At 47.2% G+C, this 70625-nt stretch overlaps 1 protein-coding gene and 1 long non-coding RNA gene across 4 annotated transcripts in view; one reads left to right on the forward strand and one right to left on the reverse strand.

Moving 5' to 3' along the window:
* Positions 1 to 14108: 14108 nt before the first annotated feature.
* On the reverse strand, positions 14109 to 18956 carry LOC132324070 (uncharacterized). Of its 2 annotated transcripts, XR_009485510.1 has the most exons (3): positions 18668 to 18956; positions 16909 to 16993; positions 14109 to 16279 (listed from the first exon to the last, which is right to left on the reverse strand). It is a non-coding gene; the product is annotated as an uncharacterized LOC132324070 (long non-coding RNA). The 2 variants fall into 2 exon arrangements; XR_009485509.1 differs by having other exon boundaries at positions 14109 to 16993.
* Positions 18957 to 57645: 38689 nt separating this feature from the next.
* The window catches only part of SIK1 (salt inducible kinase 1), a 13431-nt gene continuing 451 nt past the window's right edge, over positions 57646 to 70625 (forward strand). The window contains exons 1-14 of one of the 2 annotated variants that reach the window (XM_059840042.1): positions 57646 to 57774; positions 57911 to 58162; positions 58944 to 59060; positions 61702 to 61765; positions 61967 to 62128; positions 62417 to 62541; positions 62656 to 62779; positions 63721 to 63944; positions 64176 to 64325; positions 64928 to 65050; positions 65305 to 65530; positions 66221 to 66496; positions 67020 to 67245; positions 68022 to 70625. The exon at positions 68022 to 70625 is cut by the window's right edge and continues 451 nt beyond it. In XM_059840042.1, coding sequence (XP_059696025.1) covers positions 58010 to 58162; positions 58944 to 59060; positions 61702 to 61765; positions 61967 to 62128; positions 62417 to 62541; positions 62656 to 62779; positions 63721 to 63944; positions 64176 to 64325; positions 64928 to 65050; positions 65305 to 65530; positions 66221 to 66496; positions 67020 to 67245; positions 68022 to 68445 — 2394 coding nt within the window. In that variant the 5' untranslated portion in view covers positions 57646 to 57774; positions 57911 to 58009 and the 3' untranslated portion in view covers positions 68446 to 70625. The remainder of the gene's footprint in view (positions 57775 to 57910; positions 58163 to 58943; positions 59061 to 61701; positions 61766 to 61966; positions 62129 to 62416; positions 62542 to 62655; positions 62780 to 63720; positions 63945 to 64175; positions 64326 to 64927; positions 65051 to 65304; positions 65531 to 66220; positions 66497 to 67019; positions 67246 to 68021) is intronic. The other variant, XM_059840043.1, reaches the window with a different exon arrangement.

The following is a 70625-nucleotide window of genomic DNA, read 5'->3' on the forward strand; positions in this document are numbered from 1 at the left end:
AGAAGGCTCCATGGCCACGTGCAGGCTTGTGTTCCTAGGGCTGGCCCTGGGAGGTGCTTACCTTGTCTGTGCTGTGAACACACTCACGTCCCATGGAAGTATCTGCTGGTGGAGGGCATTCTGTGTCCCTCAGGCAACCTTGGGTTGATCAGCTGGTGTAAAAGGAGTTTCCTGACACCTGGAGTGACCTGTCCCTGCCAGGCAAAGGGCTTCTGTGTTGAGCAGGCCACCCCAGGGGTTGCCTCTTGGCCAGCCAGCAGCCAGGTTAAAAGGAATTAAGGAATCCTGGGCAAACTGCGATGATTTGTGGGGCAGTTGTGATGGAGTAATTGGAGGGAAATGGAAGGAGGGAAAGAGGACAGTATGCACTTAGAAATAATTCATGTTATTTATTTAATTAAAGCTTGTTTGTTGATTTTTGTTGTTTGTGGTTTTTTTCTTTAAAACAGCTCTGAAAGTCTTAATTGCAAAGAAGCACGATGTATCAACAGCAGAACACAGAACTGTTTGTTGAGCTGTGGCATTTTTAGCTTCTGCTCCCTTGAGCTACTGCTGAGACATTGAGAAATACTTGTTTAGTGGCCTTAGAGTTGTGTGTTTTAGTCAACAAACTTGGCTGCTCTGTCAAGTTAAGGTGACCTTAAAATGCAATAACATTAGTCTATTTGTTTTTGCAATGTTAATGTAAGTACTCTTGCTTATAAACAAGAAGCAGCTATAAAAAGGATTCAGTCTGTCCTGAGTGTGCAATTGTGCTCCTTCCACAGGGACAGCCTTTTCCAGAAAAAAACCCTAAATTACCATCTGGCTGAAGCCTGTGGAAATATTTCCATTCATTTCAACCAAATCAAGATTTGGCACAACAACAGAATAAGTTCTGGGTGTCCACATTCCCTATCTCTCCCAGATGCACAAACATGAATTTTGGCCCTTTTTATTTATTATTAATGTAAGTCCCCAAACACTTCTAAACTCTATAATCAGAAAATCAAGGTGCAATCCCTTAATGTCTCCCATTAGTTCAGATCTCCTTTTTCTCATGAAAGGCAATTGCCTGTGCCATGGAAGCATATCAGCAGCTTCCCTGTTCTATGGATTATAAGCTTTAGTTTGCATAAATATCCTTAAATTTAGGTCTCTTTTCCCATTAAAGCCCTAAGAAGAACCAGAAGGAGAAAGAGAAGGAGGAGGACTCAGGACTCTAGTGATCAGAACAGAAAAGCAAAAGCAGAAACAAAACAGGGAAGTCTATTTCCCATGGAAAATTATCAAAATGTAAGTTTTCCAAGCCCATTCCTGATGCATCCATAGTGACTGTAGAGATGAGAGGTGTGTTTGTGTGAAGGCCTTGAGAGGACTGAGGTATAAAAAAAAAAAAGAAAAAAACCCTCCAAAAAACCCCATAAAAAGCTCTATGTAAATGACTTCAGAGCTATTTGTAACATTGACAGCATTTCTTTACTCCTGAAACAATAATGGGAATAAAGTGGGAAAGTGGGTGGAAAAAGAGGAAATGAAACAAATGGAATTTTGGCAGTAGAATATATCAGGAGCACTTAGGTACTTTTGAAAGTGTTATTCAAATTTCCCAAGTAGCTGAGGCCATGGCTCAATGAGATCATAAATTAACTTTCAGTGCACTTAGCACTGACCCAAATCCATTACAACCACACAGCATAAGACATTGAGCTACTACTTGAATCCCTTTGCTGCATCTCATTCACCAGATAGCACAGCTTTGGATGGGTTAATGTCATTAAAGCAGCTTTCAAGCAAACCAGGTGCTCTGTGTCCTCCTGAAGGTGGCACGAGGCCAGGGTGACAGGGTAGAACTGCACAGACACTGGGCCATGGGTTGTGGCTTATGCAATGGAGAGACAGCAGTGTTAGTGTGAGTGCTCAGCTCAGCTTTGTCCTGCCAGGGGAGAGCAATGGGTCTTTGGGAAGGTCCTTGGTCCCCAGCCTCCACTGAAATAAATGCATTGGGAAAGTGGGATCTTTTGGAAACCCCTCTGGGTGCCCTCACATATGTGTCTCCTGGTGCCTTATTCTCACCAGAAACCACTCGAATTGTGAAATTTCTCCATCATTTCCACAGACTTGGACATCACCTTCCCCTGTGGTCCATGCTTCCTTGGGCTCATCCAACCTGCTCATCCCCTGGGGCTGCCTTTGGCTGGCACTTTGGAAGATGCCATGAAGAAAACTTAGGACTTACCTAATTCTCAAGGGCTTCCAATACACAAGTTCCAAGGATTTTCCTGGTGGTAGGGATGAGGAACTCTGGAGTCTGCACCTGACTGAACCCCACCCTTCCCTGGCCCAGGGTCAGGGCTGTGGAGCACAGGGAAGGCACCACTGGCAGAACCTGGATTCAGATGTGACCCTTCAGCCTGGGACAGGCTCTGTGGAGCCTCATGGAAGCTCAAAGAGGAAAAGGAGGAGCCTCTTTAATACCCAGCAGGAGGTGGGCAGCCTCAAGTTTTCCTTCAGCAAGCTCTAGATCTTGGAAAGTGGTAGGATGAATTTTAGGGTGCTCTGTAGAGCAATTATGTGGTGAAAGGGACTTTGGGGTAGGAACTTCAAACTGAAAGAGAGTAGGAACTCTAAACTCAAAGAAAGTAGGAAGAAATTCTTCCCTGTGAGGGTAGGCAGGCCCTGGACAGGTTGTCCAGAGAAGATGTGGCTGCCCCATGCCTGGAAGTGTCCAAGGCCAGGTTGGACAGGTCTCTGAGCAACCTGGGAGAGTGGAAGGTGTCCCTGCCCATGGCAGGGGGTTGGAACTGGATGATCTTTGGTCCATTCCAACCCAAACCATTCTATGATTTTATGATTTTAACTTGGTTGCTGTGAGAAGCTCCAAGGACAGTAAGGCACAGAGAGAAAATACCTCCTTCTGAGGAGTTTTCTAACATGAACCTGAAAGATTTTGCACTACAACAAGGTGAAGACCTTGAAAGAAGAGTTTCAAGGCAGGAAGCAAAGGCCCCTGAGGTCAGCTGAGGTCCATAAGAGCCATTACTTTGCTGTGTCAACGTGGCAGTGATGCAAGGTCAGGTGAGGTTGACTCTAATGGCACACAGCTCACAGGATGCCTGGGGAGCCGGCGTGAAAGGGGCACTCCAGTTTGCTAATGCCTTCATCTGGGTCAGCAGCTAATAGTCAGACACTGATTCACAGAACTTCCCTTCCCTGAGAGGTCCTGTAAATAGATGTATTTTTTTTAAACAGTGAGGAAGTGAGCAGCCCTGCTGAGGATTAAGTGCTCCCCATGTCTGACCTCAGGCATGCTGGCTTTGCCCCAGGCTGCCTCAGGCACTCCTCTCCAGCTTTCTCCACATTTCCCCCTCATCCTTTCCCCCACTCCCTTCTCCTCCCTCCTCTCCTCATGTTGGGGCTATCCAAAATTGAATTCCTGCTGGAGTTGGGAACAAGTGTTGAAATCCCTTTTTTTTTTTCTTTTTTTCTGTGAAATGCAATTGTTGCTCACTGGTCATCTTATTCTCAGAATATCCCCTGCTGGATGGACCCCTTGCCCCTTTCCCTGATCCTAGCCCTGCACAGCTGCACAAAGAGGTCAGTGAAGTTGCAAAAACAGCTTTTCCCCCAAGGCTTGGTCTGGCCCTGAAGGCCCCTTGCTGGTGCCAGTTCCTGTGCTCAGGAGATTCCTGCTCAGCACAGCTCCAACTGGCTGGTTCAGAGGTTGGCTGGAGCCCACTCACATTTTCTGGGGCCTCTTTCAGTTAGGACTTTAAATACTGCAAAAGATGCTCAACAAATTTCAGCAGGATCCTTTAATCACAACCATGAAATAGTGGAGTTTTCAGTTCTTGGAGAAGTAGGGAATGGGATCAGCAGAAATCTCTCCTTGGATTTCCAGAGGACTGGCTCTGGTCTGTTTAGGATTCTGGTTGACAGAGTCCCTTGGGAGGCAGTCCTGAAGGTCAAAGAGGTCCAGGGAGACACAGAGATTCTTAAGAAGGAAATTCTAAAGGCACAACAGGAGCAGGCCATCCATCCTCATATGTCAAAGGATGAGCCAGAGGGCCAGAAGGACTGGCCTGGCTGAGCAGAGAGCTTTGGCTGGAACTCAGGGAATAAAGGAGCATTTATGACTTTTGGAAGAAGGTGCAGGCAGCTCAGGAGGACTACAAGGATGTTGTGAGGTCATGCAGAGAGAAAATCAGAAAAGCCAAAGCCCAGATAGAACTTAATCTGTGTACTGCTGGAAAAGACAATAACCATTGTTTCTATAAATATGTTATCAGCCAGAGGAGGGCTAAGGAGTCTCTCCATCCTTTCTTGGATTTGGGGTAAATACAGCAATAAAGGCTGAAATGCTTACAGCCTTCTTTTCCTCAGTCTTTAGTAGTAAGACCAGTTGTTTTCTGAGTACTCTGATTTGGAAGACAGGGATGGGGAGCAGCATGAAGACCCATAATCCAAGGGGAAATCACCAGGAACCTACTGCAAGACATACAGACATAGACAGGTCTGTACAGGATTCATCCAAGGGTGCTGAGGGAACTTTCCAAGCCACTTCCCATAATTTACCAACTTCCTCTAACTGAGGAAGTTAGAGTTGACTGGAAGTCAGTAAATGTGCTGCCCAGCTAAAAGAAGGACCAAAAGGAGAATCCTGGGAACTACAGGTCAGTCAGCCTGACCTCGGTGCTGTGAAGGTCATGGGGCAAATGATCCCAAGTGACATCATGTGGCACATGGAGGACAACCAGGGGATCAGGTCCAGCTGGCATGGGTTTGGGAAGGGCACGTCCTGCTTGACAAACCTGATCTTCTGTGACCAGGTGACCTGCTTAGCAGGTGAGGGCAAGGCTGTGGATGTTGTTTGTACTGGACTTCAGTAAAAGCTTTGATGTCATTTCCCACAGCATTCTCCAGGAGAAACTGGCTGCTCATGGCTTGGGAAGGTGCACTCTTTGCTGGGCTACAAACTGGCTGGATGGCCAGGTCCAGGGATGGTGGAGAACAGAATTACATCCAGCTGGTGACCAGGCACCACCAGGGTTCCCCAGGACTCAGTACTGGGGCCAGTTCTGTTCCATGTCTTTAGTAATTGTCTGGATGAGGCGATGGAGGCACCCTCAGTCCGCAGATGACTCCAAACTGGGCAGGAGTGCTCTGCCATGCAGGAAGGACATTGAGGGGCTGGGACATGCCCAGAGGAAGGCAGTGGAGCTGGGGAAGGGTCTGGAGCACAAATCTGACCAGGAAGTGCTGAAGGAGATGGTGGTGTTTAGTCTGGATAAAAGGAGGCTCAGGTGGGACCTCCTCACTCTCCACAAATTCCTTACAGGAGGTTGTGCCTGGTGGGGGTCACTGTCTTCTCCCAAGTAACAAGTGACAGGAGGAGAGGAAATGATCTCAGGTTGTGCCAGGGGAAGTTTAAGTTGGATATTAGGACAATTTTCTTGATGGCCAAGCATTGGAACAGGCTGCCAGGGAAGTGGTGGAGTCACCATCCCTGGAGGTATTTAAAGGATGTGTAGATGTGGTACTTGGAGACATGAGTTAGTGGTGGCCTTGGCAATGCTGGGTTAATGGTTGGACCTGATGATCTGGGAGGTCTTTTCCAACCTACATTGTTCCATGATTCCATTATTTGAGTCTCACTATTTCCTTCTTTCTATCCCCAATCTCTGTCTTCCAGAGCCCAGCCACTTCTGTAGAGGACATGTCTTCAGGGCAATATTTTATGCCTTTCTTGACATCTTGTGTGCCTTTCTTGATGCCTTTTATTTATCCATTAATGTAAACTCTGTCTGTGACAGGCTTTTAGCATGACTGTTTCTGTGATAAGTTGTTTACTTCTTTTTCCTTTGGGTTTTTCCTGTAACAAAAATGATTTACCATTGGGAAGCCTTTCCTTGCCTGTTTTTTATCCCAAATTTTTTGCCTCTTGTCTTTTTTTTTTTTTTTTTCATTTCTCCTAGACTTACCTCTTTGTGTGTTTGCCACTGCATTGGTCTCCTCAGCCAAGCTGACATTTTTCTGGGGAAAAGCAATTATTTCCCAAACCAGGTTAGGTAGAGGTAGATCAGGAAAGTAAGCAGAGTAAGCAGAATTTAGACCAGCAGAAGAACGCAGCTTTATTTTTTTCAGGGAGAACATTAAGATAAATCTTCCAAATCACCCCCGTCTAAATATAAGCTGAATCTTCTGACATAAATCAGCCAATTTAGCTGCTGCTAAAGGCTTTGTAGTGTAGGCAAGTGCTCCTAAGTGGAGCTGGCTGAAGTGCTGCTGGTTTGGCTCAATTGCTGCACATCAAGTCGATAAGGTCACTGCTCCCCTTGTGCAGCTTTTCTGCAGGTTCATGCAGATCCCCAAGGGAGAGATGCTCTGCAGTGAACATTTCTGCATTTGTTGTTCTCACATCCTGGGTGTCTTCTGGCAGCACTCATCATATGCATCATTGCTCAATTCAAGGCTCTTGTGTTCTCAAGTCTCTTTACAGGCAGGGTGGGATGTGGCTGGTGGAGCTCGGGGTTGTCTGGGCTTGAGTGGAGTGAATCATCCTCACAGAGTAATCTCCCTCTGCCACTGATGCTGAACTGCTGCAAGCTGTTCCTACTCAGCAAAGCACATAAGCCAATTTCTGGCTCCATTTCCATTCAGCAGAACATTTAACTGTGAGTTTAATATTAAACTCGTGCTCAAATCCCTTAGCTTATTAATGGGTTTAGGTGAATGTCCACTCTGCATCACTGAATGAGGCAGGGATTAATTGCAAAGAGAGAGGAGCTCTGCAGAGCTGGGTTCAAGCAGAAAACTGGTGCACTCCCACCTAAGGCTTCTCTCCCCATCAGCTGTACATCCAACAGTTTATTCCCAGGGTACAGTGTTGATACTTTAATCTTGCTCATCAAAGGATATTTTTGTGGTGTTGGATCTGCCTGGTGAAGGAGCCTGTGAAGTGGCTCAGGACCTTGGTGAGCCTCTCAGCTCTGCTGGTGTGGGAAGGGTGATGGCAGCTGGGTGTGGCATTCAGAGGCCATCCTTCTACACACCTTGCTCTTCTCATCTCCAGCTTCAGGCAGCAGAGGTGGAGGATGCACACAAAGCACTGTGGGCTGACATGCCACCTTTCCCATAGCAGAAGTCACACAAGCTCAGAAAGGGCAGAAGTTGAAATACTCACTTGCTGCAGTGTGTTTCCAGAGGGGAGGAGGTGACAGCTCCCTTTATACATTGCACAAGTGCAGATTGGGCAGGGCACCTGCTGCTCTCTGTGAAGGGGATCTTCATTTCTGTGAAGGAGATTCCTCCCTCACTGTTTACCCATTGTAGAAAATGCTGAATTGAAGATGCTTTTAGGAGCATGTTGTCTTCACAAAGTCCTATAATTTAGACATATATCTTCCTCTGTTGCTGGAGATGACATAATCTTTATTTTATTCGGGGGGAACATTAAGATAAATCCTGGCACAGAAAGCCCTGGCACGTGTTGTCCAGATGTTGTGGATTCCCCATCCCTGGAAGTGTTCAAGGCCAGTTTGAACGGGGCTCTGATCAACCTGATCTAGTGGAAGATGTCCCTGCCCATGGCAGGGGGCCTGGAACTGGATGATCTTTAAGGTTCTTTCCAACCCAAACCATTCTATGATTCTTTAATTCTATGGTTGATGCTGTCAGTCCCTGAGTGCTGACTAAGACCACAACCCTGTGGGCACAGATCAAGCTCTCAGTCTTTGTATCCCATTTTTCCTACCTTTATAATGGGAATAATAATAGTTACCCTCAGAGCAGCGTGGTATTGGTTGTGTTTAAACAGAAAGTCTGAGCACACTTCGTCGAACTCCATTTAATTGCTCCTGGATTTAAATTTGGGTTTTCCAGTGTTCCTTTTCTATCCCCCTGGACGCCCTCTGACATGCAATGGCAGTAGGGGACTGATTGGTGACTTCCAGGTAACAAGGGACATGGTGAAAGGGAATGGCCTCAAGCTGCACCAGAGGAAGTTTAGATTGGATATGAGGAAAAATTCCTTTACTGTGGAAGTGTGGCCAGACATTGGAACGGACTGTCCAGGGAAGTGGAGGAATCACTATCCCTGGAAGTGTTAAAACATGTGGTGCTTAGGGATTTAGTAGTGGACTTGGCAGCACTGGGTTGATGGTTGGACTTGATGATTTTCAAGGTCTTTTTCAACCTTAATGATTCTCTGATTCCAAGGGTGCAAATCAGAAGCCTTTCCTTGAGCTGAGTGGAGTTGTGCCATTGCCAGGCTGTGGTAAGGAGAGGATGTTTATTGCAGACTGTTTTGATTTGTTGAGTGAAAACACAGAGCTTAGTCATCAAAAACAGGGGTTAGTCATCAAAAACAGTTTACCTTCCTCTCAAAATATGAAAAGGCTTAAAAGTTTGGTGAGGTTTACAGGGCATTAAACAAACACTGCTATTACAATTGCCGGTGTTAATTCTCATCAGGTAGCCTTCCTTCCCCATTCGAGGGGAGGCTCAGAGCTCCTTGTCTGCTGCCAAATGCTGTGACCCTGGTGCCCATAAAAGGTTTCTGCTGTAACTGTCTTGTTATCAGCCCATCAATGTCCTGACACTTCCTAGTGATTAATCCTGTGTTGAAATGAAATTAAGTTTCCATATATTTGGCCAGTGACCCCAGGACTTCCTATTTGGGGAATACAAAGAATAAAGCATCTGTTGCCTACAGGAAGCCAGAGTCTCTGATTTCCTGCAGAGGCAGAACAAGAACAAACAGGGAACACATTTTTCACCGTGGCAGTCGAAAGTGCACGTAAGAGCCCTGTTGGCCCCCATGATGAAAACAATTGGAAAGGGGAACATCCCTGGTCCCAAAATTATTTGTGGGTGTTTTGTTACGTACACAATATGCCATTAGAAAATAGATGCAACTCAAGTTAATGTTTTTTCCAGGTGACTATTAAGGTTTTCTTTGGCATAGGTCTTTTGGTTTCCATCAGCGAGATTGTGCTTGTCAGGCAAGTGAATTTTACTTTGCCTTTTGCTGCACTAGGCTCTCTTAATCCATTTGAGATTAGGAAAATGTAGGCATATTTTTCTTTTTACAGCTTTGTTTAAATGAGCCAGGCCAGATCCAGGCTGTTGTAAATGCCAGTGAAAGGGGCAGGAGGAGGTGATAAGGCAGCAAATCCTCCTTGCAGCCTAACTCTGACTTGTGATGAAAGGTATGTGGGAAAGTAGAGGCACCAGCCTGCCTGCTGAGGATCCCTGAAGGAGACCCATTGCTGCCTCCACAATCCAATTCAGCTGCTCTATACTCACAGATGGAAACACTTCTGGAAGCTTCCAAATTGCTGGTTATGTCTTGCACTAGTGGGCATCATCAGCTTGGAATTAACCTCTCTCTGAATAATGCTTCTACCTGAATACACATAATGGCACATTTGCATCTGCACATACAGATGTGGGTGTGTGTACAGAGAAAAAGCTGTTCTGTTTACCCATCACCTTGTTGAAGTTGTCTTCGTTGATGGAGTGTTTCACCCAGCTCTGTCACCCACTCTGCTTTCCCAGGGTTGGTGGTGCTATTGCTACTGGTTCTTCTAAAAAGAAATTTCCTTTTTTCTGCCCTGCAAGGGTACCACATTACCATAACCACTGTGTTTTGGAATACCTTGTTTCCTACAGTTTTCCATCAGTAAACCTCTTCTCATGCCTTGTAACCCAGACTGGAGTGAAAAAGGAGACCCAGGCAGAAGCTGCAGGATCTTGGGCTTGGTCTGACTGGTGGCTGGTTAGCACTGCTGTCCTCCAGCAGGCAGAAATGGGATTCCCTGGAAAGTTGCTTGTCTTGGCATTTTTAATGAATTGCTGCCTAGAAGGAAAATGCAAAATGTTGCTCTCCTTGAAACCATGGAGGACTGGCTTTGAAGTTTTGGACCTGAGAGAAGACTCAGAGTCTAACCATGATATTTGTCTGAAAAGGCTTCTTTAGCATTGTGTTTGAGTTGTCAGCCTTGGAGTGGGTGTTCCTGTTGCCCTGAAAGTACCAAGTGCCTGAGGAACACAGGATGTGGCTCACAGGTCCTTACTGTGGTGACACTGGGATGATCATGTTATATTAAACCAGTCCCAGGAGAGCTACAGAGAACTGTGAGTGAAGTAAGGACAAGTTTACACCACAAAGTGCTTCTCACCACTGGAATGCCAGAAGCAGTGGGAATCAAAGCTGGTCTGCAGCATTGACTGGATACAGTCTAGACACATTGACTTGGCAAATGCCTGGAGTTAGTCAGCTCTTTTTCTTCATTCAGGCTCTTGTCATATGGCCTTTGTTTACCCTGCAGTTTGGTAGAAAGCTCAAGGAGTACCTGTTGGTGCTGAAATCTGCAGGGACGTGGGAATGCAGAGGGGAACGCGGGCATTCACAGAGAGAGACTGGATCCACAAGTCTCTCACACTGAAATTCTGTGTCTGCAGCAAGCTGGGCTGCACTACTTTCTCATTTTGTTCTCTGCCCTGACTTTTGCAAGGCACTGTATGTCCCTGTCTATGCCAGCGGGCTGGTTAAGTCTCTTCTAATTATTCTAGAATGAATATTGAACAGACAAACCCAGGCAGTGCTGCCAGCTCTAGCGATTTTGTCAGTCTTGCAATATTTGCTTTTTGTTCTCGTGGCTTTTGCTCCTAGATACATGCAATGAAATTCCACTTTCCACTTGCAAACAAGAGGAGGGGAAAGAAAAGCACGCCAGGTATCCATTCTACCTGGCAGGGAAGGAAAGCCAGGACCAGTGACACAGGAACTCCCAGACTCTCAGAACTGGGCTCATCAGCCCCATGAGGGCTCCATCTCTGCACCATGGATACTGCAAATAATCCCTGCTCAGTAAATCAGACTAACAAACTACTGCTCCTCTCTCTCACTGCTGCACATCACCATCCACATTATCTCATCACTCTCTTTTCTTACAATTTTCTTTCCTGCTGAGAGCTGCTTGTGGTTTGCTGCTTTTCCAGGGGAAGAGCTTGCAGTGAGTGTGCTGCCTTCCCCACACAGAGGTGCTGGAGTCAGATGCAGCAGGACCCTGACTGAGCCTGGGGAGAGCAGCCAAGGCACAGCTCTGACCTCCATGGCAGCTCTGGCCTGAAGAGAGCAGAGTGGAGAGACCAGGGATAGCAGATCCATGCAGGATCTTTCCTCAGCAAACTTGGGGTGCTGCCTCGGGGATGGACAGGTCCCCCCCAAGGGTGCCCTGGTGCTGTGGGTGGGATCCACTGCTGGTGCCTCATCCTGCATGGGAGCCACACTCCTCTGCTGTTTCTAGCAGTGGACACCCCTTCCCCATCAGTCAGGGCTAAGCCCCTCAGCCACCCTTTCACAGATTTCCTGTACTGCACTCTCAAATGCCATGTCCTGTCTGAGAAGCACATGGGACACAGCTTTTCTTGTGTTCTTTTGCCATCTGGCCATTGCCTGCAGCACAGGCTCTCTCTGCACATGTGACTCAGCAGCCCAGATGTCCCAGATGTTTGCAAATTCTTCCAGCACCCTCCCCTACCCTGAGCCTGGTGCACTTTCTTCCACAGCCCCCAGGCTGATAAGGCTAATGTTTATCACAGAAACACTTCAGTTTTGGTCAAAAGGAGCACAAGCTCTCATGGGGGCACCTTGATCTAAAGATTTAAAGAAAGATCTTTCTTTAAGGAAAAAGCAGTTCTATTGCAAAGGCTGCTGTATACAAACTCAGATTATCTTGTTCAGAGTGTTTATTCTTGCTTTTATTCTTCTCCTTCCTGTTAAAACCCACCATTGTCAGTGAGTTACAGACATGATGCACGTCTGGAGATGGAGAAACATTTTCCTGCTGCTTCTGTTGGTCAAACCATGCTCCTGTTAGCACATCAGGTATAAGCATCCCTTTCCCTTTCTCTCTCACCAGCACCAAGCTCTCCTGGCTGTAGCTCCCAGGTTCAGCTATGAAACACAGAAATCTGATCTCTCCTGCTTCTCTTCTACACAGGGATAACCCCATGGAAGTGATCAGCCCTGGTAGCTAATGTGCAGCACAGATGGAAAGTGCTGTAATTTTCTTTCAGTGGTGTAACTCTCCTGATGTAATCATTACCCAAGGATTTAATCAAAATCACTGTTGTGTTGCAGAGGTGTCAGTAAACACAGAATCTCCCTGATATGTCAGAGGTGATAACGTTTCCCTGATACAGCACATAAATTGCCAAGTAAGTGTTCTCCTCATTTGCATCACTTTTACCCCAACACAACTCCACTAATTTGACAGTTGCAGGAGTTTCGGATCTCCCAGGAGGAAGCTCACCTTTGCAGTTTTTGAAATTGATGATCTCTGTGTTTCCAGCCACTGAGCTGTGATTGTTCAGCAGAAATGAGCTCTACACAGAGCTGATGGAGCTGCACAGCAGCAGGGTCATTAACAGGCAATGAGCAACCAGATCTTGTTTGCATCATTTCAGAGGCCATTTAGAGTTGGAACTGCACAAATGAAAGACAAGAGCCTTTGAGGAAAGAACGGGTTAAGCTTTCTCTCCTTAGGCAGTCACTAGCCTGAGTAGTAGTAGAAATTTTGGGTTCTCTCTGATCCATCCTCTGCCCAATGGCAGAGAGATCAGTTCAGAGGAAGGTCTGACTTTCTCTTTTCCTACCCCTCTTGCAACACCATGCAAGGGACATTCCTGCTTTGCCTTTTCACTGTGTGACCGAATCACTTGCACCCATTTCCACACCCCTTGGGTCTGAGAAGCAGTTGGAATTTTCTGCTTGTAGTTAGAAATCTCTAGATCACTTTAAAGCTTTTATGCTAGAAAAATGCTCTCCAGGAGCCAAAAAGGTTGCTGGCTTTTGTGTGAGGTTGCTTGTACTTTATATGATGCCTGATGCAAATTGAAAAACTGACGTTTGAATGGGAAAACTTTTGGTCTGCACTGTAGGTTTGGCTGGTAGGAAGCCCTTCTGTGCTTCAAGGCTTTCCTTAGATGTCAAACATTTCAAGTTAATTAGGGTTAGGAACCATTTGAATTTGTGACAGCAGACAGTTAAATAAAGCTTTGCTTACAAAATCTCTCACTTGGAAACACACACAAAGCTGTTCAGCCTTAATTCCCGAGTTTGCTTTATGGTTTTTGGGTAAACATTGTCTCTTTTCTCAGCCTCTGTGAAGGAGCTCTTGCAGGTCTTTATTTGCCTTCCTTTCACAGCAGAGTTTGCCTGGGCTTGGTGGGGATTGTGCTAACTTTGCCACCAAGTCTGCAAGAAGACAAAACACTTTCTACTTGTGCACCAGCCCTTTGGGATGATTGCTAACAGAGGGCTGGGGCTTCAAATACAATAGCAGCACTGAGATGATGAGTTAAGAGTTTACAGATGACTTCTAACAAGACATTCAGAGCATTAAGGGAGGCTCACCACTTAGAAGTTGAAAAAAGCATTCAGGATTGTCACATGAGCAAGGTGGTGGTGCCTTGGTTAAGTTTATTCTTGACATTTTGACTAGCCCTGTAAGAATTTTTCCTAAAAGATCTGCAATCTTTAGGCTTTTGTTAGGCTGTAGGACATTCTTCCTTGGTTTTATTTTAATAATCACTTAATAAGATGTTAAGGTCTTGTTTATGCTGGAAAATTTACAATAATCTGTTTTAATATCAGAAAACCAAAGCAGACTCCCTGATATGACATTGGACTCTTATATCAATTTCACTTATGCTTCTTGTCAATAGCTCACATTTAAAGTTAAATATAAAAGGTCATTTTTATACCGGGCTAGGGGTATTTCCATGGGGAAGAGATGATGGTGCAAATGCACCATGTATGTTATAAGTAACTTCTAACACTTTGATAAGTAGACAAGGTCTTTGAAATTGCATGAGGGAGTGATTCCAGACCTAAATCTTGGCCCAAAGACAGGCTTGAGGCTTATTCCCACACATCAGGGCTCAGGCCCTCAGCTGGGGTCAGCTGATGCCTCTCTATTGATTTCTGAAAAGCTAAACTAATTTCCAGCAGAGGAGAATCTGCTCTAGATTTCCCAGCTGCCCTATCAAAAATCTTCTCAGAGCATTGACTGGGGAAAGAAAAAAAGGCCTCAGCCTGATTTGAAAGATCATAATAGACCTTTAATTTAATTGACTTAATTTTATTGGCAGCCATTGAATGGTGAAATGAAAACAGATGATCTAGATGAACAAGAAAAGGTTAGATGGGAGTAACCCATTAGTAAATATCAAGGCATCATCCTATTGTCCTCATTTAATAAAGGAACAGGTCAGTAAGTATAATCATAAACATTTTTACATTTTAGCGAAGATTTATTTGACATCATTACTAGCAGAGAGATGGATTCTTGGAGCAGCAAAAGATGAAACAATCTAACAGATGAGAAGTTAGTTCCTTTAGCTGGCAGAGAGTGGCACAGCTCTACAGCCTGACCTATTTAATTCCACCTTTTTAGCAGCTGAACTATTACTTTGGACTGCTGTGGGACATATGACATTTTTTAAAAGTTTTCTTTGACAAATCTTCCATGCTTACATCTTCTCTTGCCCATTTGGCATTGCTCTTGCAGGCTCCTCACAGCCAGCAGGTCTGGAATGGCTGGACAGTGAAACTGGACACAGGGCTCTGTGGAATGGGCCAGCAAAGCAGATTTCCCACATCTCCCGAGCCCAGGGGAGGGGTGGACTGCTCTGGAAACCTGCACAGCACAGCTGAGACCTCATCTGGAGATGCAGCTTCTCCCCATCCCAACAGTCCTGTCCTGCATTCTGTGCAGCCAAGCTTTCAGACGTCTAGGCTGCCTGGAACTCCATTCCAACAGGATTTAGCAGCCACTCTAAAACCTCATCCAAGGACAGGAGTACCCTGAGGGGTAGAACAAGTATGATATGATGTGAAAGACAGAAAATTTCGATTAGATGCAGGGAAACCAGATCTGACTCCTCACTCAGTTCCTTCTAATTCACTAGTGGTGGGTGCCCCTTGTGTGGGAGTTTTAACAGAACATTGTGCAGACCAGCTTTGAAGAAACTTTTTTGCGTTACTATCTGCAAATAAATAATTAAACAAACCCTAAAAATAAAATAGAAAAAAGATAAAAGCTTAGATTTTTCTTCATTTCAGATGGAATTGGTTAGAAATATAATACTCCAGATGTGAAGACTTGCAAAAATGGGACTGGGTTACCCAATCTGGAGCTTTCATTGAGTATCACCAGCCTCACTTTGCCTCTCTGGCAGCTACCTGAGGGCTGCCCCACTCCCCTTGCTTGTAGAGACAGCCAAATTCTCGATGAGCACCCTGGGCACTCAGGAAATCTCCAAAACCTTCCACCACACCTCTTTGCATCAGTTGCCTCAGTCCCACCCCAGAGGGATGATGGATGCTGCTCTTGTCCTTGTGCCACAGGGAATGCTTAGGCTGTGCTGGTTTCTGCCTTGATTTTCTTCTGCCCTCTTTCCCCAGCTTCACTGAAGTGGCCAAACCTGGCTCTGTGCTGCATCCCCAGCCAAACCTGAGGGGCAAAAAGGCAGAGCCACCAATGGTAAAGTACATGGCAGTCCAGTGACACTATACAGGCTGGGATGGCACTCCATGGAGCTGATCACACAGCAGGAACTTTATTTTGCAGTGCTCCTGTCCTTTCTCACAATATCTTTCCCTTGAGTTTGATAAGCAGAGTCCCCTCAGGGTTCACTGTGTGCTGGCTTACAGAGAGCTCACAAAAATCAGTGTTCATCCTTTGGTGCTGTGGCCAAAGGAGTGAGGAGAGAATATGAAGGGCTCTGGTTTTGGAGAGGGACACTGGCAGCTTCTCTTGTCCCAGAGCAGTGGTGGATTACAGGTGTATCCTCTCCTCCTGGGGGGAAAGACTGCTGAGGGCAGATTCTCTAATGCTCCATTCCCACAGGGCATAGCCCAAACCACTGCAAGATACACCTGCTGCTGTGAGAACAGGTGTCAGAACATGCCAGTTTCACCTGGAAATCCAATCACTTTCTCTAGACATAACCCCAGACCCAGCCCCTTCCCCTAAAGAAAACCCCAAATACAACCAGCCCCATTCTAAATATTTTAGTTTTCAGCACTTTTCAACAACAACAACCATAAAAAACAAAAGAGATGAAAAAAATTAAGGTCTTCCTGGGAAACAAATTCTTGGTGAATTTTTTTGGTCTGGTCCAGAGCAGAACATCTTGCAGGGGATCTCCCTGTTTGAATTCCACCACCAGCACCAGGCTGTGACTCAGAATCAGGACAGCTTTACTTGGCTCCCAGGGCTCTTGAAATCTGTAAAAGCGCCACAGACTGTGCCTGGCGTGGGGTGGGCTCCACAGAGGGAGGGCTGTTCCCTGCACTGCACCCTGCTACAGAGGAAAACTGTATCTTAACACATTTTGCCTGGCAAGCATTTCAAAGGCTTCTCCTCTGAATCAGGGCTGCAGGCACTGCCTACATTTCCTCTTCACAGGACCTGGCAGGTTGAACTATGCAAAATTCCTTAATCCTGTTTATCTGCTGTCTCCTTCCGAAGAGGCACAATGCTCCTGTGGCCTCTCTGAGCTTTCCTCTGCTCTGTTATCAGAGTTGCATTTGCCCATTTGAAGGCCAAACACAGGCAGGATGAAAGCAAAGCAACCACCAGCCCCTCAGCACACCAGAATTTGGGATTTCAGTGTACAGTTAAGGCAAGCAAGTGGAAAGGTTCTGTGCCCATTTAGCCTTTTCTGGATTAATGAAGTCCACAGCAGATTCTGAGCACATAAAAATTATCCATTCTGAGCTACAAGCTCAAAACAATGACCTCAAGGAAGGAGCAGTGAAGGTCAAACTCCTCCTTGCCTGTTCCTCCTGCCCTGCAGTCCTGATGGGGCAGGAGGAGACTGGATTGAGGATGAAGGCAGGGGAGCCAGGGTTACCTGTCTTCTGGGCCAAAATCTTGATCTCAGTGCTCTGAGCTGCTTGATGCAGGGATGCTGTTCTGTGCAGCTGAACTTTGTATCCCTGAGGGCAAGGAGAAAATAAATCAGCTCTGTCCTTAACCTCTGCACAGGGAAAATCACTTCTCTGCTTGCCAGGGAGGAGCAGTGGTCTGGTCCTCAGGGATTCTGCTGGACTGGGTGTCTGTGGGGGATAGAGAGTGACCTGGGGAGCTGAACAGGGCCCGAGGTGGGGATGGTGACATTGGGTCAGGTTGCAAAGGTAGGAAGTGAGGCACTGCTGGAGTGGAGGAAGAGGAAATGCTCAGGCAAGGCGTAAGGCCCCAATCAACCTCCTTGATGAGCCTTTTAAAAGGGCTTAGCAGTGGTTCATGTACTCTGAGTTGGATGCACAGGAGAAATGAGGTATTCTTAAGGGGTCAAAATGAGATCTTCTTAAGGGGTCAAAACAACACTAAAGACTTTACTGACAAAATTCAGAGAATCACCAATAGTTTGGCAAAAGGTTTGGTGCAACATTCAATCAACATAAAACACTTCTCACAGCATTAACTTGGCCCATTCAACTAAGCAAACTTTAAGCCTGTTTGATGTTAAGTTACTCAAAACATTCCAAGCAGAGGGAATTAGAAGAAGAAGGAGAAAGAGAAAGACACAAAAAAGATATGAAAAAGCACACATATAGCTACCAACTCCTGGGTTCCAGCAATGATAGAGGAGAGGTAGGGTCTAGATGGCCTCGTGTTCAGCCTTAAACACCCCTTGGCCTTCCTGTGTCGGGACCCAGGACATTCCTCTGGCTGCCCTGTAGGACTCAAGAACCTGGCAAGGGACTCAGAGACCTTGGCACATAGTCAAAGACACCCGTGCCTTCAATTTTAACCCATGGAAACAATTACCAACTTTGTGTGAGGAGTTACAAGCCACTAGATTTTGAATAGAATGATAGTGAATTTATCACAGGGTGAAAATGTAGAATTTTGGGGTTTTTAGAATGGGGGTTCAAGAGGCAAGATGGAGGAATCTGAGTGTGTCCAGTCTTTAGCCTTCTTCTTCTTGTCCTCCATCTTCTGCTGGGATGGTGACACTTCTGGATTGGTTTATAGTAGAGACAGACTGTCTAACATCGGTGATAGGTATTGGAAGATTATTGTAAATAAAGTACACGTAGTTCTTAGTATAAAAAACTAACACTGCCCTGAGGACAGTCAGTGTGCCTCAACCCAACCTGCTGGACAGACCTCAGCAGGTCAGAAAGACAATGTAATAGATAAGAGAAAATAAACAACCTTGAGAACCAGAGTCGGGGAATCCTGTCTTCTTCTTCGGTCTGGAGGCTGAGGAAAAGAGACTTTGTAACACCTCGGAGTCATCTCGATGCCGAAGACCTCATCATTCCTGAACCCTTCTCCCAGGTGGACTTCTGGTCACTTTGCCACTCAGGAGCTGGGTCAGGGGCTCTGGGGGTGGGTGTGGAGCACTGCCTCCGCTGTGCCCGTGACTGGCATTGCTGCAGGGCTGGGACACAGGCTCCAGAGGGGTGGGCTGTGAGGAGCAGGGCACTGCCCCGCCAGGGCAAGGCCCCACCTGCCCTGCCCCACACACCTGCATCCCAAAACACCCCGAGGCATCAACCTAGCCAGTCTCTGACACAAGGGCAGCATGAAGGAGGAGGAAGAGAGAGGAGGGAGTCCCTTTGGGAATGGCCCAATCCCTGTGGCAGCGGGGCAATGCTCACCTCCTTGGTTGGGCCCGCAGTGACGAACGCGCTCCACCTGCTGTGGGTGAAGGCGTGTGAAAGCCCTCGGGTGCTCGTGCCTCACCCCTCTGCCCTCCTGGGCTGTGCAGGGATCCCTCACTCCACCAGGTCCGTCATGGGGGTCCAGTGATGAACCTGAAAGTCTGGATCCTGCTGCTGAGTGCCTCAGGGTCTGGCACACGGCTGTGGAACGGCCCCAGAGTGGGGCTGGGGGCACACGCATGTCCAGCTGGAGTTGGTGCCGAAATCTTGGCTTTGCAAAGTTTGTGTGTGGGTATTGACTGAGCCAGGATCCTGCCTGGATATGATTCACCTTCCTTCCCCCTCAAGGGAGGTACATTTGGGGACCTATGACCAGGTTTTCTGCCTCTTTCTGTTATTTACAACATAATTTTGCCTTATGAGGGTTGCTCGTGAGACTGTTCTCTAGGACGGCAAACTGAAGGACCATATGTCATGGTTTGGACTGCCAACACATCAACATTGCAATCATTTGCAGACTGTTTTATATTTCTTTGATTTGGGAATGTGTGTAATTAGCTCCTCAGAACAGCCGGGTAGAGGAAACGCGGTCTGTTATTTAGGCAGAATTAACATCCTTGTTCTCTGCATTGTGATCCTTAGTTTCCTAGTGCTGCTGCCAGAGCAGTGGAGAGATCAGTGCTGAGACATTCATTCTTTGAGCCTGCCTTCGTTGCAAAACTATTTCTGTTCCTTTTCTAGGCTATCCCGATGACCTACAACTGGCACAAGACGTGCTGATGCTGTAATTAGTAAATACCCTCTGCAAGTGGCAGCAAAAGATTTATAGCCACCATTGGAGGCTTCACTTTCAGCAAAAGGAGAAGCACCAAAGTGTTTGTTGCTGTTTACTGCATTTTTCTGCAGATTCCCCGCAGGGTCCAGCCAGCATTTCGTGCTGCAGGCCTGGTAAATAAATCTTTACTGACCTGTTGTGGCAGAAGCCACATATGAATGTGCTGGTGGGGCAAGAGTTATGTTATTTTAATAGGTTAACAAACCCATACAGGCTTCTGCACTGTTAGCATTTGGCCTCCTACCAGGAGTATGATCACTCAGCTATGCTTTCCATTCCTATCCTGGTGGTTTATGTGCTTTGGTTTTTAGTAGGGCCTGTGTACAGCCAAAAAGCAGGAGAGCAGCCATGCCAAATGGCCTCCCAGTCACTTGTGCTTTGGAGGCAGGAGAGGGCTCTGTCCCCAGGGAGAAAGGGAAGGAGTGAGAAGGAGGGATATAAAAGACAACTTCATTCTCATATTTGCCCTGGCATTGAAATCTGTGGTGCACCTGCAAGGAAAAGGGAGCTTGTTTTTTTCCTTTTCAAGTAGAATGTCTTCCAAACAACTACCAGCTCCATACTGTGTCTAGTGCTTAATTGGCCTCAGTCAAGAGAGCTTGGCCAGAGGTTTTTCTGGTGCTTGGACACCTCTCTTGCCCTTTTTCTTCCTCACCCCATGGATTCTCTGTTGCTTAGAAAATGGTGAGATTATATTGGTCTCTCAAATAGGAAAAATTCTCTTCTTTGTCTGGCCTGACAAACTCTAACAGGGATGATATCTTTGATATCATTGCCTCTTAATAAATTCAGTCAAAATTGGCCAATAAGTTCAAAAGTTATTAAAGTCAGAGGGAGGGGTGAGAAGTTCTTTGTTTCCATAGGAAAACATGCAGAAGGGGGCAATGTGTGTGTCACAGAGGAAAATGGAAATGACTATTTGCAATCTTAGCATGCTGTAACTTATCTTCCCTTCCATATCTTCTCTTCCACACGTAATACAAATGTTTTAACAGATCCTTTTATCCTCCCATCCACCATTTCTGCTGCCTTGGCCAGCTCCACAGGCAGCATGGACAGACTCCTTGGGTTGTTTGGAATGCCTTCCTCTTCCCAGAAACTTTTTCTCCTTGGCATACCTGTCCTCACTGCCCAGAGGGACCCACTCAGCTTCTCATCTACAAATGCAGCCTGGTTAGAAGTGGTACAGCTGGCCCAGGTACCTCCTCATGGCTCCTGGCTCCCACTACACCAGATCTGCTGTCCCAGTGATCCCCTTGTCCCGCTGAAAGGCGCTGTGGTCCCGCTGGATGGTTGGACGTGGCGCTGGGCGCGATAGCCGGGGACAGAGCCAAAGTTAGGTCAGCTGGATGAGCTGGAACGTCCCCTGGGAAGCGCCTGACTCGGCTGCAGTAGCTGGCCTGGCTGACCCTCAGACTCGTGGCGTTTCTGTTAGGGGGATGCTATTTTGATGGTGCTTCTGCAGATTCAATGTCATTTTGGCCTTGCTCCCATTGACGTTATGGCCGTCGGTCTGGACATCAGCTGGCCACAGCCTCTCCTCTTGCTCACCTCTCTTCTGCTGCCTTTTGCCTCGCTGTACTCAGCCCTGGGTTCTGGGCTTTGCTTTCAGTTGGGAAAGGGCTGAACAAACTGCTTCTGCCTGCAGTTACTCCACCTCCCTTCTTCTCCCTTGTGTTGCTACTTTGGTTCATGAACTTGGGGTATTTTCAGACTTCAGGGTACCCTTTTGTTATCTAGTCCTGTTTCTAGAGGTTTTTTGAGGATCTTGAGGTGGTCACCCCTCCTGCTGTGAATCATTCTTGTCCTCAGCCACCATTCCTGTTTCAGTCCATTTTTTTCCCATTTGGCTGCCACCTAACCATCTAAAGTTTTGGCAGCTGTCTGTACTGGTATAACCAGGCATGAATTTGACTCCTATAAAGGATTTGGAAAGAATTGGGTTCTGGGTTTATTGGCAATTCAGTTGATCAGTAGAATAGGAAGGGGAATTATTTGCTGTCACCCAGAGGATGGCATTGTGATTGTAAATATGAAAGTATGAAAAGCAAGAAACACTAACTGTGCTGCATTAACTTGTTTGACCAGAAACTGCTTGGAAGATACAGAGGTTTTGGTAAGTTTTTTGGTAAGAATGAGGCTGCTGCTGATATCTATTTTTAGATGACTGTGACCCTGAAGGTTTCTGGTAAGATGTTTGCAAAGCCACAGCTATCCCGTGAACATTCACGTAAATGAGTTGGCATTCTCCCAATGGTAAAAGGCCAGCTCCAATATAGAATCACAGAATTATAAAATCATTTAGGTTGGAAAAGACCTTTAATATCATTGAGTCGGTGCATCTGATCTCTTTCTGAATACATGTTGCAGGGTATTTGCAAATGAATGTAGAAAATAGATATCTGGGGTCATAAAAGGGCATGTTTGAGAGATTGCTTTTGGGGCTTTTCCCAGGGTGTTACTGGTCTGCCAAGCAATGGAGACTGTGAGCATGGAGCTGATAGCCACTCATTAATATGGTTTGTTCCATAAAAAAAGGCCCCTTTGAGTCAGTGGTTAAAATGTTCCCTCTATCCTTGGCTTCTGCTGGAGTCAGCCTGTGACTTTCAGTAATAATTTTAATCTGTGTGTTAAGAATTTAACCTCAAAAGCATAACTGCACTGCATTAATTAAGCTTTATCTAATCTCCAGCTAAACTGACAGTCAACAAACAAACAGAGCTTTCTCAGGGATGGCCTTGCCTTGCATTTACGTGATTCCCAGCACAGTTTCACCTCCTGGGCAGAAAGGTGTTCCTCAGTCATTGTGTGGTGCATTTTCTGGGAGGAATGAATCCTCTCATTACAGCTTATGTATGTCAGCCATAAAATATCTCTAAGCCTCTTGTTCCAGGAAATATGGAGGGCAAAAGAGACTGCACAGCATCCTCCAAGCATCTACAGATGTGACACCTCAAAAAGTGCTCAGTTTGTAAGATCTGGTCTTATTCTGCAGTTTTGTATTTCCCTCATTGCTGCAAGCACTTGCTCAAAATACTGCCTCTTTGAGGAAAGCATGGATGTCCACTTCCATCATATCCAAGCTGGGAAATACTACTAAACCCATGCCTCACACAGAGGTGTTTATAGAGATGTGAGAACATCCCTAGGACTGATCAAGACTGAAGTTGGTTTGCTGTTTGCTGGCAACATAGGCCAGGTGGGCATTTTGAATTTAAATGGAATGAAAGGCAAGAAATGAGGTAGTGACTATTAATATATACATTAGAGGGTGCCTGTGCAGGTTTTCAAGGAATACCAAGCTGCTATCACAACTGTTTTCATTAAAACTAAGCCCATCAGGATGTTATGTTTTCACAATAGGATTCTTGGGTTATTTTTCTCTCTGAGACAATCTCACTGTTATCCACATCTGAACATAAATATCCCATTCCAGCCTGATTTTAGTTCAGAAGCAAAGTCATGAAAGATGTCTTAACTCAGGTGTTGTCACTGCCTGTAAGTTCCAGTGAGGCAAAGGCATCTGGTCTTCTGCTGGCTCTAGAGTCAGAACTGAACAGCTCTGCTGCAGGAAGAGAGCCAGAGAGAAAGGGCCATGGGTCTTAAGAGAGCTATGAGAGAACCTATAATCATAAATGAAAAATCTGTTCTGATTTAGGAGGAGATGCATCACCTTCTTCCAATGAGCTTTCCCCCTTGAAATCTTCTATGGGAAGAAACACAGAAGGAAAAAGCTTTTCGCTTGTACATGGTGGGATGCCAGCATGTGGCAGCAGCTCCCTGCCTGACAAAGAGGCTGTCCACATCTCACATCATCTGCCTGCTCCCTTGTTTATCTGACAACAAAACAGTAAAAAAAATGTGCACATCAGAAACTCTTCTGGCACTGCCGGAGTAGCTTAGCCCAGGTCTGGCTTGAGGGGCTGCAAGAGGTGAACAGAAAGCTGGGGGAGAAGTCCTGTTCTGATCCCTTTGTGGAGAGCTCCAAGGAGACCAAGTAGTGTGGAGGAAAGGAGAGAGTGGGGTTTAGGAAATGCGGAATTCCTTTTCTGCAGGAGGAGCTCCTGTTGCTATTCTGGTTTCTGTGTCTTCAATCATCAAATGCAGCTTTTGTCTTTTGATAGGACAAGGAGGAAAGTAGTGTACAATGGTGTTCTGACAGCCTGGCACACCCCAAATCTGTGGTTTAAAGCTTTCTTTGTGCTGAATTTGTTCTTGTAGTGCTAATGACCAGGTTGCCATAAATAGGCACTAAATGGGTCTGACAAGGCAAAGGAAAGTGAAGGTCACTGTTGGATCTTGTGTGGTATTTTAGATCTCTGTATCAAAGAACTTCATAAGGAAGGGGAAGGTGCATTTTCAACTTGGCTTTCCTTTTAGATACAGGGGGTGAAACTGAGGTATGAGAACGCCTGCTTGCCAGAGCAGGATGGGGATGAGAATGGAGGTGGGCTCTGCCTGGTGTTCTGCAAGGTCACAGCCAAGCAACAAATTATCATCACACAGGGCAAAAATAACTCCCCATTGAAATCAAAGGCAAAACTGCCACAGAATTCAGTAGAGGTGGGATTTGCCTGCAGCTCAGCTCCAGCAGCCTAAGATTTGAGCCAAGTATCCCAAACTGAATGCTTGTGTGGGGAAGGAAGGCAGGCATATTTGGGATGCTGGGATGAAGGTGCTGTGCTGGCCACAGTGGCTGCATGAGCATGGATGGAAGGGGACATGGAAGGGGCTTGTGTGTGAAAGGAGGTGCTAGACTGCATGGCCCATATAGAGCTGATAGCTCATTTTAGGATCCCAGCACTTGACAATGTGTTTTCTTAATGGCTTGGTTGCTGAGCCTGGCACCCTGAGAGGACATCACCCTTTTCATGGGTGCCAAATGGGTGAGAAATACATCCTTATGAGAAGCCCAAGTGCCTTCCCTCTCTGCCTCACTAACAGGTGCAGATGCTTGTCTTGCACCTTGTGTGGGGAGCAAGTCACAGGGCATTTTTAAAGATGGGCAGTGCCAGAGGTTTGGTGGCTGCATTTCCTTAACATGCCCCAAGCCAGCCTTGGAATGTTATATCCTGAGCACTGAATCACACCACCCCTTGGATGTACCAGACCTCACTGCTGGCCACACAAGCTCAGTTATGCCCCAGATCTAAGGCAATTTAGGATGTGCTTCCCTATTCAACCTGCCACAACAGCAGGACCATCAGGTCTACAAGTGGCCAAACTGGTAGGCATTTCACTGAGTGGAGATAAACCAGAGCCTGGCTTGGATGCAATCCCTTAGTAAAGCTCTGGTTGCACAAAAATACCAAGTTAGGCAGGGCAGAATCCCTCTGAGACTGGAAACACACTTTTCTGAGTACCAATGTTTGGATGGAAGGGAGAGCAAGGCACAGTGCAGCACCACCAGGAACACCAGCTCTGCTCCCAGTGACTATTAAGATATACATTAGTGGGTCCCTGTGCAGATTTCAAGGAATACCAAGCTGCTATCACAACTGTGTTCATTAAAAACAGGGTGCCAGAGGGCTCCTGGATTTCTCCTGCAAAATCAAGTGCAGTTCCTGCTAAGGAGGTTGGTTTTCACTTCAGGGCTGTATGAGACTGTTCTGGGTTGGCAATGCGGGCACGTGCCCCACTGCCACACTTTGGGGACCACACTGACTCCTTTGCCCAGGGCTTTGTGGGGCTGGGCAGAAAGCAGCTTCACTGCTGTTGCTGTAAAAGGGATCATGGATGAGCAAGGGACAAGGAACTGTCTCATGGAGAGCTGGCACCTGCTTTATTACATGGTAACCACAGCAATTTGTACTGGTGGGAAGACACAGAAATGACAGGTTACATCCATGGGGGCAATGCTAGACAATGATGGCATCTGAGCCCCTGAGGATCTGTGTTTAGTTTGCAGCAGCTCAGGAAATACTCCAAAAAGAAGAAAAAGAGGAAGAAGTTGTCCTGCAAGAGAGGCTGTGGCTGTGCTAAGAGAGCCGAGCTCATTTCTGGGCAGCTCTGAGCAGCCACTTCAGTTCATGTGTTTGTGAAACACCCTGTACTGGCTGGACAGCCCCAGAGTGACCTGTTCCTCTCCTCTTCCTAAGAAATGACCATTTCCTTTAGACATCTCTGTTTTTCCCTAGCACCTGTGCATGCCCAGAGCTTCCCTGCCTGTCATTAGCCACTGTCAGGGGCTCGGGTGACAGAAGCTGAGCCTGAGAAAGCATTTTCCAGAACAAACCACTGCGCAGTACAGAACCCTCTTTCCAAGTAGGACAGGCTGGGTTGGAGGCCAGGGAATGACCTTTTCTGTGTGGCATTCTCCCATGTAGTGTGACCTGATGTCACTCAGCTGCTAGGCAGTGCTGTGACGTTGCAGCCCTCCCCCAAATCCAAATCCAGGCACTACTGGTAAACCGCACAGGATGCCAACCAAATTTTGCCATTCTTCCCTTAATGTTGCTTAGGGTGAAAGTATTTGACCTTAAATTACTCTTCTTTTTTTTGAGAAGGGAGCTTGTTTCTCAGGAAAGCTGGGTTTGATTCTTTGGTTTTGGAATAAATCTGGTATGAATCCCCAGATGTTTTCGTGCTGCCTGTCCTTCCCACCCAAACAGGGGCACTTCTGTAGTGGCTGGCATCAGATGTCTGTTGTTCAGGTAGGGAGTCTGAACCCTGCTCTGTGCTCTCAGGTTGGGTTCAGGCAGCCACCCAGGAGCAGGGACATTCCTGGCTGCAGAGCAATGCAGGCTGTGTACCCAGGGTAAATGGAGTTTACCACAGGCTGGTAAACAGCTCTGTTTGACACGTCAGCTCAAGTGGGAGACAATCCAGTGTGAAATGCTTACACTGAGATGAAATCACTTCTTTTCCACTATCTGGCTTCATCCTGATACTACTCAGGCAGGCTTGAACCTGTGCTAATTGGTAGAGAGGGTGAAACTCAAAGAGGCAGAAAATAAAGCTCTGAATCTGCCACTGCCACTGCACTCCCTGGCCTCATCTTTTGCAGGATTCTTGCTCCCAGTGCAAGGAAGCAGAGAAGAATCACAGAATCATGGAATGGTTTGGGTTGGAATGGATCTTAAAGATCATCCAGTTCCAACCCCCTGCCATGGGCAGGGACACATACCGTTATCCCAGGCTGCTCCAAGCTCTGCCCAACCTGGCCTTGAACACTTCCAGGGATGGGGCATCCACAACTTGCAGGGCAACCTTTCTCAGTACCTTACTACCCTCACAGCAAAGTATTTCTTCCTAACACTGAATCTAAACATAGTCTCAGTTTGAAGCCATTCCCCTGTCAAAACTATCCCTTTATCTGTAGGCTCCCTGTGGGTACTGGGAGGCTGCAAAATGTAAAAATACGTTCCTCCTAATTTCCCTATCTGACTTGTGTGTTGTCACACAACAGGTTTGTTTTGCTTTGGGAGTAGAGAAATGAGATGGAAATGACTGAGGTCTTTGATAGAAATGTAAAGATGGGAATACCCAGAAAATCAACAGAGTAAGTCAAAATTCAAAACTGCCTTCCATAGAACTGCACTCAAGAGTTTGGGATCTGTTGTTGCTCTAGTCAAAGATAAGTTTTTGGACTTAATAAAAAATAAAACAAAAAGAAACAAGCTAAATAAAATAACATGACTTTTGGAATCTGTGTGGTCAGATGATAGCATTCAGTATTAGTATTTTGACCTAAAAGAAAACAATTAATTAAAATGCTCATTTTATAAATATGGCCAATTTCTAATATTTGTATGTCTTGCTTTCCAAAGTCAGCTCAACTACTGGGAAGAAAGCTTGCTTGGATTTTTTTTAATTTATTGCTGCTCTACCTTGTGCAAATTCTATCTGCAGCTTTACTTTTCAGTGCTAATGATGGCTCTGTAAGGAACCTGGCTGGGCTCTGAGAATGCAGGTGGGGTTTGTACCAGGAGCAGTTTAGCAGACCTTCCTGCTGACCTCCTGATGCAATTAGCTGTGGTCATGCTGTGCCCAGAGAATCCCCTCTGAGTGCAGCTGCAGTGAGCAAGCAGGAATTTCTGAGGCAGCACAAACTTGCAAACCCTTCCACGAGATTATCAAATGACAGCAGGTTGGAAGTATGTAATGAGAAGCACGGGTTCACTGACTAAGCATCCCTAAAGGGACTGCTGCTTAATCCTTTCGTACGTGGTGCCCTGACACCCTTCTCTGAAGGAGCAAGAGGAGGCAAATGTGTTCTGTAATTGAGAGGAAGGTTGATTTACCACTAAATGAGAATAATATGCAGTTTGCCTTCTTACTGATCTGTCTACAGAAGATCAAGCAGGCCACTCAGTACAATCCTTGATTTGTCCCCACTCCTCTCTTTTGGGAGGCCAGAGAGAGCTCCCACTCAGCCCTTTCTTAGGTGCAGGAGCTGCTTAATTCCCCACAGCAGTGGGAATTAAGCAGCTCCTGCACCTAAACAAGCCCATTCCCCCCGGGATTAGCAGCTCTGGCTTTCACAGCTCCATAGCAGGACGTGCATGTGAGTGTATTAAGGTAACCCTGAGGGTTTTCCATGTAGACAGCACAGGGGCAGGGATTAGTCTGAGTACCAAAGTCCTGCCCAGGTTTGTACAATCCATGCCAACAAGCTTGTGTTAGTATTTCACTGATATCTCTATCCAGGATAGGTCTTATGAGACAAATGTGTGTAGGTATGGAGCTGCATTCCATCACACCTCCTGACTGCAAACATCACCAGGCACTGTGCCAGTGCCTCCCTGGAATCTTCCTGGCATCAGCTCTGCATCTCCCCTGCACTGCCCTGGCATTCCAGGGACTGCACACAGCTGCATTATTTCCCTGGCTGCTGGGAATGTCCTGAGAGCTGAACGAGTGGCAGCTGCTTTGGGATCCTGTGAATTCCTCCTGCTAATGTCCTCTTTTGTCTCCTCCCTGCCCTGCCTCACCCCTGCCCTCTTGTTCTGTGGTAAGGGGGATACACAGCAGAGGAGACATCACATGGATTTGTCTGGCAGGTTTGTAATGAGAGGAGTGTGATGACCCTGCACATTCATCAGATGGTTGTTTTCAGCCTGGACCCATCTGTGATGTTTTTATTATTTTTTTTCCTCCCTCTGCTCGGCTCGGGCTGCTCCGGGAGAAGTGGCACGTAGGCACATACGTCCTTGCACACACTATACTTGTATAAACTCCATCAGGAAGTCATCTGGCCAAACTTTCCAGAGCTCTGCTTTTAACTCTTCCCTAGGCAGGCTGTCCTGTCAGCCAGGGATTTCCAGGAAGCATGGACATGTGCATTCTGTTCTCTTTGCTGATTCCCACTACTCTCCTTCCTTACAAGCCCCAAGCTACACGTGGATCAGCAGCTTTTTTATCCATCCTACTCTGAGTTCCCTCCAGAAAAAATCCCCTTCAGCTCTGCTTATGCACTCGTGCACCCACGGGGCTTTGCAGTAAAACACTGCCTTGGCTGTTCTGGAGGGTGAAGCAGCAAAATCAGTTACAAAAAAGTGCCTTGGCGGGGCAGGAGGAAGGAGTGTTGGTGGGATAAGGCTGTTGGCAGGGGCAGTTCTCCCCTGCAGTTGTTATTTCAGAAGTATGTCCTTGCTAGGCACATGAGTAGCAGAGGAAGTTCTCACAGCCCTTAAATGTCTTCTGTGGTCAGGGAATGATTTCAAAAAGGCAGCCCCTTCAGCAGTGACCCTGTGTTCAGTGAAGACGTGTCTCACTGTGCATCCCACTCTGCTCAATTAAACACCCACCAATGTGCACAGAGATGTCTCAAAAGGCTGAGAAAGTCCCTGTGAGATGGCTCACCTAGCAGAAAGGCTACTATTCCTCCCCAAGACATGTGTGGATTAATAGCTAATTGTTAAATGCAAAATAAGTCATCCCATGGTGTTAGTGCCTGTTAACACTGACAGGTTTCAATGGCTCTTACAAGGTTTATCCCTGGAAGTGTCCAAGAAATGACTGATGTGGCACTTAGTGCTATGGTTTAGTTGACAAGGTGGTGATTGATCAAAGGTTGGGCTCGATGATCTTGGAGGTCTTTTCCAGCCTTAATGATTCTGTGATTCTATTCTATTTTGGAGCCTACTGCACAGGGGTGAATAACTGGAATTGTTGGAAATGTTATCCTCTGCAACTGGGCATGGAGCAGGGATGTCTGAGTTCATTTGCTGTTTGGCCAATGGTTCCAGCCACTCTTTGCTCATTCTTGCCTTGGAGTGGATAGAAAACGTGTGTCAGATCAGCACGGGAGATGTGCCACCAATGGTAATGCTGCTTCTCTTGACTTACACCACTATAACCAGCCCAGAATGTAATCATTTATCCATGAGCTTGTTCACAGGCTTTGTCCCTGCTTTACTGCATATTAATCTTCTCGAGTGTTACAAAACCATGACATGATAAAATAGATAGTATAGGTCTTGATTTTTCTCCTGGGTGCACAGGTGAAAATAAGAAGTGGCTTAACTGAAGTTAATTCAGTTATCCTGGCATTAATTTTGCCTTCTCTATCAAATTTATGGGCATCTGTATGGAATAGAGGGGTGTGAGTTTGCACTCAGCCTGGCTCAGACAGCTGTGGAACAGAAGGGATTCTACCACCAGAAATTCCTGAAAATTTAGGTATGACTTTTATGACAGACTCATGCAGACACGTTTCTTTTTTCAAACAGCTGTTTGTGTGCCATAAACAGTAAAGAAGCCTCTGTTTGTCAGACTCCTGAACTCCATGAGGTACAAACCACGACTGCTCACCAGCTGGAGTCAGGGGTATTCATGATTTTCCTTGGTCACCTCCTCAACTGCAGTTGGAGGAATAAATCAAGCTTGCATGGTCCCTCAAGGAGGTGGAGAAGCTGAGAGCTGAGGAACAAACAGGCTTTCGACCATGCACAGTGTTTTCTTTTTCTCTTAATTTCTTTCTTCAGGTCATTTTCAACACACAATTTTCTCTGTCTCCTCAACTGGAGGATCATAACTCTAATTTCTGCACTTCTGCTCTCAGGAGAACCCACCTGCACCCAGCTCTGGGTCCTGAGCACAAGAAGGACAGTGACCTGTTGGAGCAAGCCCAGATGATCAGAGGGATGGAGAAGCTCTCCTATGAGGAAAGGATGAAAGAGTTGGGGTTGTTAAGCCAGGAAAAGGGAAGACTTTGGGATGCCCTGATTGCAGCCTTGCAGTGCCTAAAGGTGCTACAGGAGAATTGGAGAGAGACTGTTTAAAAGGGCTTGTAGTGATAGGACCAAGGAACAATCTCTTTACACTAAAAGAGAGTAGTGTTAGATGAGATATTGGGAAGAAATTTTTCCTGTGAGGATGGTGAGGCACTAGAACAGGTTGCCCAGAGAATTTGTGGATGCCCCATCCCTGGAAGTGTTTAAGTCCAGGTTGGATGGGGTTTAGAGCAACCTGGAGGAAATACCTGTAATGAAATGGTTGATGGTGCTCACCAAGGTCCTAATTTTTGTCAGATGAGCAGGAGCAAAGAAATTACTGAACGCTTAAATCACAACACCTCCTTCTGCCACCTTAGGTAAGCCAACAGTCACCAAGTCAAGACCTGAAGGCAGAAGAGATTTGCCTTCTGATTTTAATGCACTGCATATTAATCATGTGTAAAGACTGTGGGATTGTTCTCAAAATGAACAGCAAATAAGACAAACCTGGAGAGCTCAGGGAATTTGAGCTGCATGGGCTGTGAGTTGACAGTGGTACCTTGTGTGGCCCCTGGCCACAGCTGGGACCACCATCCCAGGGTCTGATTTTTTTTTCTCGTGTGTCTCAGAACTCCCTGGGCTAAGTCAGCACAAGGATAAAGCCCTTCTCACCAAGCTTTGAACCTAAACCTCAAGCAGGAGGAAACTGCCTCACATCCCATGTGGCTGCTGGGCTTTGTGCTCAGGAGAAACCTGACAGGCTGACTGGAGAGAAGGTATCCTTGTAGGTGCATTTCCACCTCTGGGATTAAGTGTCCAATATTTAGGACACAAAAGGATGTACAGTGCTCAGTCCTGACCTTGCTGTAACCTGTGGAGAAGCAGCTAAGATTCTCTTTAACCATGTATGGCATAAACAGTGAGGAAGGCGCTTGTAGCAAAATCAGGAAGGAATCTGACAGAGAGCCCCAAAGATAAATGCCACTTTAGGCAATGTTGCTTTAAGCTGTTGACTGGAGCACCATCCAGAGAGGAACTGTGAGCTTTAAGTGCTTCTCCACTTCTGGGTGGGATAAGGTGTCATGTAAAATGCATTTTGTGTTCTTGTTTCATCTCCCTCTCTCCACTCTTCTCCTGTGAGAGTGCACACACCGACAGCATTAAAACCAGACTGCGGTGAGTTTGCTTCACTAATACATCTCCACATCAAAGGCGTTGCTGGAATCTATTGATTCTGGCACAGTTGCAGAAACCAGTGACGTTTTCAGTGAGAAATCATGCACTTCTCAGTTGATTTCGGGAAAGGTTAAAAAAAGAGGGAAAAAAAAAGCTCTACCATGTGCAAATATTCACCCTACAGAGAGGCTGATAAACCGTAAAATGTTTGGTCTGGCTCCCTTGGTGCCTGCAATTACTCAGGGATGACTTTATTGACAGACAGATGAGCTTCAGCTTACATGATGTTACAAAAACCTGTCCTATTTAAGTTTTGGTTTCTCTGTTTGTGAATAACATGTGACAGTTCTTGTCTGACGTATTTTTTATTTCCTATTTCTGAAACAATGCACCCTATGCCAGTGAATAGCACTGGGACACAGTCCCATGGCTTATCTCAAAAAGCCCAGAGATTATCAAAGGCTCCAGGTCAGAAGCACAGGATGGGATGTTGTTATGCTTTGGGAGTGACCCAAGCAGATTCACCTCCAACACAGGTGTATCTTGACAGCATTCTCATTGGAAAATCTACTTCTGCTCATGAGATCCATCAGCTATTTCTACTGAAAATACTTCTGCTTTTAACTTTGTCTCATAGACATGAAACCATTGTATTTGTATATTACTTTAACTAAAACTACTTATTTTCTACTGAAAATGTCTCTCTTCTGTAAGACCTGTATTACCTTTGCATTTTGGTGCAGAATCTGAAAATTACATAGATCAAGCCACAGAGTGGGAAGAATGGTTTTGTTCTTCTCTTAGTATTTGTAGGACTCTTTGGCTCTACTTTGTTTGCATCATGCCCATGAACAGCTTCCAAAATATAAAAGCATTAAGGTGTTTTCAAAAGGTGCCTGCAGATCACATCTTCTCTTTAGAAACATACTCCTTGAGGCCTTCCCAGTCCCAGCCACTCACTGCTTTCTTCCAACAGAGCCCCTAAACACAAGTCAGCAGCTGCAGCCCTCAGGTGTGGGCTCTGCTGGTGGCACTGCTGTCACTGCCAGCCACAGCTTGTCCTGGCAGTGCTGTCCCTCTGCTCACTGAGGCAATGGGGCCTTCTCCTCCTGCCTTCCCACCAGCACTGGACTAGACCCACAGGACACAGTGAAAAACCACCCTCACCTCCTCAGTGGGAAGAGTATCCGTTTGGGCACCTAATTATAGTGAGATGGAAAAACGTCCGCAAAAGGATGAGGTTAAGTTTTCCAATACGTGGCACAACAGTAATCAATACTTGCATCAATACTTAATTTATCTATGTCAAGCAGAACAGCTCCAGCAGGAGGGAGTGAGATCATCTCTTCCAACCCATCGTGTGCCACAGCCCAGTCACACAGAGTGGCAAATGATGGTTTTAATCCCTTCACTCTCAGGCCTTAATTCTCAAAAGCTTGGATATGAGGGTGCTGCTGCCAGCAGGAGTTTGCCGGGATGGCCCCACCTTTAGCTCCTGCACAGGAGGAACACCTTAACCCCCCTGTGAACCTAACCCCAGACCCCCAGCCCCTGAATAAAAACCCACTGGGATCAGCGTGAGTCTTCTTTGATCTGGGGAGAATTTTCAGCTGCCCTCTGATGAAAGGCATTTGCCTCATAGCCACTGAGTCAAGCCTATCTGGAGAACTCTTCTGCCTCTTATGAGGAGCTGCAGTTTCAGTAAGAGGCTGCAGCACTCCCTAGATATCATCCCCATGAACGTGTTCTCCCTTGCACTGCAGCAGCTGCTCAGCCAAGGTATTTGCAATGCTCCCCATGAGATATTCATTTTTGGGCACCTCCCTGCAGGGACATCAACAGTGTGACTCAGTGACACTGAGAGTTTGCTGGGAAGTGGAGGAGAGCTGCCTGCCACGCACAAGTGGTGACATAAGTGGTGGGCAAGTTAGAAACAACAACTCCTCTGTTGCAACAGGAGGTGAAGGTTTCATCTCCCTGTGAATGGTTCCCCTCACAGTGACTAAACTGTTCCCCTCATCCAGCTAATGGAGAGAGTGTGCCATGTGCTGTGTATTCCTGTAAACCAGCCAGCTTTGGGTCATCCCATCTCAAGCCTTCTCAGAAGAGATCTCTTAATGTGCTGGTTTCATGAAAGGTGCTGAATGCAGACTGAATTGGATTTCAATCACTCTTTCCTGCCTTGTTAAACACTTCCCGTGGGAGTTGCAGCCCCTCAGTTTAACTGACAGGAAGGTAAGGATATCTCCCTCTCAACCCCTGTGTGTTTTCACAGCTTGGCTCTTGCTCCTGAACTGTTCTGTGTGTTATTACCCCTTTGCCTGCAACACGAGATGACCATCAACATTTTCACCACACTCTTAGCTTTCACAGAAAATCTATCTGGTGCTAGTGGCAGCTGTGAACTTAGAGCACAGTGTCTGCTCCTGGGCACCTCAAACAAAACTGAAGAATTGAGTCACATGTGCACTCTGGGACAGGGGTGCTGGCACACAGGCCTGTCCAGGAAAAGCTATCCCAGACCAGTTCCAGGAATCACTGAGGAAAACTGAAAAGGAGAAATTGATCCCAGTGGATTCAACAAATCTCAGATTGCAGAGAGATTCCAAATTAATTGACAATCCTTCTTTCTTCAAATGTTTGTGTTTCTAAGGTTTCAGTGGACCACGAGTGCCTGCTGTTGATGATTACTTTGGGTTTAGACCTTACTCTGAAGGCCTGTTTTATGACTATCTCATTATCTGAGACAGGTGCCCAGCACCCAAACAAGTGTCTTGTGCTGCCCAAGCAATTGTGCAGGCTGTCCCTCCTCTTTTTGGGGACAGGACAAGAACATATGCCAAACATCCATCAGAGAGGGGAGTGCATTGCTGGAAGGGGCTCAGACATTGTCCTGATAAGTGAACACAACAGCCTGCTCAGAACACAATAGTCTCCAGTTTATTCCTAAATTATTAATGTTCCCTGAGGAGTGGCTGTATGCTGCTGACTTGGGCACTGTGGGAACACAATCTCTTCCCAGAGAGGCAGTGGGGTCCTCCCCTCGCTCTCTCCAGGTGGGAACACAGTGGAGCTTGGCCCATCCCAGGTTATCCAAGGGGGCAGGACGTGGCTTTCAGTGCCAGCTGGGAGAGGACACCCACAGCATGGGGTGGCAGCCCCATGGGTGGTGCTGTGGGTGGCAAATGTCTTCTCCCCTGGTTAGCGGGCTGGCAGCACCTTTCCTGATGGAAAACAACATCGTTCACTGCCTTGGGGTTTGTCATCTCCACTTCTTTGAATCTCTCTTGTCTGCTCTGTACACAGGAGGATGGCAAGCCAGGACTTGGGCTCCCTCACCCCACAGACTGTGGTTCTGCTGGAGGGTGACACCCCTCAAAGGCTTTTAAAGGTGTCAGCTCAGTCTCACTGTAGGCTGGAGAACATCCCAGAGTGCATGGACACAAAGCTGTGGGACACAGTACAGGGTGGCCTTGCAGACCTCAGAGGGGAGAGGTGTGGAGGAGCTCCTATGGATTCGTTCCAACCCCCAGGTGTTTTCCAGGCAATCCAGATTCCTCCACCCTCACACAGGAGCTGTGCCTCTCCCCTGGACAGTGCAGCAGAGGTATCCCCCAGGCACCCCAAGGTCAGGATGCTGGGCTCTGGCAAGATATGGGTCTCTTGAAGGAGAGGGAATGACAAAATGGCACAGCAGGGATTCCTTCTGACAGGTCCTTGTGCTGATCCTGGCTGTGAAGGGGTCCTGGTTTGGCTGCTGTGATAGAGAGTGATGCTAAAGAAAGTACCTCTGAACTTTGGGGAATCATTGCTAAAGCTAACAGAGAGTGAAACCCATCCTAAAACACCCACCATGACAAACAGCCTGGCAAGAGGGAGAAATAAGTGAATCCCAACAGATGGAACCTAGGATGAGCTAGAGCAAGTGAGGGAAGAGGAAAGGTAGGGAGAAGGTATTGAGACAGCCTCTGCATGGTTCCACTTCCCCTTTTTTCAGTCATGTGGCAATGCCATTCATTAGGAGACATGAATCAGTGGCTTTTCCCTGCTCTGTGATTCCCAGAGAGCTGCTGCAGTTCTCCACAAGACCTGGAGCATCTTCTTCCTGCTCCTGCACTGGCACAGGCTGAGGCCATGGAGCCACCAAGGACTCGCCCTGCCATGGCTGAGCCCCGAGGTTGTCTCACAAGGCTTTTGGCAAATGTCAGCAAGAGCAAGGATTGGCAGAAACACAGCGCTGCAGCAGAGGAAGTAGTTGTGCTCATGCATCTTGCCCAGCAAAGGTGGAGAATGACATTTATGGTGTTTCAAAGGCACACACACACAGTTTTGGCACCTCCTGTCAGCCTCAGAGTTGTCACTGCCATAAAACCTCCAGCAGCATCAGGGTGTTAGCTTTCCCAGAGCTCTAGCACATCTCCTCACTTTGTCTGCAAGGAGCCAGGCTTTGTCCCTGCTCTCAGGAGGCACAACTTTTCCTGGCTCAACAGCTTCCTGGGGAAGGTGGGTTTGCACTGACCCCAGCCGTGGGTGGTGAAGCAAGGATGCTGTCAGGCCTGGAGATTCTGTCACCTTCTGTCACCTTCTGTCACCGGCTCCTCGCTTCCATGCAGAGCACAGTGAGAGCTTCAGCCACTGTGATTGTGTGTCTGAGTCACTTGCACAGGCTCTGAACCTGGCTGTGTCCTCTGGGCCATGGCAAAATGTCACATAGGACATCTTGTAGTAGATAGAGAGGTCCTCCTCCCTGGGCAATTTCCAAAGTGACACTGCCCCAGGCAGATCAGGCACTTGGGTGCCAGCTTTGGAGGTAGATGACAGTCACACAGGAGAAGGAAAACCATAGCCAAGGTCACTGATTTCAACAGCAAATGGCACAAAACTAGAGGAGAAACAGGATCTGGAGACTCTGCAGCCATCAACTCCCTTCCAACACCTCAACAGCGAGCAGCCCCCAATGGAAGAGGAGGGTGGCCCCATAGCACTACCAGTCCCCCTGACTTCCCTGGCTCTGTGGGTGGGTAGAAAAGCCACCCCACTTGATGTCACCTCCAAGAGCCCCTCAGTCCCCAGTAGAGCCCGGTGGTGGCTGCAGCCACAGGACTGACCCCAGGGGTCACACCCTCCCCTCACTAGGGCCCTGGAGGGTTTGGTGGCCACCAAATCTGCTTGGAAATGACATTTCAGTCCTGCTGGCAGCCTTCCAATTTCAACATTCTTTTTTTCTTCCTTGAAAAAAGTCAAAGAGAGAAGTGAGGCCAGGAGGGGTCAAAACAGAGACAGGAGGGGTTCAAACCAATGGCTTCTGACACTTTGTTTTGCTTAGGACTCCTAGAAAGGCTTGTTTGGAAATGGGACATGTTGAAATGTCCTATTTAGATACTGCCTTATCTAGTAAAGAAAGTTAACCTCCTTCTTGTCTGAGATGCCTAAAAAACTTTCCCTTGGCTTCCTTCCACACAGCTGACGGACGACCCCATTCCAGCCCCAGGACTGCGCTGTGTCCTGTGCAGGGGGCATGGTGTCACTCCTCTGGGGCCTGGGACAGCAGCCAGGGTCCCTGAGGGTGGTCCTGCTTCCCCCAGTGGGGAGCTGAGGGGATGGGTGCTGCCAGGGGCACAGGGCAGCTCCCTGTCTGCCTCTGGCTCTTCATCCCAATGAGTTTTGGCAGTAACTGCAGAGTGGAGACAGGCTTTAGTTAAAGGGCACTGACATTCCCATTGGTCATTGTCAGCCTGTTCCATTTCATCTCCAACTCCACCTCCATCTCCATCTCCATCTCATCTCCATCTCATCTCCAGCTCCAGCTCCAGCTCCTGCTCCAGCTCCATCATCTCCATCTCTCCATTTCCAAGGCAAGCCCCTTCCTCCCTCCCAGGAGCACAGCCATGTCCCCAGCTTCCTCCCAGTGCCACCCTTCTGGGATGGAGTCACAAATCCATGGGCTGTCCTCTCCCATCAGGGAAATGACTGCCACAGGTCTCTGGCTGCCTGTGCTCAGTTTGCCTCTGATCCACCTCTCACAGCTCCACCTGGGGGGGTTCAAAGCCAGCTCCAGACACGGATGGGCAGCACAGCCATCTGTTCTAGCCATGACCCACCACCTCAGCAGGCTACCCAGAGGGGCAGGGGGACCAGCCAGGCTTGGGGAGGGTCTGATCCATGTGAGCAAACACGGCGTGGTTCCTGCTGCTGGAAGTAATAAAGGACTTTCTGCAATTACCCCGCATGTTGTGGGAGCCAGGATTTCAAAGCAGCAATCAAGCCCTAATTGATTAAATGCTCACCGCATTCCTGGGAGTGAGCTGCTGCCCCCCGGACAAATGGGAATAAGTCACAGGCAATTAGCGATTTGCCTGAGGTGCTTGTGCTTGTTGGATAATGTCTGGGCTCAGGCTCCTCTGGCCCTGTTAGTCATCAGACCACACATCCTCCATCCTCCCCCGGTGGCATCACGACAGCCCTGGCAGGGTGGAAAGAGCAAAATAATCTAACTTCACGTTTATCTAGGAAAAAAGTTTCCCACAGTCCCTTCTGACTCTTTTTGTTTTGATTCTGAAGTTTTGTTTTTCTGCAAAGTTAAAATAAATCTTGAACTGCAACTGCTGGGCTTTTTTGAACACAGTTGGTTGCTAGAACATCATTTGAGGGAAACACATTAAAAAGCAGAACAGTGTGTTTATTGCCAGAGCCAGGCTGGCTGGACAAGGCTGATCAAGTATTTTAAGCACCATGTAACATTTATGCCTTGCAGAAAGCAGTTGTGGTCTCTCTGAGCTTGTGGCTGCTGCTTTTCTCCCTTCTGGACAGACTCTTGTGGCCTTTGTCTCCAAGATTTTGATTTGCTATGCCATACAGGTCCCAATTTTCTGTCTGCTTACCCTGTGCTGTTCCTGGAGTGCAGGGGGACCAGGGGACATCTCCCAGGCACCCACTGACCATCTCTTTTGCCCACATCAGCATTGCTAAGGGCACTCAGTTGGTATCAGTAAGCACTGGATCACATCTCAGTTGTCCCCAGGCCCAGCCTGTGATTTGGGAATCAGGGAAGAAATCTTTGTTCTTTCACGCTTTCTTTCCCATGAAAGCCACTCTAAAGCAAATGTTGTCTTCTTTAGGAATTCTGAAAAGCTTTTAAGATTGTTTTTGTCTTTTTCCCCTTGCTAATCAGTACTGTCAAAAGGGACTGGAGTGACATTAATGGAAGTTAAACAGGGTTTTGACCTTCTCTAGAATGTCTAAGCCAGCACTTAGTGTCTCCATCTTGCTGCACATTCCTGTGTTTTGGAAATCCTTCCCATGTGATGGTTGGGATGAGCTGGCTGGAGGGCTCTTTCCAAGAAAGCCCTAAAAAGCACTCTTATTGCAGGCAAATGGGTATTTGTAGGTACATGCAGCCCTTTCCCCCAGAATGGCTATTTCAAAGCTGTGCAGTAACCATCCAGAGAATTTCTTCAGCTGCACACACACTGCTGGTCTGCAAAACCCTGAACTTTGCTTTGATTTGGTGTCTGTTTGTTTGAGAATATCTTGACCTGCTGTTCTGGCAGTGATGGAAGTGCTCCACTGGTGACACCTGGGAAGCTGGGAGGAAGAGACTCTGTCCTCCCAAACCGTGCTGCCCTCGGTGCTGGGGCTGATGTTATCCCACCCTGAGCTCTGGGAAAGGGCAAAGCTCCTCCATGTCCACAGCCCAGAGTGGGATTGTGGCCATCCAGCACTGAAACCCAGCTTCAAATGCTTCTCCTGGACAAAAGAATCTAATTAAGCCCCAGAGGGCTGAACATATACCAAATCAGCACTTCATTTTGGGATACTATGGATTTTTCAGACAGAGAAAGTAGTTCCACTTAAAGATGTGGCCTTTAAATTTCAATTAGCTGTATCTTCACTCCAATCAAAGTTGTCTCATAACCAAATGGTGCCCTAAGAGCTGATAAAGCAGCATTCCTGACCACTGCACACATTTTTTGAATATCTCAGTGATATGGATTTCATTCCTTGCAGTCAGCGGAAAAACCTCCAGTGACTCACAAGGGATAGGAATCCTTAGGAAAATAATCCGTGCTGGAAAACCAACACTTCCCCTGCACTATCTCTGCCTGCTGCCAGCGGGGGTGAGAGCAGCACGGCCAGACAAGGACTTCTCCTGCCCACAGCGGCTCGGGTTACACCGCGGGGTAAGGAAGGCACCCGCAGCCCTGCCGGTGCTGCCCAGGACAGCCGGGCTGACAGCAGCCCTCACTGCCAGCTGTCACCCTGATTTCTTAGGATTTTCTAAGCTTCTGATGTTTACATTCTTGTAATAAACTTTCTCACACACTTTCTGTAAATAACTTATTGTTTTGCATTCTTTTATGAAGGAGGAGAAATTTGATGGACTGTTGGTTTGTCCAGTGTCATTGGAGAGGTAGCACTTTCCCTCTCCAATCCACTGTCACTTTTAGAAATCTATAAATGTTGGAGTCAGAAAATAAAACGTCCCTTTTTACCTTGGAAAGAGCAGCGAGTCTGTGTCGTGCTGTTTCGTGTCCTGTAGTGACAGCCAGCCTCAGAGAGCAAATCTGGGTGGGAGCTCATGAAGGGCCCTGTGTGACTCTTCTTCAGCAACTTTTAAAGTGTGATTTCCACCTGGCATCATTTACCACACCTCACCTGGCTCTCACAGGGTGGAGATGTGACCCAAGGAGATGTGCTTCTGGGGCCAGGAGCTGCACCCCAATCTGTTCACACTTCCAGGGGGCACCTGCAATTTGTGTCTTCTGTCACCTCCTTTGCATTGCTGCTGTTTGTGCACAGCCAACTCTTCCCATGGCTGCTGTCCCCATCCTGAGAGTGGGATTGGATAAATGGGATGGGATAAATGGGATGGGATGGGATGGGATGGGATGGGATGGGATGGGATGGGATGGGATGGGATGGGATGGGATGGGATGGGGGTTGTGCAAGCAGAGGAAGCCATGCCAAGGTGTGAGTGGCATTGCCACCGCAGTGGGATGGTAGCTCTATGGAAGAGCCCATCACAGGGAAATATTCTCCTTTGGTGGCTGGGGTTGTGTGAAGCTGATCTCAAAATGCTGACAGAGGTTGTCCTTCTGGGGAGCTGAGATGAGGGAAGCCTGTGGCAGTAAGATCTGAGCATGGAGAAAGTGCCAGTGTGATAGACAGCATGGGGGGCTGCACCCACACTCCTCCACATCACCCTATGTGGTGCTCCCTGGCACAGGATCCCAGCAGGATCTCCCCTCCATCCATGGGCTGTGCTTCCCTCAGGACTGGCTGCTCAGCTGCAAGCACACCCTGGTGTCTCAAAGACAGAGGAAATCTCCCTTGAAACTAAGTGGCCTCTCTGGCTGCAGCTTTATCTTCTCCTTCCTGTTTACTGTGAGGTCCCTAAGAGGGCTGTTTATTCCCACCATCACAGGGCCCAGCACCTCTCAGGGATGTCAGGATGCCTTCCATCACCCTGGAAGCCCTGCACTGGCACCTCCCTTCCCCTCTCCATCTGCCCTCACCCTGTTCCGGGCACAGCAGGTCCCCTGGAACACTCAGCAGTGCCAGTGCCCTCCCTGCCTGCGGGGCTGCCCCTTCCCTCCACTGCCATCCCACTTGCTTCCCTTCCATGTTTGGTCAAGCTCTTCATCCTGACATTTAAAACTCTGGTCTGAGCAGCCTCTACTCACATCTCAGCTCAGTTTTCCTCCTACTCTTCCTCTCCTCATGGTAGCACCACAGCCTCATCTCTTCTGCTGTTCCCTTCATCTCTGGCTCCTGCTCCTGCCTCCCACTCCCCATCTCTCCAGGCTGCTCCCTCTGGCCTTGCTTTCACCTGTTGAGCAACTGGCCCATCTTCCCCACACTGCCCCAGAGCTGCCTTCCTTCAGCTTGCCTTTCACCTATGCTCCCTGCTCTGTATTGTTTGTTCCTCTTTTGGGCCTTAGGACAAAAATATCTGCCCACCCAGGCAGCCTGTGCTGCTGGTCAGATTTCCTCGTGAGTTGTGTGAGCAGTGTTGTTTCTGTGCTGGGCAAATACACTGACCTAAGAGCAGGCAATTCCTGTGAAAATGTGTTCTTACCTTACTGCTTTTCATCTACCTTTTTTTTTTTTTTAATAGGTCATTCTCACTAGTTTAATGCTTGATTTTTATTTCTAAGCACACAGGCACGTCCCTCCCTCTGTTCCTGAGTGCAGGAGGTTATTGCAGTGTTGCAACTCTGTCAAAGAAATCTGCCCCCTATATAGAGCAAGACGTGCTGAAAGCCCCAAGGTCACAGCCATAAATGCTGCTCACCTCCCTCTCTTGTTTGCTCTCTGCTAAGGTGTGTCAGGCATTGCTGTGCCCCCTTTTCCTTCCTTCTGGAGGTACCCATTGGTTTGTTCCCCTGGCAGTAAAACACAGCAGTAGCTTTGGCATGGGATGGAGCCCCTTGCCCGCTACTCAGCAGGTGTCTGTCCCCCTTCTGCTGCAGGACACAGGGCAGGAGGTGAGGGCTCTGGCACAGGATGTGGGTGATGCAGATCCCACTGCTTCACCCCTCGAGGGAAACCGACTGCTCCAGCCTCCTCTGCAGCATCCTGAGTGTATCTCTGTGTCTTGGGGGGTGGGTCACTCCCAGTCCCTTGTGCTGGAATTGTCCCACTTTCCACAGGCTCTTTAAATAGTGAGGAGCAAGAGAGAGGGTGACCTGGGAGTTGAGAGGCTTCCTTGTGTGGTAGGACATTGTCATCCTGATTTTTTAGGATTTTCTAAGCCTTCTGACGTTTACATTCTTGTAACGAACTTTCTCACACGCTTTCTGTAAATAACTTATGGTTTTGCATTCTTTTATGGAGGATGGACTGTTGGTTTGTCCAGTGTCATTGGACAATCCACTGTCACTTTTAGAAATCTATAAATGTTGGAGTCAGAAAATAAAAAGCCCTTTTTTACCTTGGAAAGAGCCGTTGTTTCATGTCATGTGTGTCCTATAGTGACAGGACACGTCTCTTCCACAGCCTGGTCTGAGAGAGGCAGACAGGTTTCCCACAGCTCCGTGCCCTGACCACAAAGTGCTGCTGCTGGCCTCCAATGGCTCTGTGACTTCCCCCTGAAATGTCAGCTGCTGAATGAGAGCTGTGTGTTCCATGGCTGCTGGAGCTGTGTTTCTCGTGGATAAGCTCTCAGCAGAAGAGAAACCCTGTGTTAATAAAGTTGTGGCTTAGAGACAAGCAAGAGCAGATACAGCCCTGAGGGTCCCTGATGCAGAGTAGCTGCCTGCAGTCCCCAAAGTGAGTGAGAGGATTTCTGCACTCTCATTTAAGAGTTATAATGCAGAGGAGAATTTAGCTCAATCTCCATCCTCAGGGCTCCTTCTTGAGTCACTGTGACTTGGCTGGCATTGCCACAGCATCACAAAACCATTGACTCGAGTGTGTCTGGCAGGTCTTTGGGTGACATCTGGTCCCAGCCCCTGCTCAAAGCATGGCCAACATAGTTCAAACATCTCAGGGACTTGTCCAGCTGAGCCCTGAGAAGCTCTAAGGTGGCAGATTACACAGCATCTCTGGTCAGCCTGGTGCACTGTGTGACCACCCTCACAGGGAGAGAACTTTTTCTAAGACCTAATCAGAATTTCCCTCTTGCAATCCATGTCTGTTGCCTCTCTTCCTGTCCATGGGCACCTCCACCATGACACCCTCTGTCCCCCTGCCAAAGGACTCCAACTCCTTGGCTTGTGCTTTTGCAGTTCAGGCCACTGGAAATGCCAGCTGTCAACGTGGTATTTGCAAAGAACCAAAACAAGCTTCACTTTTTGCCTATGAGACACAACCCCTGGCACAGGAAGTTTCTGATTTGGAAGAAAGATTAAATTCATGAGCCTTTGTGCCCAGCCCACCTACCTGACATGTCCAAACCATTAGTGAAGCTTGCATGGTGCAGAGATCTGCCCATTTCATTTGCCAGTCCTGCAGGAGCATTGCACCAGTCATGCTGCATTCCATTGCCCAGCAAGGTTTGGATGCTATTAACACATCCATACAGGAATATTTTGGGCATCTCCATCTGCACTGGGTTCACTGGGTTCCTGAGGAGCTATTGAAAACATTGCAATGCTCTTCAGTGTGGTGGTGAAAGGACTGAGCCCTGCAGAGTGGTGTCAGAAAGAAAGAGGTTGGGCTCTTGCCACAGAGGAAATGGGAGCAGAAGGATCAAGGTCTGTGACTAAAGATGCAAGTTGTGTATCCAAAGGGTATTTCTACCCCTGAGAACACAGGCAGAGCTATAAGCCTGGCCTGGGGTTCAGACCAGGCACAACTTTGTAGAGAAAAGGGAAAATATCGGATTACAGACTCAAAATTACAGCCCTACTGGGCTCTGTCTGCTCAGAGCTGCACAGGATCTTCACAGCTTGGACCCCAGCTACCAGCAAGATTGTCTTGGAATTACCTCTCCTTTGACTCATGGTGTTCCTGTAGGATGCCTTGACTATAATGTTACTCCTTCCTGAGAGCAATTATCAGGGTAGCATTCATTTTCACTGTTTAACACAAAGCAGTCATTAAACACGCCTCGTGTGCAGGGGAGGGGAAGACAGCAGTCAGTGCTGGGTCTGCTGAGTCAGTAAGGATGTTCTCTGGGATGTGCATCACATGCCAGGGGCCAGACCCTGGAAACTGGGTAGTTGCCCACTGCTTTTGGCTAGTGAGAGCACCTGAGCCCCTGTGGCACTCATACTGAACCAAAAAACCCCCCAGACAAACCAAACAAAACAAAAAACTCACCAAAAAACCACCACAAAACAAAACAAAAAAATAGCCAGAAACTGATTTTATGGAGCACTTGCTCAGTCATTTTTCCACTGTGCAGAATTAGGCCCCTTTCAAGCAGACCTGGGTTGGAGACAGCCAGCTGGAGCAGTCCAAAACTGAGCCCCAGTGTGAGCCAGCAGCACAGACTGGCAGGTGTGCATGCCCTTCCTCACCTGGCAATGCAGGTAACCTGTGAGTGCCCATCTGGGGCTCATTCACTGCACTGGGCTCCTCCACCCAACCTAGGAGTGAAAGACTTGTTCCTTCTGCACAGACTGTGTGTCAGGGAAGCCTGATTCATGAATCAGTCTCCTTCATGACTTACTGCATCATGGAGTAGAGGCAAAAAAGGATGTTCCTCCCCAAAACTTCTGTGTCAGTCCCTTGAGCCAGCAGAGCCTTTGATGCTGGGGTTGAGGTGGAAGCAGAGAGCTCATACTGTTCTTCTGTGTTTGTTCAAGCTCTCTAGTCATTAAAGCAGAAATTCAGCCTGTTAGCAGATTCCTGTATCACTGCTGTTTACTGACCTGGCAAACACATCTTTGTGGTGACATGACTGCTTGACATAAAGGCTCTTTCCTCAGGAGCTGGGAGAGGAGGGAGGAGAATGCTGGATCACATTGGTCAAAGAGGTAAAAAGTGCCCAGGATGCAAAGTCTTCTGCTTGTTTGTTTGTTTTCTTTTTGTGCATAGATTAATTGAAGTCAAAACCCAACTCTGGTCACATGTCATCCACATCTAACCTAGTGGGTGGGCAGGCAGCCCTCTCCAGGCTCAGCACATCCACTCTGTGAGGGTCCCCAGAGCCCTACCAGAACTTGTCCAAATCCTGTGCACACACTCAGCCAGATTTTGCAGGCACTTCATCTTTTCAGCAGGGTGAATAATGAGGATGCACCGCTCAGCTGCCTGCGTGGGGCTGCTTACGCAGAAAGGAGAAACTGCAGCTTTGGAAACTGAAGATCACACCACCACAATCTGTTCCCTGGTGGGGATGTCCACCTTCTTCCATTACCTCTGAACACAGGATGATGCTGCAGCCAGAAGCCCAGGAGTCTGAAATCAGGCAGAATGCACTGCCTGTGTTCCCAGCAGTTAGCACACAATTCCAGAGCAGGTAGGGGATTTCTTTGGATTCAAGGAATGGAGGCATCAGCAGCAGCTGCACTGCTATTATCACCTACAAAAACCAACTCTCAGTGATTCCAAGAGAACAGGGGAGATGAGGTAATTATGATTTTGGCATGTTTAGCACTGGCTGAGGGCATTCTCAGTCCAGCCAGGACAAAGAGTGTTGTTTCTTTCCAAGGCACTTGAGACAACTGTCCATGTTACAGGAGCCCCTTCTCCCCTTTGGAAATCCAGCTGTTGCACAGCACATGGAAACACTGAGCAGCTGCTGGGGGCCATCCACGAGAACCTGCTGGGCACTTTTAGGTGGACAGGATGCAGTTGTCCCAAACTATTTTAGACCTGGAGCACACCAACTCTGCTGGCTCCAGAGTGAATTAAAGACTCGACAGCTGCGAGGGCTTTCAAGGATAATCGACTGCATTGGCCAGGGAGCCACTGGGAGACGAAGATGAGCCATTTGGGAACCCTGGGAGGAGCCATTTGGGAACCCTGGGAGGAACATTTCCCCTCAGACTCCCCCCAGGGTCAAGAAGGATGAAGAAAGGGACAAATGGGGACAAATGGCCAGTTGGTTTGCTTCTGCCTGGACATCCAGAGCCTTTAAAAAATGTGAAGGAAAGCTTAGGATCCCTTCCAGCAACCTGCATGCCTAAGCAAAGCTTCCTGCTGTGAAGAGATACTGGAGACAAGGGCAAGAAATTTTTCTGGGAGAAGCAGTTGGCAAGGTACACAGAGCTTCCCATTCTTGGCAGGAATAAATGGAGCCCCCAGAGACAGCAGCAGTGAGGGAAGGGTCAAGGCTGCCAGGAAGGGGCTCCCCTGGGGCAGGTTCCTGCTGCTGGGCACTCTGGGCTTGCTGGCAAATGGCAGCAACAATTGAGGTGGAGGGGAAAATGTGAGATTCCATACAGCTCTGAAACACACAGAAACAGGGTAAACACTACAATTTTATCTTTTAACTTTCTTCCAATTTTGTGTTTGTTTGTTTGCTTGTTTGTTTGTTTGTTCTACTCTGACAGTTGCTATTCCTCTCCCAAGGGCTTCAGTCAGGCACACATTCCAGTGGCACTTGAGCAAGAGGGAAGCCCAAGAGGAATACCTGTGTCTGTGTCCAGCAGGGGTCACTGATGATTTTCTTGCTTTTAAAGCTTTTTTTCCGCCCTTCTTTCTATCTTCTTTGGTGGAGGTCTGCCATTCCAAGAAAGCATCCATGTCACAGGTAGGAATGCCCTGCTGGAGCCAGATAGGAGTGTGGTGAAATGTCCTCTTGAGCAGTGGGACAGATGCAGGAGCTGTGGACAGACCAGTGCAGCATCCCCCTCACTCTAGGACTGCACTGGGACAGTGTCTAGAGATTAATTCATGGCCAGTGGGCCAGCTCTGGCTGTGAAGGTCCTGTCAAACAAGACACACTGTGCATCCAGCACAAGTCTCCAGCTCTCTCAGCCACTCCAGAGAGGAAAAGTTGCTGCTATTCCTCCAGGATAGGACCCAGCCTTTTTCATCTTAGTTTATTAGATGACTGGTTTATGGCTCGTTGTGTTTTTATTGTGTTCACTAATGGATTTTATGTAAAGCAATTCACTGATGAGGCTGTAAAGGGTGGCAGCCTGTGCTGGTGATGCTTCTGTAAAGCTTCCCTGTCCTCCCTGGTGATATTTACTGTTCAGGAATGTTGCTCCCTCTTGTCAGGGCATGGTGATACAGCTGCACATAAACTCCACTCTGCTCTCTTCTAATGCCAGGAAAACAGTTTGCCATTAACAATGTGACCAAGAGAAGTTGTCTTTCTGTCTACTGATGAAGCTGGATGTAGAGAGAGTTTGTTATCACAGGAAATTCCTCAGTGAATGGCTTCAGTGGCTGGCACTGGATCACCCAGTGAACTGCACTCTGATAATGCCTTTGCTATTAATTTCCCTTCAGGTTTGGCCTTGGCATTTTTTTCTGAGTCCCAAACCAGTATTTCCTTTCCATAAATGCTGCATGAGTACATTCTCTCTGAATGCTCATGTGGCTGTGGTGTTATTTAACAAGACTCCTTTAATGAAAAAAAAAAAAAAAGGAATTTCTGAATACCTTTCAGTCTTGTGAAGATGCAGCAATAGGTGTTCTCACCACAGCTCCACCCTACTTGTGGTGATGAGTGTTCCTCCTTCCTTTGTCCCAACTATACTTCAAGTCTGTATTTACCCAATTTGATGCATGTTCTATAAGGCAGATTATTCCACTTTCCCAACAGCATTCCACTTTTCCCAAAAGTACTTCTACTGCTAACAGAGAAAGTACATATCCCTTTATAGCTTATCCCTTTGATTTCAAAGGTGAGAAACTTTTTTGTCTGAAGAAAATATTTATCAATATTGCCAGCAGGCTAAAGCCTCAAATCCCAGGTTAGACTGCCTTTGATATTGCTGTCAAAGGAGGGAACATGAAAATATATTGACTTTCTTATCTAGTATCTCTTATTAACAGATGAGTCTATGGAAAGATTTGGCCATCGTGTTAGTTTTTATTGGCACACAGTGAAGCAAAAAGACATATCTGGATGCCTTGCAGACTCCACACCTTTTCACACCAGTTCCTTCAATCCCAGATCATTCCCCCTGATGGGATGTGCCATCTGCCGCTATGGGATGGGGTGTCCTCCCACAGACCCACCAGAAGAGGTTTTGCACTGGAACCCACTGTAAATCTATGCCCATTTTGCTCTCCTTCTTCACACTCTTCCTCCTTCCATTACAAATGACAGAATTTAGAGATTTTCAGCCCGAAACGCCCTGCTGCTGACACGAGTGACATGACACACCAAAGTAGGAACATGCTGACTGGGGGAATTCACGTCACACATCTCAGCTCCTATGGAAGCATCTAACCAACATTTTCAGATGAGTTCAGCTCCAGTCTTTCTCACCCTTGCTTGCAGTGAGAATTTCTGCATAACTAGGTCTCTTCCTAATTTGACTCTCTACCTCTTATGCATCCAGAAGTGTTATTCTTTAAAATAAATGCCCACAGAATATAATCTTCCATCCTCACATAATTTGAACGCCTTCTAAAAAGGCATCTTTTTAGACCAAAACACCTGCCTCTCTTCACCACCGAGATGAGCAGTGGCAGATTAATTGTAAGGGTTTGCTCCTGGTACGTCCAACAAGACTGGGGAGCCATCTGCCCAACTGAAAAGCATAAATTAGGCAGGGAAAGAGAATCTGTGTCACTGATCTTGTGAGAGGTGACGGGTATCGACAGAGAGGAAACAGTCTGAGCCAGCTCAAAAAATTATCAAGAGTGTGCAATAGGAAGACTTCTTGAAGACAGCACGTCCTGCTGAGAGTGAGGACAAAGCCATGTGCTCTCTGGTTGTATCAGCTGCGTAACCAGGAGAGCAGCTCTAGCTGAAGCAGGAACATCTGGTTTCCTATTTGAGGAGTCACAATCAATCTGCTCCAGTAGCACAAACTGCTTACTTCACCCCAAACTTAAATCTCTTGTGAAACCATCACTGGAGAACCATCTGGTTTTGAGTTGTCTTATCAGTATCTGTCTTGTGAAAGATATTTTCAGGATGTCAACAAACAGCCCCATCCAAAAAGTTCTTCCCCATGTTTCTTGTCATCCATGACGGCATATATTTAGATGCCATATGCCCTGTACTTTTCTTCCCTGGAAACTCAGGGCTGGCTTATGCCAAGAATTGCACATAAGACATTTCCCATGTGTTATTGTTCATAGGTTCTTGCTCAGCCCGGGACTGGAGCGTAACACACGTGTGCACGTTTGAAAATAGATTGTCCTGGTGTCCCACTCACAAACTGTGAGCCCACCCACCTCCCCCACTCATGCTTCACTGGAGTAATTTCATCAGCTGGGACGCACAAAGGAGGAATTTTGCTAACCCTTTGTCCTCTGAAATGTTATTTATTCTCTTCATCTCCATCACAGCCCACGTGCAGAACCAGTGTGTAAGGAGGCATCACGCATGATTCAATGCCACGCAAAAATTCTGCTGAGCTTCTCATACCCAGCTCCAAAGGGAACCTTTGTCTGGTGTGTGACTGCAGAGTGCTAACCTCCCAGTGTGAAAAATGCATCAGCTCCAAACACCCACGGGCACACCCAAAACGCCAGAGGACTCGTCACATTCGTGGTCCCTGAAGGGGTGGTTTTGTTCTGTGTCCTGGCTCTGCCTGACTCGGGGTGAATGCAGTTGGAAATGCCAGAGGCAGCTCCCAAGGAACGTAAGAGCAGGATTACAGTTTTCCTGACATGGGAGGGGGGTGACAACAATGCAGCTGACGTAGGAGGGGACGGATTAGAGCGCATCTGACAGAGCAGCAATTATAGGAATTGGATTTGCAGGCATGGATGGGTGGAAAACGAACTGAATATGCTGTTCCAGAGGAGGACAATAAAGGTGTGTTGCAACAGTCCTTCCCCCCGCTGGAAAGCCGCATTTCTCACTTGTGCAGCGGCACAAACAATCTGTGCCGCATGGCAGGAAATATCCGGCGCAAATATCGCATCAATCTCTGAGGAAGGATACCTGTTTTCGTAACTTGCTCGTTGACGAAGGGCTCCTGGTAGTGGCTCAGACAATAGGTGGATATATCAGGTTTTCCCTGTGGAATAACTGTACCACCAGCACCGTGCTGTAAACGCAACTTTTATTTTGTTTCTGTTTTCTTTCAGAGTGAGCAAAGTAGAGAAGGGAGAGGGGGAGGGGAGAAGCTCCTGATTTTTTGGTATGCCATTGACAAATGCCATTGAAACCCTCTTCAAAGGAGCCAGTGAACATCCCCTTGCCTGGCAGAGGTACAGGCAGATGAAGAAATTACCTGGGACTCTGGGGAAGAGATTGCCTTTCCATTTCAAACTGCAGTGAGAGCACAGACTCTAATGCATGAATATAGAGGAAAGGTGAGGGGGCCCTTATTAATTTTTTTCCCCGGGGAATGATTTGGAGCTTTCCGCATGAATCACTCACCAAGAGAGAGGAGGAGAGCGGAGGCTGCAGCGAGGGGACATCAAAACTGCCTCACTCAGGTCACCAGCACAGCCACCAGCAGAGAACATCCGTGTGCTGTGAATTCCATTGTCTCTGGATGCTTCCTGCTGGGCACGTGTCCAGGGCGCCCACAGCTGCACGGCTGGGGCCACCCCGCATCCTATGGCACTCCTGGAAAACTGCAAAAGGACACTTGGGACAGTCAGTCCAAAAGGACTGAGGCTGAATTCCCTTCCTGTCCTCACAGACTGTCCCTCCAGCCCAGCACAGAGCAGACATCCAGTCCCTGCACGGACTGAAGGATTGCTGGCAGGTCTTTCCCAACTGGGAACACCTCATGGCGACTGCAGCAGCTGTAAGGGTGACAGCAACAGCCTTCAGTCTCCTGGCCTACCCAGGGGAAGGTTCCCGAACTCATTGGACAGGGGCTGGTGTCCCACCACTCCCATCAGGCTGGCATAATTTCCCCAACCCTTTTGTACAGATCCCAAAGAGAAAAGATCCCACACAAGGAGAAGGATAATTTCACAGGAATGAAACCCTCTGTCAAATGGATCACGGACATGCCTCCCTCCCACCTCTGCTCTCATATCTGAGGTCTACTTAGCTTTTTTTTTTTTGCTTTGGAAGCTGGCAGCTTCTGACTGATCTTACACTGCTAAACTTCCCTGATAAAGTGTGGCCTAAAAAAACCCAAAACACAAAGCAACACATGAGCTACTACAGTGTGTAGGATGTTTCAGGGAGCAGTGAGAAGCAATACACACTTTCAACAGAAACTGCTGGCAGAGAGTGGCAAAGCTTGGGAAAGCAGCTGCCTCTGTTTGACCTGCTCCCTGTCCACATTTTATCTGGGAGTGGGAGGATAGCACTAAACTACAAGTACTAATCTTACAGAAAGTCCAGCCTGGCAGAAAAATCACATATAAGAGCTGTCTCTTGTATAAACTGTATTAAACTATTAAACAGTATGTACATAACTGTAATTATGCCAGCTGTAAGATTAACATTAATCACCTAATTTCAGTGGGAAGGATCGAGTTAAAGCAAATCGCCTGAGCTCAGGACACACAAAGGTATTTCCCAGCTGTGTCACAGACCTGCCTCATCACCACCATGGGCAAGACACTCCATTCTTGTAGTCTTTTTGCCCTCCCAGTTGTAAAGCAGCTGGAGTGGGGAAAGTTACATCTTTTCCTGATCTTTTGTGCCTTTTCTCTGTGAAGATTGTATGGTTTTGGTGGGAAAGTGCCATTTCCAAGTGTTGGTCTGTAGGCATCTGAAGTCCAGGTGATTCTGCCCCAGGAAGGTCCCTGCCTGGCTGATCCTGATGCCAACACTAACAGTAGCTTAACACAGATGTGCTCAGGCCCAGAGGATTTTGGTCCTCTTCAGTCAAATTTTGGTAGAATAAGTGCTTTACCTTGCAGGATACCTTGTAGATGGATGTTTTAAGAGATGCACACAAAGTGATTTTCATCTAAATTTAAATAGGCACAGTTGGATTACAGATGTGTATTCACTTTTACTACCCTGAAAACCTTTGATCAGTAAGCTAAATTGGAAAAAAACCCCAATTCAAAAGCCATTGTTCCATATTGGCACTGCATTTTTTTTTTTTTTATCCTGGGCAAGGGAAATAACCTTTTCTACCTTTTCTACCTTTTCACTTACCCTTTTCTACATATTTTTTTCATGTGTTTGTTGCCAGTTGTCAGTCAGGCTCACCTGTCCTGGCACAGTGGAGCACTCTAAGAGTGACAAATGTGGAAGAGAAATTACAATGAAACAGAGAAGCTCTGAAGGGCACAGACCACCTCCTTTGTTCTGTGTTTGTACTTCCCTTTACACAAACAAAGACACTCAGAACCTCAGCATGGAGGCAGACTTTGTACCCCATTATATTTAGGAGGGTGAAGAGCCCAGACACACCTGGTGGTGAGCCCTTCAGCAGCTATTTCCTAGCCCTAGATAAGGAGGAATGATGAGGAGAAGGTCTGTGTCCCTTTATCCTGCAAGACAAGCTCCATGTATTATGTCACTGAGATGTCATTGCCGTGTTAATTATGAAATGTCATAAACCTTAATGACAAAAGATCATTGTTGTGATTGTAATTATGTAACCGTGATGCAATGTTATGACCAAAGACATTCCAGTGGGCTGAAATATATTTGGTGGATGCCATTGTGGTGCCTCAGTAAGGACATCCCAGCTTTAAAGTATTTTTGCCAAAATTGCAGTGGCAGCCTGGATTTTTTCAAATTCAAAGACACTTTGAAGTCATATTAGAAACAGTCACGCACCATTTTTTTCAAGATAATGCTTTTGTCTTTGAAATAAGCCTACAAGTATTTTAGTTGATTATCTCCCCTTCTTTACTTCAAATGTCACTATAGTTTTTGCAGTGTGACACCTCCCATTTCACTTCTTTTTAGGCCAGAGTTTAATTTGGTGTGATCAGAAACAACTCTACTGACTTCAGCCAGGTTTTACTCAGTTAAGTTGTGGAAAATAATGCCACAAATCTGCCTTTCAGAATAATCACACTGGTATTTTCTGGGGAAAACCCCAACCCCAAACAAACAACAAGCCCAACAAACAAACAAAAAACACCAAACCACACCACTCCCTGCCAAACAACAACAAAAAAAAGAGTGAAAAGAAAAGAAACAAAACCAAATAACTACAGCTGTACTGCAAGTAAACCCAGTAAATCCACCACAGAAAGTCAGGCTGACTTTATCTGTGGAGGGTGAAACGGGTAAAAAGGAATGTCTCCACTTCTTGGTTTGTTTTCTTTTTGCCAAGTGAAGAAAGTTGCTATTGTTGTCAGTTTGTTTTGAAACTGATAGAAAATGCTGAGTGAAATGACCAAAGACTGAATTGCTGGAAATATCTGCGAGATGAGTTCTGGAAGGCATCAGTCTCCGTGTGCATTCCCATCCACGGATCAGGCTGCCCTCAGGGAGGGAGCACAGAACTGCTGCAATGGAAAAACTGAGCACTTGTGTCCTCCCAGTTTCTCCCTCTTCCTCGAGGACTCAAAGGAACATCCTGGTGGATATGCTCTGAAAAGTGCCTCTCCACTTCCCTCGCTTTTCTTCCCTGATTATGAACAAGCCAGCTCGGTAATTTACACCTCTCCCGAGCACGGATATCATGGAATCATCCAAGGTGACTCCTCATCCAGGATGTCTAAAACACCAGAGGGCAGCAGAAGTGTTAAAGCAGGAACTGCAAAAGCCTCAACCTTCCCAACAGCAGCACCTCTCTGAGCTGATAGAACCCGATTGCATAAGAGGTCTGTGATGCCTTCACAGCATTCAGAGTGAAAGTGGCAGAAAAACGATGTCATTATGACACCACCAAAATCGTGCCATGGTTACTTCTGAGCAGTGCTGCTGGAACATGCTTTTACCTGCATGAATGAAAATGGAAGAGAAACACCAAAAGGTTGCTGAGAACAATAGAGGTAGGGGGTCTTTAATTCCCAACAAATGATACAACAGTGTTTTAACTTTAGAAATTAGGTGCTCCCTCCTTCACTGCAGATGCCCTGGAACAGAGATCACTGTAAGTACCTTTCACAGGGAGAAGCACTTGCTAGTCCTTCTTGCCTCTTCCATCCAAAGCAGGTAATTAAAATCAGGACAGTGGATTCTCCTCTGGTGAGGACTTACACTCTCCAGGAAGTCCCATGGCACTGGTGTCCACCTCTCCTTAGTGTGGGAAAATCAAGAGATGTTCTGGAGAGCACCAAATCCAGTCATCCTCTTATCATTCTGGAAGAAAGAAATTCTGAGTCCTTTAAAAAGGAAGAAAAATGTTCCACTCCTAGCTGGGGCTGGATGTCTTTGAGTGCTCTTTCTAAAAAGACTAGCTCTGTTTGCCATCCTAAAACACTTAATCAATTTCAAATGAAAACAGCAACTATAATTAAAGGGAGGAAAATCCCACCACAGCAGAGGAACCATTATTAAGGTAATTTTTTTCTTTATAACTCCTGGAGCACTGTTCACATGCAGCTGCTGCTGTATGTGCTGTTTGTGCGTCACCTCCTCTTCATGAGCTCCACAGAGAATATACTGTTAGCTTAATAATAACAATAATAACAATAATAATAAGTCAGCTTTTCATGTGAGTTATTCAAGGCACTGTGTAAGCACTAATTGAATGCTACAATAGCCCAGGCTGGCTCTGTGCTATTCCCCTCTCTCCAGCACATGCCACAGCAGTCCCGTGACCTGGGTCACACCATGGAAGCAGCTCCTGTCCTTCAGCTCCTGACCACCAGCTCTGCCCTCTCCCAGCTCCATTCAAGCCCTGAAGAATGCCAGCCTGCCTGCTCTCAGAAAGCACTGGGACAGCGTGGGTTCTGTGTAATAACAAAGTTTGGGTGTTCATTTAAGGTGTTCTTTCTCCATTTTTTCTAAGAGAAAGAGCCTGCAGTGTAAACACTAAAACTTCACTAAAACATCCTGACAGATCTCTCTCAAGCACATTAATGATACACAGCTTGTGGATCATGTAATTTGATTATGCAGAGCACCACATCTTCCTCATCCCACCTTTAAATTTACAAAAATTGACAAAAAGCTTGCTTTCCTCCCCTAGCACGTCCATGTTGAACCCTCTAGGAGTCATCCAGGACCTTAAGGAGAACGTCAACAACAAGTGAACACAATCTCAGAATCACAGAATTGTCAGGGTTGGAGAGACACATCCAGGTAAGTCTGGAATGTCTCCAGAGAGGGAACTCTGTGTCCTCCCTGGCCAGCTGTTCCAGAGCTCTGCCACCTCCATGGAAAGAAATTCTTCCCCATGTTGAGGTGGAATTTCTTGTGGTTTATTTTACGGCCGTTGCTCCTCATCCTGATGCTGGGCACCACTGAAGAGTCTGGGGCCATCCTCTTGGCTCTCACCTTGGAGATACTTGTATGTATTGATTAGATCCCCTCTCCATCTTCTCTTTGAAGACATTTTTACCAACTGCTTTGAAATTTTCAGCTTGAAGCAGAGCCGCAACTTTTCTACCTTATTTCCAGCAGTCTGGCAAATCCAATTTGTATAGTGGCACTGGATGGAAGAGGAGGGTCACCTCCCAGTGTGCCATAGGCTGTGATGGTCAGGGCAGAGGCTCAGACTGAGAGGGAGAGTTTTCCAGTCAGAAACCATCTCCTGACTGAAGAATTACCTGTCTGAAAAGAGCCTAGACTGACAGCAATAGAGAAGATAAAGCTGAAAAACAGTTATGGCAGGCATCATTCAACACTTATTTTTGAGACTAGATTGGAATTTGACTCCAAGTGTACAAACATTTTGGTCACCTGCTGCGTGGAGGCTGAAGATCTCCCTGTTTGAACCCTGTGCATCTGCTGTTTCACATCTGACCTTGAGAGGAGTCTCCTGGCTGGGGTTTAATCCTATACAACATCCTTAAGCCTTGGTGTGCCAAAGGGAAATTTCCCAAGCCTCCCTTCCACACTGAGCAGGGATAATGGCACTGCAGGTGTTTTCTGAGTGTTGGGTTGCAATAATATCACAGGGCTGCACAAATCTGTGGGACATGGGACTTACTGGAGAGAGTCCAGAGGAGGCCACCAAGATGATCAGAGGGATGGAGCACCTCTCCTACGAGCAAAGGCTGAGAGAATTTGGATTGTTCAGCCTGGAAAAAAGAAGCTTCAGGGTGACCTACTTGCAGCCTTCCAGTGCCTGAAGGGAGCTGACAAGAAAGATGGAGACAGACTATTTACAAGGACCTGGAGTGACAGGACGAGGGGCAATGGCTTCAAATTGACAGAGGTTATGTTTAGGTTAGATATCAGGAAGAAATTCTTTACTGTGAGGATAGTGAGACACCAGAACAGGTTGTCCAGAAAAGCTGCGGCTGCCCCATCCCTGGAGGTGTTCAAGGTGAGGCTGGATGAGGCTCTGAGCAATCTGGTCTAGTGGAAGGTATCCCTGCTCATGACAGGACATTGGGACTGAAGTATCTTTACAGTATCTTCCAACCCAAACCATTCTGTGATTTTATACACACACACACACACACACATACACAAATATATATATATATACTCTTTATTGTTGCTTTTGCTGCTGTCAGTGCCCAGCTGGTGGACCCAGAGGGCTGCTGTCCCCAGATCGGGGTGTCCCAGCCCTTGAGGGGATACTCTGCAGCATCCCCTCCCTGGGAAACAGGGACAGGGAAACCAGCCTTGCTCAGGGAAGGCGGGTCCGTTTCCTGCTGCAGACACCGGTGCAAAGGGTGCTGTGCACCCACAGCCCCCCTGTGCCTCGGGATCGGGGAGAAACGCTCCCCTGCAGGGCTGCAGCCGCACTTCTCCTGCTGCCAGCGGGACTTCCCCACCTCACTGCGCTGGAGGTGCCTCGGCGGCTGGGGACACCGGCGCTCGGTACCCCCGCCGGCAGAGCGGCGGTCACCGGGGGGTCACCGGCGCCAGGTGCTGTCGCCGGGGCGGGGCCGCAGTCGCGACATCCCCGCGCTGCGGGGACGCCCCGTCGGGAGCCGCAGCCACTCCGGGGAGCGACCCCGCCGGGAGGGCGGGCCGGGCCGGGCCGGGGGGTGGGCAGGAGACCCCCCGACCCCCCCCCTCCATCCCTGCCTCCCTCCGCCCTGACGTCACCGCCCCCCCGGGTCTCCCGGGCGACGGCTCCATCAGCGCCCGCGTCAGCGCCGCCCGTTCCCTGGCAACGTCCCGGTGTCTCCGCTCCCCTTCAGCCCCGCGCCCGGGCGCGCGTCTCGCTGGCGTCAAAGTGACGTCAATGGGCCCGTCTCGGCTTTCGGCGGTGGGCGGGGGGAAGAGGCGGGCGGGGAGGGCGGTGCGCGGATGGAGGCGAGGGGCGGGCAGGGCGGGGGGCCGGGACATCCCGCGTGGTGCCGCCTGCCCCCCGGTGCGCGCTCGCCCCGCCGCACTCACACGCACGGCCGCCCGCCCGCACAGCCCTGCGCGCACACCGCGCTCCGCCCGCCAGGTACGAGGCGGCTCCACTGCCGCTCCGCCGGGCTCTGCGCGGCCGCGGGGGGAGCGGGGCCGGCGGCGGCTCGGACGGGGCGGGCAGTGCCGGCGGAGCGGAGCGGAGCGCGGCTGACGGTGCCGTGTCCGTGCAGGTGCTGCGCGGATGCTCCCGTCCTGAGGCGCTGCCGTGTCCGTGCAGGTGCTGCGCGGATGCTCCCGTCCTGAGGCGCTGCCCGCCCCCCGCCTGAGCCATGGTGATCATGTCGGAGTTCGCCTCGGCGCCCTCGGCCGCGCACGGCCAGCAGCGGCCCCTGCGAGTCGGCTTCTACGACATCGAGAGGACCCTGGGGAAAGGCAACTTCGCCGTGGTCAAGCTGGCCCGGCACAGGGTGACCAAGACGCAGGTGGGTGCGCGGGGCCGGCGCTGTCGGGGCGCGGGGAGCGGGTTCGGAGCCCCGCGGGCGCTGCTGCCTTCGCACGCCCGCGGTGATGCCGCGCTCCGCAGGACAGGGGCTGCGAGTTTTCCCGCTGTGTGAAATGAAAACTCGGCAAGAATGCGTGCAAAAAACCCACCCCAGCTCCCTCAGTTCTGAGTGTTACTGTAGCTCCGTTGAGTTACTCTCAGTTTGCTGAAAACGCCGTGCAGATTAAGGATCTCTTGAAGACTTTAGGCGGTTTGGTTTTTTTGTTATTTTCTTTTTTCATTCGGTGTTCTTCAAGAACAAAGAACCCGGGGTCTTCTTTGCAGAAATAATTTTTTCCTGGGCGTGCAGCCGTATTTATATTTCTGGTACATGTCAAAATCGTCTCAGTCACTACAGTAGGAGATAGTCTGTTACAGGGATCTGTTTTTCACTGGCATGGGACGGATTAAAAGATTTACAGAATCCTGTCCAGTGCTAATTTCTGCAGTTCTGCTCGCTACCTTTCGTGTAATCCTTTGACGTAGAAAAGAAAAACGAAAACGTTCTGTGCCGCGAATTCTGTGCGGTTCAGAAAAACAGAATCAGCTTTGTCAAGTCTGTGCTTTAAAAGCTACTTTAAAAGCTACTTTACTTGGATTTTGTGAGTGGTGTGTTTGTGCGGGGGGTGTGCCTTTTTTTTTTTTTTTTTTAAGGTATCTTAACAGTGAGAGTACCTGTTTTGTAATACCTGGGGTTGTTTTGTTATTATTTAAATTTGCAGGTTGCAATAAAAATAATAGATAAAACAAGGTTAGACCCGAGCAATCTGGAGAAGATTTATAGAGAAGTTCAGATAATGAAGCTTTTGAATCATCCCCACATTATCAAGCTATATCAGGTAAGAGTCCACCTTTGAAGTCAGCACGTAGATAAAATATGCTTGTGGTCTCTTGCATGTGATTTTTGCATCTAATATTTGTGGAGAGAAAGCACATTGAAATACTGAAATACTTTTTGAAAAACGTTTGAAGTAAACTGGATGTCTTCAAAGTCATTCTTCATTCTTTGAACAAGATTCTGGTAATAGACAGCTTTTTGACAAAATGCATTTTAAAATTTACAAAGTTGAAACCAGGCTGACGTTTGTTTCAGATTGAGGAACGGGTTAGCTGAACAACTGTGATTAACTTGCTTTTCCTATCTCGTCTGCTTTTCCCAGTTTAGAGGACTGGAACTTCTTACGTGCTTTAGATAAGAGGAAGACTTAAACTCACATTGGGTGGTAGAGAAGGAAGCGCTAAAGTTGAGTTTGCCTTAAGTGGAAGGGATTTAACATCACCAACAATTAAACCAAATTAATCTAAGTAGAAGGTATAAGTGGAAACTTAATCGAAGAATTAGATTAGTGAAAAAGGAAAAGGTGGTACATGTTGGAATCTTAGAATATGTCAAAAAATCACCTGTTTGGGTGTTCTGTTGCAGTTTGTGTAGTTTTGAAAGTGTATTTTAAGTATCTTTCCCCTGCAGAGTTTCACAACATGAATTTTGGTTTAGATTTGTTTAGTTTCTTCACTGATGGATATTTTTAACCGTGGGAACAAATTAATGTGTCGTGCAGAAAGCAGGATCACATTTGTCTTGTGAGCAAGGACTGCTTTGCAAATTCTAAACGTTTGATCTAAGTAGCCTTTGGTGTAAGTTCCTCTTAATCATTTAAACAATGCCATGTGGATTTAAGATGACAGAACAGTTTGGGTTGGAAGGGACCTTTAAAGGTCATCTGGTGCAAGCCCCTGCCATGAGCAGGGCAGAGGTATCAGTCTTTCTGGACCTGTCAGAAAGGGCAGAGGGGAGAAAGGTGGAGATGGGATGAAGCAGCAGGTCTGAAAGTCCATGTGCAGTAGTAAACACTATTATCAGCTGTGATCTTACTGCTGGGTTTGTTAGCTTAAAAAAAACAAAACAAAACAAACAAACAAAAAAAAACCAACAAAAAAAAACCAGAAAGAAAAAAAGAAGTTTAATTAACATGTAAGGCTGAAGAGCCAGTAAGGCAGGTGCTTAGGCAAGGCATTATTTTAAAAGACCTTGACACACATGAAGTGTTTGTATTTATAGTGTTACCCATCATAACAAAAATGATTCTGTGTTAAGGGCTGACGTCAGGGTTGCCCACGGGGCAGTATAGGACACACAGAAACATTCTAACAGTTCGGTTGAGTTCATTTCAGTGGAATGATGTGGGTGAAAATACTGTTTCAGAGCATTTAGAAAAGCAGGTTAAATTCCATCTCGTTGAACCACTTCACTTGATGCAGCAAATGACGTTGGTAGTGGACCATAATTTCTTTTCAGTGAAGTTTTCTTTTCTTTGTTGTTGTAACTGATGCTTTACCTGTTTGATGGAGGCTGAGAAGCAGAGATGGAATTAGATGACATACCAGTGTAGGGTGTGTGTTCTTGTATTATTTCATCATTGTTTTAGTTTCAGCACCACGTCTTAATTTCATTCAGCTGGCAAATTTCCCAGAACACTTTCCTTCAGTTTTTTTAAACTGGGAACCTCTCTTCCTTTGCTCCTTGTTTGTTTATTTTCGTTTCGTGTCTGTGTGTACTTGTAGTGAGGGGAGGACAAGAGTCTTTGAAAAAGGTTACATGTTGGGAGCCTGGAAGTTACAGCCTTTGAAGTAGAATTGAGGCTTTTTGGATTGTTAACCTGTTGTGAGCCTGCTGCTTCCAAAGCGAAGTATCTGCTCCATGAGAGGGAAATGCTTCCAGGGAAATGTTGTATTCTGAAATGCAGCATTTCAAAGGTGTGCTGTGGCAACTGAAGATGAACTTGGAAACGCTCAGCATCTCTCATTCATCATTTGGATTTTAGTTATTTTTTTAATTTTCCTCCAAAGGCAAATATTGTGAAATATCAAAGCAAGTTGATACTAGATTGATAGGCAATATATTGACAGTTGTTGATGTGCATCAAGCACTGCTGTTACACAAACAGCAGCCTGTTATCACTTGCACAGGAGGCTCCCCCTGTCCCAGCCAACTCCAAAAAGGAGCAGGGGATCTGATACCACTTCTTGCTTTGTCCACCTTGGAGCTGTCTCTGCTGATCTGAGCCCCCACTAGCCTTGAAACAAAGAAAACTTTACATAAACTTTTCAGTTTCTTTGCATGTTCAAAATATGTCATAAAACTAAATATGCATATTTTAACAAAAGGGGAGTGTATGAAATTATCTGAACACTCATCTGCTCTCTTACAGAGATTAGGTAGCTTGGTAATGGTGAGAAGAACAATGGCCTGGGAACCCATTGTATAATGTAGGCACATAAGCCTTGATTTGTTATCTTTTTCATTACCAGTTTGCTTGAAAAGAACTTTGTGGTGCAAAATTAGATGCTTTTACTGCCAGCTGCTGCAGCAAATATGAATTTGAATGGATATGTTTGAGAATTCACATAGAAAAATAAATGAAACTGTAGAGCTCTGGTTGTTGGGGTTTTTTTTAATTGTGTCCTCTCATTTCTTCGCAGGTTATGGAGACAAAGGATATGCTGTACATTGTTACTGAGTTTGCAAAGAATGGAGAAATGTTTGGTAAGTCCTCACTGACAGAGCTCCCAGTTCCTTAGATTTAGAAACCCATGGCTTTATTTTGTCATTCCTGAGTAACGGATATATTCTGGTTAAAAACCTGGGGCTTGTGTTGTCAGCTGTCAAACAGCAAGTGCAGCACCAGCAGGATTATGAAAAATTTCCTCAGGTTGTTTCTAAATCCTCTCTGATTTTGTCTGGCAGATCACCTGACCTCCAACGGGCACTTGAGCGAGAGCGAAGCACGGAAGAAGTTCTGGCAGATTCTCTCAGCAGTGGAATATTGTCACAGCCACCACATCGTGCACAGGGATCTCAAAACAGAGAACCTCCTGCTGGATGCTAACATGAATATCAAATTAGCAGGTAATAGGAAATAGGTCACTTTACAAAGAACATCAGGCATGTTGTTCAGACATTGGGTTTCCCTAGGATGATCCTGTAAATGTGTTTGTATTTCTGTAAGGGAAAATAAAACAAGAGTTACAGATATTTCTCAGAACAGATTTTGTGAACAGAAGGGAATATCTTAAATGAATAGGCAGAAAACAAAGCAACACATCTGTTCCTTTCTCTCCATTTTCTGCTACTTCTGAAATATTAGTATGTGGTTGAGTGTTGCTGTCTTACCCCAGATTTTCGCCTTTATTTCAGACTTTGGCTTTGGAAACTTTTACAAGTCGGGAGAGCCCCTCTCCACTTGGTGTGGAAGCCCACCCTATGCAGCTCCAGAAGTTTTCGAAGGCAAAGAATATGAAGGACCTCACCTTGATATATGGGTGAGCTCGCTATTCCTCAGAAACTGCGTTTCACGCCTAGTGAGGGCCTGTGGGCCTTCAGAATCATTGCTCTTCCTGGAGTCACTCATGTGCTGTGCTGTTTTCTATTGGCAGAGCCTTGGGGTGGTTCTGTACGTCCTTGTCTGCGGTTCTCTGCCTTTTGATGGACCCAATTTACCAACTCTGAGGCAAAGAGTGCTGGAGGGGCGGTTCCGCATCCCCTACTTCATGTCCGAAGGTGCTTTTTTTGTCAGATCCTTAATGTTAGAACAGGTGCTATAAGGGAGTAGCCATCCAGTTTGCAGCTGGCAATTATTTTCTTGTTATGTATCCAGTAGTTTCTGTAGGGCAGAAGATGTTTTCTTTTCTGGGATCTGCTTTGTGGTGCATCTAAAAAGCTGTAGTTTCCTTTCTTAGAATATCCCTATGGATTACAAAAATACTTGACTCTCTAGCTGGAGAAATAATCACTCAGAAAAGAGAGAAAACAGGATTATAACGAGACTAGCCTGCAATGCTGACATAGGTGTAGTTCTCCTAAGATGTTTTAGCTATGCAGAAGGGGTGTTCCCTATATGTGGCTGTGCTGCCAAGGAGAGCAGGAATAGTGGGACTCAGCAGTGTTTCTTGAGAACTCCAACAGTCTGATGAGAAACATGAAACTGAAGAGTGTTATCACCTCTCTCTGATTTGGTTTCAAAACCAAGTGAACGTGCCTCTGTTGTCACGTGGAGATTATCTGCTGAAGTCTGAAGTTTATCAGTTATAGCCATGAACAGCTTTATTTCCTGGTTATAAGTAAATAAGCAATATAGGGCCAGGACCAGGAAGTTGCACGTGATGGGGTTCTGTACAAAGTTCCGACCTATTTTATGTGCATGTAATGCCATCAAACCTGCATCCTCTCAAAGCCAGATCTTGTACAAGGTGCAAGGCCACCTGGTATCCAGTACACCTTCATTTCCTGCAGTGAGACATTGTTTTTGTGATATGCATGTGAACATCTCTTGTGCTGTCTGGAATATCTGATAGTCAGATCAGTCATCAGCTGCACCCAAACCTTTAATTCCTGTTTTCATAGGCGTCTTACTCTGTTTCTGGGAAGTGTTCTTAGCAGTGACCTGGGGCTGGGCTGTTACATTTTTGCCCCTTGCTCATGAGTTTGTCTTTGTCACCCAGACTGTGAAACACTAATCCGACGGATGCTGGTTGTGGACCCAACCAAGCGGATAACCATCTCCCAGATCAAGCAGCACAAGTGGATGCAGGCTGACCCCTCCCTTCAGCAGCAGCAGTCCTTGTCCTTCTCCATGCAAAACTACAACTCCAACCTGGGTGACTACAATGAGCAGGTCCTTGGGATCATGCAAACCCTTGGCATCGACAGGCAGAGGACTGTAGAGGTGAGTTCTTGCCCTTTAGATCCATCTCCAGTGACCACCAGAACGCCAGTGGTGCAGTCATGGGTCATTCAGTGAGTGGCCTTGCTCTGGTGTCACAGCATAAAATCTTCACCGCCCTTCTGGATTTTGCTTGGATTTTCAAGCGTGCTACTCTGAGCCCTTAGTGACGAGTTTTGGCTGCTTACATCCTGAGTTACCTGTAACTCAAAAGGCCCTTCCAATGTCTTCCAGTCCCTGCAGAACAGCAGCTACAACCATTTTGCTGCCATTTATTACCTGCTCCTGGAGCGCCTCAAGGAGTACCGGAGCAGCCAGGTGTCCACTCGGCCGGCAGCCGGCCGGCAGCCGCGGCCCCGGAGCTCCGAGATCACCAGCGCTGAGGTGAGCAGAGGCACCTTTGCATCTCCCTTCCCATGTAGCTGCCAGGCTTCTGAAAACCATTTCTGATAGTGGTGCCCTCTGACAGGACACAGCCTGCTGTTCTTCAGCAGGAGGCTGAGTGAATATTAATGCCCTGTTTCCTAGGAAGTGACCACAGGTCATGGTCCAAAGAATAGTCTGCCTCCAGTGCAGGTCAGTAATGAGCCACAGGATTAGACTTCTCATGGAAATCTGCCCTTTTAGGCATGGCTTGGTTATGCTTCTTTGTGGCATATCCTGTAGGTTCCTCAGAAGGACTCCATGAGTCACTTAATGTGTTTTTCTGACATTAATTTTATTTTCTTCGCCCCCACCCCCTTTAAAGTGTGGTTTGGGTGCCTCTGCAAATTGCACTTCCAGTTAAATTGCCTAACTTAGGAGGAGGAGGAGGAGTTCTGTGTTTGTGTTGGCATTGATGGATTAGCTTTGTTCATTTTCATAGAAAGCATGAGGAGAGAGCTTGCAGGGAAGGTGGCTCTGAAATTCTGTGACTCTCCAGTATCTGAAAAGTCACGTGGAACTGCAGTGTGTGTGATGGCTTCTGTGCATCGCTCTCTCTCCAGATGCCTCAGGACACTCTCACTAGTGAAACCCTGCGATCATCTCTGCTTTACCAGCAACCTCAGAGCCTGATTCAGCCATCCTTGCAGGCAGAAATGGACTGTGACATAAGCAATCCATTACAGGTGTGTGTTCCCTGCTAAACTCTGTGTTGCTTCTTTTTTTTTTTTTTTTTTATTGTTCTGTCAATCCACAGCAATGGGGGTTGTGACTTTTGCTCTCTCCTTCCTATATTTTGTTTTGCATTTGGATACATCATCACATAGTCTCTCAAACAATATTCCTACTGAAGACATGCCACAGAATTGTGGAGAGTATTAAAAGGTAGTGCAGAAATAAGGAAAAGACCCTAAAGTCTGTGATCTGGCATGTTTTCCAGCCTGTGTTCTTCCCTGTGGATACCAACTTCAACGGGCTCTTCCGGAACCGCTCCATCTCCCCAAACAGCCTGCTGGAGACCACCATCAGTGAGGAAGTGAGGCAAGAGAAGGAGCTGGAAGATGAAATTAAGGCATATGACCACCCCATCTGCATCCCTAGCAACACCAGCAGGAGGCACACCCTGGCAGAAGTGACCACCCATTTCTATCAGCATGTCCCTCCATGTAAGTAAGTCTGGGAGAGATGAAGGGTGTCTGTAGATAGGGAAAAAGAGCAGAGGAGTGCCACAGTGCCCAAATGCTGAGGGAGAGTGTGCTGATTTTACCTTGACTGGGTTAGGAAAGCCTAGAAAAGAGGTTTGTACTCTGCCCTCCAGTTCTGTCTTCCTACAGATAAGCAGGGCCCTTAGTGAAGAGAAGTTGTGCTGTTGTATTTCACCTAGATCTCTTCAGAGGGGAGCATGCTCACAAGCAGGTCACAAACCTGGTCTGCTTGCTTCTGTTGTTGTACTGGGGAAGGAAAAAGTGCCTGAATTTAACAAAAAACAACTCACTGATTGTGTTTGATACATACCCAGACCCTGTGAACCAACCAAATAAGCACAACTGTTCACAAAACAATCATCCTGGTTGTGCTAAAGAAACGCTGTGTGCCTGATCCAGCACAGTCTGGTGATGCTGGTGTTGCTGGCTGAGCCCTGCCAGCTGGACAGGAGCCCAAACTGAGGTTATTTGTTGATTTGTTGACCCCTTGCTGGAGTCAAGCCCTGGGACAACAGGAGTTGCTGGACACCTCTCCAGCTCGAGGCTGTTTATTAGTGCCAGTGTAGGTGGGCAGAAGTCTCTGATGTCATGTTTGTTCCTTCCTGTACTCATCTTGGGAATGTTCTTTCTCTCCTTCCTTCCCCTCCATAGGTATAGTCATTTCCTCCTCTGCCAGCCCCACAGAGGGAACTAGCTCAGACAGCTGCCTTACTTCATCTTCAAATGACAGCTCAGTGGCCCTGAGCAGCTGTTTGGCAGGTCAAGTAATGACGGGGAGCCCGGCCACAGCGAGGATGACGTCACCTTTCCTCGCTTCCCAGTCTGACGCTCCTGTGCTACAAGTCCAGGGCTGCATGGGAGGTGCTTCTCTCCTGCCTGTCAGCTTCCAAGAAGGAAGGCGAGCATCTGATACCTCATTAACTCAAGGTAATGCCTTCCTGGCCTTGTTGTTGAGGAATTGCACCCCCCCAGCAGCCACTGGGAAAGGGTAGGGTGCGGGGAGACTTGCTGCCTGTTAGTTTTACACTGAGGCCGGACACCTGGATCCTCTGCCTCTCGTGTTCACGGGCCCTGAGGGAGGGTGGGATGCCCTGGGGAAGGTGCCTGGAGGAAAGGTTCTCAGACACTGATTCAGCCTGCCCATGGAGATATTTCTGCTGCCGTGAGTGGGATGGCAGGCTCCACCTTTCTCCTAAAATATGGAGTATACAACGTCATGATTTCTCTCAGGCTTTTCCTTTGCCATGCACGTTCATCTGCACAAGGGTGCAGCTGTCCCAGTCCCTGTTTCATTACCTGAATCCTGCTCTGACCACCAGGCAGAGGGTGAACTGGAGTCTCTTCTAGCCCAGTTCTCACACCCAGGAAGGCAGTGCCCAGAAAGGCTGATCTGTACTGTAGGAAACGCCGAGGAGGATTAAAGTGCATTTCTTTTCCTCGTGTCCCACAGGCTTGAAGGCTTTTAGGCAGCAGCTGCGGAAGAACGCTCGAGCCAAGGGGTTCCTCGGCTTGAATAAAATCAAAGGCTTTGCTCGGCAGGTGTGTCAGTCCTCCTCCTCCTCTCGGGCAGCAAGGAGTGCCATGAGCCCTTTCCAGCCCAACACCTGCATGTACAGCAGCAGCGGGAGCAGCAGAGAGGGGAGAAGCCTCCTGGAGGAGGTGCTGCAGCAGCAGAGGTGAGGGAGGAGCTTTGGTGCCTTTTCACTGCGTTTACTTTGGGTTAAGGGCAAGCAAGGAGGAGTAAACACAGCAAAAGAGCTTGGGGGTTTGGTCACTGGGGGTTCCTGTCGTCCATCTTTGCTGTGTGGCAGTGGGTAAACTGCTCGGCTTCCTTTGTGGCTTCCTGCCCTGGCACATGTAACACAGGACGTGCAATTCCACTCAAAAATCTCGTCGTTCAAATATTTGGAGGTTGCTGAATTGAGAAGCAGTTTGGTAGTGCGGGGGAAAGCATTGCTTCTCCCTACTGCAAGCTGTGTTTTTCTTTGTTAGTTTTGGGAATGATTTCTTTCCTCCTCTGCCTCCTCCTGTAATTTTCCCATGGCAAGGAAGTGAGACCTTGTAATTTGGAAAAGTTACAGCCCACAAAGGAGGCACAGCTCCAGTAGCCTCAAATGTCATGTGTGGTGGCACCTCTTCATTCCCATAGAAGCAAGATGGAAAATTGAGCTTCCGGTTTATCTGCACACATTGTCTCTAGAACATCTATTATTAGGTGGCCAAATCGTGACCAGATAAACTTGGTTGTGACAGTTGCCCTCTACAGAATGAGGGAAAGCCTGGCACAGACAGCTTGCTTTGATTGTGCTGGCTGGGGTAAGGAAAAGTTTGATAGAGAGAATGAAACAAAGGGGAAGGTTATGGTCAAGGTTAGGGGCAAGAGAGGAAGGAATAGCGCATGAAATTATCCTAGCAATGCAAATTAACCTCTTCCCCCTTGGATTTTTTTCAGAATGCTCCAGTTCCAGCATCACCAACTACTCCAAACAGCTTGTCCCCAGACCTCCCAGACACCTGCAGCAAGCAGCATCCCCTCCTCTGACGGAACCTGCAAAGCCTCCAACTCCATTCTGCTGTCAGAGCTGCAAAGAGAGAACTCCTTTGAGCTGGCCTTCGCTGGCAGCAGCCAACTGCTCCAACCTCATTTCTTCGGGCTGAGCGTGTCCCCGGTGTCGTCGGCCGCTCACCTGCTGGACACTCACCTGTACATCAGCAGCAGCAGCAGCAGCGCGGCCCCGCTGGCCGCCCCCTTCTCCCAGCAGCAGAGCTTCTCCACACCATCCCCGAGCTATGATGCTGTCACCCTGCAGCATGGGGACTGTGAGATGGAGGACCTGACTTCCAGCCAGCTGGGCAAGTTTGTGCTGGTCAAGTGAGAGCTTCGGGCCGCTCTCGTTGCGGGGGGACTTTCACCGCTGCTCCGTGGCTGGCTGGCAGCGTGAGGACGAGTGACTCTCAGAAGCAATAAATTTTGAAGTATGTGAAGAGGCTGTCTGGCTCAGAAAGCTGGCAACTTTATAGGACTGAAACAAGCAATATGTATGTCTTTTTGCTTCTACTATTCTTGCACTGAACAAAAACGAATAGAAACTGATTTTTTTTTTTTTTAAAGGAAAAAAAATAATGATGGGGCAGATGGGTGGGGCGTTTGTGGGGGAAGGGAGGGATGTGGTTGGGGAAGAACTCTTCGGTACTGTACTCAAGTCAGACCAATACAGCTCTGCTGTTATGCAAGATTAGCAGCTGTCAGTAGTGGTGACACAGCAGGGAGAGGCTTTTCAAAGAAGGGACCAGAGCCTCCCTTTTTCACAATATTCATTTATGGGTTTGTGAAGATGATTACCTCTTTAAAAAAAAAATAAACAGAAAACCAGTGGCATGCAGCATTATGCATTCATAGGAGACAGAAATGGAAGCATTGCCATTTGTTGTTTTTCCTTTTCCCTCCTGTTAACACTGATTTTATTTAAAGGAACCAACTTCCCCATTCCACACCTCCCAGATACACATACTTTAAATGAAAACTGTGAACTTCTTGCTTTATACATCAGCTGGAAAAGCTCAGCATGCCCTTCTAATTAGTACAGAAGCAGTAACTATTGGAAATGTATCCCTTGATAATCAGGATCCAAATTGCATAATGCCTGGTCTTTTGCAGGGATGTTTGTTTGGGAGTGGTGTGTGTGTACATACACACAGGTGCACACATGCCCATATTTTGTTGGTCTGGGTAATCTCTAGGAACCTTTTTATAAACTCTTAAGTTTGTTCATATTCTTGCCGAGGCACTGAGGAGGAAAGCAGCAGCACCTGTGGGGTAATGGGAAGTGTTTTCTTTTTAAAAAGCCCTCCTGGAGGTTGCCTACAAAGTTGCCTGAGGGGTATTTCTTAGTGCTGCACATTGTTATTTCCGCTGCTAATTATGTTTTTATGCATTTCATTATCAGGGTCCAAACAGAACTGACTCTTGGGGAAATGTGCAATATTGGTTATAATTATATACTGACAAAGACAAAAGGAATAGGCTAGAACAGAATTCTACTCTAACAGAGTACAGCTTTTTCTGAACAAAACTGTATTAAAAGTGAGTAAAACAGCACAATCTTTGGGTGTTTGTTTTTGGTTGGTTTGTTTTTTGGCATATTAGCAAAACGAGGTTTTGCATTAGATAGGTGTTTTTTCGTATGGTTTTTAATGCTGTATATGTATATAAATAGGAAGCAGAAAACTATATAACACTAGTTATTTTTTATATTTTGTAATATGCTTCTGTTGTGTTTCTGGTATAAACCCCAACTCCCCTCCCAAGGCAGACCATGACTTCTGTTGGTGTCAATAGAGGTTGTGCTGAGGTTTAAAGGGGAGGACAGGCTGTGCTCCTACAGACATGAGTTGGGGAGTGCATGCAAACTTTGGAAGCAGGTGAGCAGACAGTGAGACAGCTTGGCTGGGAGCTGCCATCCGAGTGTCAGATTGTAGCTGCATTCTGTCTAAATGCTTAAAGGACCCATCTCCCTAGTATGACACAGGGTGCCTTCAAGTTACCTTGGCTTCATGCAACCTGCAGTATTACACATTTGCAAATAATATAGAGACCTGTTTTGGGGTTTTTTTTTGGGGTTTTCTTTTTTGTTTGGTTTGTTTAGTTGTTTTGTTTGGATTTTTTTTTAAGGAAAAAAAAACAGAAAAAAGCCAAAGATTGACCAGGTTAATTGGTGGGAGTAGGAAGAGTTGAAGATGTCATGTGGCTCTGTCTGTGGCTCTCCATAAACAACCTCTTTATCTGTGTGTTGTACCTGTGTGTCTGTACTGGTGCATCTCCAGCTTGCCACTGCTGCTCCATGGTCTGGAAGCTTCAAAATGACAGAAAGTTGCTCGAGTTGAACTCCTGTTAATGAGTGGTGCCTTGCAGCAGAGAAAACACCAAAGTCTCATGCTCATTTGTAGTGTGGGTTTAAAAGAAAACAAACAAACAACCCCCCAAAAAACCCAACCCAAAAAAGAGATTGCATGGAGATGGCTGGAGAGAAGGGCAAGAAGAAGCCAGCTTGTCACA

Source organism: Haemorhous mexicanus, chromosome 2, assembly GCF_027477595.1.
Source record: "Haemorhous mexicanus isolate bHaeMex1 chromosome 2, bHaeMex1.pri, whole genome shotgun sequence".
Taxonomy (NCBI): domain Eukaryota; kingdom Metazoa; phylum Chordata; class Aves; order Passeriformes; family Fringillidae; genus Haemorhous; species Haemorhous mexicanus.